Source organism: Coffea eugenioides, chromosome 6, assembly GCF_003713205.1.
Source record: "Coffea eugenioides isolate CCC68of chromosome 6, Ceug_1.0, whole genome shotgun sequence".
Classification (NCBI taxonomy): Eukaryota; Viridiplantae; Streptophyta; class Magnoliopsida; order Gentianales; family Rubiaceae; genus Coffea; species Coffea eugenioides.
The window spans coordinates 33,010,602-33,082,690 of record NC_040040.1 but is presented as its reverse complement, the minus strand read 5'-3'; the positions used below and the strand labels follow the sequence as shown (position 1 = coordinate 33,082,690).

Sequence of the window (72,089 nt, the reverse complement as noted above, 5' to 3'; positions counted from 1 at the left end):
TAATCTATTAATGAGTAATTGAATTATCTTTGCATCGATAATCAGTTAAATGGACCGTGTATGTTGCTAGTTGCACCTTTAGCTAGAGTCGTATCTACTGTTGATTAATTCCTATTTATTTCCGTTAGTTGTTTTATTAGTTGGTTAATTAGTTGTTTTTATATTTTTTAAAATTTCCCCTATTCAGGACTCTATAAGAAACGAACTATCCACAATTCCTGTGTATTCGACCCTGCTCACCACTATATACAAAAATTTGTATTTTTCTTGAGTAGGTAGACACCTGTCAGAATGTATTGTTTTGCAATCTAGCTGGAGTTGATATCGTGGGCTGTTGTGTCTCCAACCCAAGATTTTACCTGCAAATTCACCCAATGAAACTCATAGGATATGACACAAGTCTTCATCCCTCCCTCAATCAGCTTCATCTCACACTCGAGATGTGTAATTGCCACCACCTGGGCTTTTCAAGATCCCTGAAATCGAAAAGTGTTCAAGAATGTAACGAAGTTGCTCTAATGAAAAGGGTATGGCGTTGGCTTCATCTTTAGGCAATAGGTAAGGAGAGGTCAAGCTATTATGATCTCCGTCAGGAAAATAGACTCGGAGTACTTTGCCCAACTTTAGATTATCTAAATCGAAAACCTAGTGGTTCCTAAATTTATATGATGCATCATGTGAGATGACTGTTGAGAATGATCATGCATTGACTGTCTTCAACTTCACAAAAATTACTTATTTCCTGAGGATATGGGGATCCTGCTCTGGAGTCGTCATTTATTAGTACTATCCTTGGAGTTGGGGATAAGATCACAAGTCCCCTAAACAGTTTTAGTTATGCAGTGTCGTTAGACGGTGAGCATGAGAATTAATTCCACCAAACACAGAAACAAATTTTGGGAAAGCAATTTATCAGAACCATCTACAGGTGAAGCACCAAGAGACTCCCACAAGCAAGTTGTTTGGGATCCATCGGTGTTGTTATCCCTGAACTCTCTTTCAATGTTTTGTGAAACCAGAAGTGAAACTTATCTACACACATATAGATTATACGAAACTGTGATTGGTCAGAATATTCTTTTATCAATTTAGGATAATTACAATTTAACCCCTTGAAAGATACTTGTAGCTCACTTTGCCTCCTTTTCCATTTAAATTATTTAGATTATTTACTAAGCCTTTAATTTAAGAATATTGCCACGTTTGGGGTTGCAGTGCTTTTGGTAAAAAAACACTTTTAGGTATTAAAAGTACTTTTAAAGTATTTGGCGTATATCATCCCATGAAATTAAGAATAGAGTTTTAGTGTTAAAAACACTTTTAGGAAAAACTGAAGTTTGGTACTTTTAGAGTAGTTTTTATGAAATTTAATCATTTTATCCAATATTCCAAACCAAATAAAGAGATAAATACTTTTAAAAATTTCAAATTACATATTATCCAATACAATAAGTACTTATTGAACTATATCTCTAAATAATATATTTAAAGGCACTTAAACAGTTACTAAGTGCTTTTATTAAAAGCTCTATTCTAGAAGTATTTTTCAATAAGTTACCGCAACCCCAAACGAAACCTAAATCTTATATACACTGATAGTGTATATCTTGTTAGAATTAGATGCATGACACATATATAAAAGTTGAATTTTAAATTCAAAATTTGTATAATTGTCATTTATTTAAGATTGACAGTATATATACTGTCAGTGTATATAAGATGAATCTTTAATTTAACTCAACTTGAAAATTATTCCATTTAAATAGAAATATTTCTTTTACTCAAATCTGCGATCCGAGGTTTCTGCAATTACTATCAAGAACTGCAAAGTGAGGTTTATAGCCTAAATTGGGCCACATCAGTCGGCTCGATCTAGGTCATGCATTTCCAGTTGTGAATTTCTTTTACTCAAATCTGCGATCCGAGGTTTCTGCAATTACTATCAAGAACTGCAAAGTGAGGTTTATAGCCTAAATTGGGCCACATCAGTCGGCTCGATCTAGGTCATGCATTTCCAGTTGTGATTTTTTTTTTTTGGAAACAATGATATCCTTAAGTTGGCTCAATTTGGATCATAATTATTCTCTGCGGTTGCAATTAACATTTCATCAATTGGCTCGATACTGGAATAATTAATTCTTTTAATAACTTAAGAGTGAAGTTTAACATTTTGATTTTCTTAGCTGATACTTCGAATGCAATTGTTGATTACAGGTACTTTGAGGCACCATTATTGCCACCCTTGTGTCTAAGCATATTAGTTCACATAAAAAATAGCAGGTGGTGTGATTTTAAAAGTTAGAGGTACTCTTCAACCTCTAGATGTATCCTAATATGCATAAACTACATGCAATGTATTAAATTCGAGCTGGATAGCGACTCGACTAAACTACTACGTGAAGGGCCAATTGGTCAGATCAGTCGGACTGTTCTAAAAAATTCGCTAATGTCAGCATGATGTCATAATTATTTTATATTTTTCTAAGTTTCAGAAATATTGAAATTAAGTTTTTAGTTATATTCGGCCAATCATAGAACCAAAAATATTAGACTTGCAATCAAATATACACCTAATAATTATATATAAAAATGTAAGTTCATGGCTAAAATATGTCCATTCACGAAACTACTTGAAAAACTAAAATAAAACAAATTAATGCAAATTGAAATCACTGATGCTAAATTGATAAGATCATAGGGATGAAAACATCTTGATTTAGAGATTATTCAGGAAAGCGAGTGATTTTGGTACTTACACTAAGTGGGTGGCATTTTCTTATTCCTATTTGTCGCGCCCCACTTTTTGATGATGAAAATGGTGATATGTGTGTTGTGTGAGTAGTGGAATGTGAATGTGTGTAAAATGAAAAGAAAGGCCATGGGACTTGATAATGCGACAGTTCGGCCATATAAAGTTCAAAAAGGGTTTTTTGTATCAAAAATGGAGTCGCCACTTGGTATAGAGTTAGGGTGTACCAAGTCACCCAAAAATGATTTTTGTTTTTGAATGAAAAAGTAAATAAACCCTTTTAGAGAACTTTTGGGTCTACGTAACCAAAAGAGGGATCGGGGGTCACATTTGACGAAGGGGAAGGCAAGGATAAAAATCCAAGGCACCCCTTCGACCTAGCCAAGGCTAGTTGCGTGACTTAAACCAATTTTTCCTACTTTTTCTACCCAAGGTATGTATCGCATGTTGGATATGTCTATATGAATGCAAAAGCCTAGACCTAGGGGGATTGGGGGAAATTTCTCTTCAAAGGTTGAGTGGTGCCAATCACATTAATTGTGAAGCCCAATAATGATCCTCTGGAGAGGTCACATAATCCTAAATGACATAAAAATGAGTGGATGAATGCATGCCATGAAAAATGTGCGTTTGTGTGAAAAAGTAATAAAAACAATAGTGTGAGTGGAAGTGTGCAAAGAAAATGTCCTTGAATGTAAAAAATATACTCCAAGTGCTAGTGGGCAAAATGCATATATGCAATTAGAAGAGTGTGAAAGTGTTGGGGTGCCAATGAAAAAGTGCTCGTGTGCAAGTGAAGGGATATAAAGGTGCATGTGTGCAAATGAAAGTGATAAAAAGGTGCATGTGTGCAAATGAGACAAAAGTGAAAGTGTGATGATAGAGTGGATTGAGAATGCATGAGCCTAGGGAATTCATGCATATTGGGTACGGGGAGACCTAAATCGTGACTCAATTTGCCCTTTTATAGAGAGGATACAAGCGTGCTAAGGCTTTAGAAAAAGCCACACTCGTCTATATCCTATATTTAAGGGGACTCTCCAGGCAAATGAACCCTATAACTAGTATGAGATGCAAAAAATCCTAAAATGAGGGGAAAAGGGGTTCGAGGAGCATGCCAAATGATAAAACTAAGAAAAATGCATGACATGTAGTGAACATGCAAATATGCACTATCGAAAGGGAAATCCTAAGGGTCTAGCGTTGGACTAGCCCATTCTATGATTTCCGACTAGCGTTGGACTAGCGGAAACGTACATTCATCCATTCCATTCATTCATGGTTATGAAAGCAGGTAGACATGCCAAAACGCTCGTAAACACATAGCACGTAGCACTTAGCATGCTCGACTAGATGCAAGAGCCTACTAAAGCAATTTAACATGTAACAACAAAAGCAAGCAACCAAGGGGAAGGGGAAATGGACCAGATGCTCTACGAGCCCTATCTATTACAAGCCAAGAGGTGTACACATACCCCATAAAAGCATAAAGGGAAAGGGGAAATGGACCAGATGCTCTCCGAGCACTATCTATTACAAGCCAAGAGGTGTACACATACCCCATAAAACTTAAATGAAAGTAAAAGCAAGTAAATGCACGCAAGGAGGTAAGGAAAGCGGAGTAGGCATGCATATTCACATAACACGTAGAAGCACGTAGGGTCAAATGAAGTGCAAATAGAAGGGTAGAGTGTACCTCCCTTGAAATTGGGCCTCAATGAAGTGAAATCACTTATTTATCCTCCAAAATAAAAGAAATGGTCAAGGTACCAATTTATTTGGGAAAATTAAAGGAAATAAGCAATCACAAGCTGGCTTGGTCATAAAAACCCCAAAGTCATGAATTAAGTGCAATTGAAACAAAGCAGGTATTCAATTGAAGCTAACAAGCAACGAAATTGTAAAATTAAAAGCTATCAAGGACCAAATTGAGAGAATGATGCAATTGATTGGGCCATAGTGGAACAAGGGGTGACTCAGGGGGTTAAAGTGTAATTTTCAGAAGTTATTTTCATGCAAAAACCATGCAATCACGTAGGGGAAAAGAAGACAAGTTTCTGCAAAGTTTTCGGTCAACAATTTTGCTGCAATGTTCCCTCTTGTTTGTGCAGCCGCAGATCATGAGACATTTAGACGAAAACATGCAATTCTATCCTTAATTAGTTACACCAGATTCAGCTAACAAGGTGACAAAAAAATGCACCAAGCTCATAGGTTTATCAACCCAAAACCAGTAAATGTCTCAAACGTTTAGTTAGCATAACCTGAACAAAGTTTTTGATTTTTGCACGCAAGCAAACAAATGCCAAAGACCTCTTTACTTCTTCAATTTCTGCTGCTACTTCCGCAGCTTATAGCAACCCAGAAAAATAAAATGCAGAGGCAAACATTCAGCAAAATTGTTCAACCAAAGAAATCCAGCACTAGTCAAATATCCTCAAACATGGATCTACTCTCTTTTATACAGAGTTATGCTGGACAGAAAGCCAAGGAAAGAAAGCTTCGAGCTTTGGGCAACCGAAAAAGAAAATCCATGCTGCTGCGACAAGCCAACTTCAAGCTTGTTGCAGCAAGCTTTTATGCACAAAATCTGCAACCAGATGAGAACCCATGCAACCGTGTGACCAAGAGTTTACATTATTAGACATTTAGACACAAAACATCCTAGAAACAGGCGACAAGTTTTATCAAAAAAAAAACTTTACTAGCCTTAAGCATGGAATTCACAGATGCGCGTATAAAAAAAACTAGGAAATCAAAAATCTGCAATTCCCTTTTCGGCCAAGATACAAGACAGGCAAGATATTGACTCATTACCAAGCTCCACTTTTGTCAATACCCCAACAAAACCATCTAGCTAGATTCAAGCAAGACTAGAACCAGTAACAACGCAGAGCAAGGGTTGTGCAAAACAAAACCAGAAGCAAGGGTTGTGCAAATCTGACAAACGGAAGAGAATCTGCAATTTTCTGGGCTCACCTCGGTGAAGATCTGCAGGCGATGATGGAGGGCTGAAATGGTGGCTGTGTGAGAACCCGTAAAACCCTAATATTTTTCCTAGGGTTTATTTTCCCTTAATTGCATGTTTTCTGCATTTTCTGGCTTAGAAATATTTTCTGAGAGGATTTTATGGGCAATTATAGTTTTAAGATGATTTTTCTAGCATTGGAGAAATTTTAGAAAATTAAGAGTAAATAGTGGACGTGGGACCCACTAGAGCGAAAAGTTCGGAAAAATTCGGCCAATAAGGTTAAGTTTCGGATACTGTGAAAATTTTATCGGGTGTTAAGTGATAAGTAGAATGGGTGATGTGATTGATGTGAGAGAGAAAGGAAAGATAAGAATGCATTTATGGAGGTGACAAGTGTCACCTCCTCATTGGAAGTTTTTTTAAGAACACTATTCACAATTTTGACTTTTTTGACCAAAGGATTAAATATCCAAAAATTCACCAAAAATCACCATTTTTCTCTCTTGTTTGGCCGGCTCTCTCTCTCACTCTTGCAAGAAGGAGAACTTCTTCAATCTTCAAGTTCTACTAGCAAATCATCTCAATCAATTCCTTAAACAAGATTTCACTCCATAGAAACTTTCCTTCTAGTGTTAGTAAGTTGTGTAGTGAGCTTTGTTTGAAGAGCAAAGGTGTTCATCATCCCTCTCTCTCTTGTTTCTTGGTAAGTGAAGCTTGAAACACCCTACTACCTCTCATGATGCTTATTTAGTGCTTAATGGAGGCATGAGTGTTGAAATATATAATTTGTTTCTTGATTTGAAGAGTTTTGGTGAAGTTTTCTATTTTCTTGGGAATTTTTCTGGTTTCATATGAAATGAATGTTGTGGCCATCTTGGATGATTGGCAATGGACTATAATGGCTCTAGTGGATGTGAAATGTGGACAAATGCAACTAATTCTGGATTTGGATAGAAAATTGGAAAGTTAGGGTTTGAAAATCCCCAATTCTGTCCGGTTTTAGATCACTAGGTTAGAGGCCGAATTTGACTTTGCTCAAAACATGAAAGTTGTAGGTATTGATGTGATGGAGATGCCTGTAAAATTTCAGGTCATTTGGATTAATGTAGAATGAGTTATGACGAAATTACTGTAGCTGTTCTGCTTTGGACAGAATGTGAAAACTGCGATAGTGATTGGCCATTTTGACTGGTTTTGGTTTGGATTTTGAAGTTGATGTCTTCTGATGAAATGTAGCTGAATGTCTTAGCTAACATATGCCTTTGGAATTTTGGCATTTGGACTTGTATAGACTGAGATATACCGATTACAGTTTTCTATCTTTTGCAAACCTGTTTTGGGAATTCTGGTATAGTTTTTGGCATTTTTGACCTAGTGGTGCTAGGAACTGGATTGAGTGCCCTTCTACATTGTTGTAGCCCTGTTTCATAGCTTCGAAATGGTGGGTCTTACACCCCCAACCGATAACCGTAGTGAAATTGACGCCATTACCGCATTCTAAGCTCAAACACGGTTTTTCTATCGAGGCTTAAGTTAAGGCCATATATTAATTTCTGGTTTGCTATCATGCCTACTTATGCATGTGAAACCCTATTGGGGTTGTGTTTAGCATTGTTTGATGACTCGTTCTCGAGTTTCATTGCATTTGTTGTGTGATTCTAGGGCGTGACGGTAGCTCACGGCGTCTTGGTGATCACGGTGTATGAAACACCATTTTCTCACTTGGTGAGTATACTACTCACTTGATGGATTACTATGTGGCTTTGTTAGATGCTATGTGATGCCTTAATGGCCTACTTGGATATTGAAATTTATCAAGGTGAGGGTGTACTTGACCGCCCTCACCTCTTTTGTCACTGATTGGTTACTGTTTCATTGCATTACTGAACTTGATATATTGGTTGGTAAATTCCATTTCATGGAAACCGAATTGATGTCGTTTGGACGATGTCCAACGGCCATACTGCATTACTGAGCTCAACTCCGTTTGGTAGTCAATCGGATCGAGCCGGCGAGGGCTTGGTCGTGAAGATTGAATTGCCACGGGGACTGTACTGGGGAACCTTGTGGTAATGAGACCCTTGGTTCCGGTAAACTCGAGTATTACCAAAAGCTACTGAAATGGAGTGCGGGCCCGGTTGGGGTATGTTGGGTGGAAGGAATGGAAGTAAAGAGTTGTCTACGGTTTGGTATGTTAACATTGACGGAGAGTCAATGAGGTTGGTTCAAGATTGCAAGCGTGGAAATGGGCTCTTGAGAGCCGACCGTATCCTTTTACCATTTTACTTCATTGCTCATTTGTGCACTTTAACTGAAGGTTCATTCTTATATGACTTTGATTGCTTATTGGGTGGTATACCACTGGGCTTTGGCTCATTCCGTGTTATTTGTTTTCCTTACAGGAATATAATTGCTTTTGAAAATGGACTGGATAGTCAATTGCCATACTGAGCTTGTAAATGTCTTTTGTATCGCTCTCGAAGTGAAACCCTAATGTAACGGGTTCATTTCCTTTTGATAGGCAAATCGAATGTGTACTCCTTAATGAATGGTTGGCATGCCATTATGGATGTAAATGATGATTTCCATTGTATATATATGTTTATATGTTGAATTGATGTTTGGATGAACTTCGGAGCGAATCGGCTTTCAAACGGCAAAAGAGAAAAAATTTGGCAAAAGCTCACTGGCCTGAATCCGGCCAGGAATCCGGCCAGAAACTGGCCGGATTGAAGGCCGGATTGCCTGTGAAAAATTGAAAATCCGGCCAGTTGCTCACTGGCCGGTATCCGGCCAGACAATCCGGCCGGAATCTTGGCCGGATTTCCGGCCGGATTGGGTGGAACTTTTGAAAAAAAAAAACGAGTTGCTCACTGGACAGTATCCGGCCAAGAATCCGGCCGCTAATCCGGCCAGATTCCGGCCGGATTCTGGCGTGTCCAGCACTATTCATTTCGGATTCAATTTTCGTTTTTTTTTATTTTGTGTTTTCTGACTTGTTTGCGCGCAATGGTATGTTCCGGAACATTCTAGAACGACGTTAACTGTACCGTAGTCCTGGCGAGAGCTGGGCAGGCAGTCCGCTAACCCCTTTGGTTCGCCTTAGGGGAAGGTGGGGCTGTCACAGGTGGTATCAGAGCCTAGGTTTGAATTAGCCTGGGTGTTATTGGATTGTTGATTTGCGGATTGTTGTTTTTGGCCTTTAAGCTTATATTTATGATTGCATGTTCTTGTGACGTAGGATGGCCGAACAGGGTGACCCTAGTGCTAGTCCTTCGGGGGCTAGACCTCGCAAAGTACTCCCCGTGATCCCATATCAGATACGGCCGGGAGGGGCCGTCATTCGTTGGAGCCCTTCTAACCGTCTTCGACGGTGTCCATGTAAGGAGCGGTATGCCTACCCGAACACCCTCGTGTTTGCGCTAGATAAAGAGCGCAAGGGGTTGGCGCGAGAGAATGCTCGACTAGAGGTCGATGCTATCCAGGATAGGGCGACCAAGGATAAGCAAGCGGCGCGTATAAAAGAGTTAGAATACGACGTGCTTGAGGCTGAAGATCGAGTGGACGACCTTTGTGCTCAATTAAAGGAAGCACGAGAGCGAGAGCTGAAGCGAGCTCGCAAGGTCCGGGGTCGCGCTGAGGCGATCCTTAATTTGTGTGACGACGGCTTGGAAGAATGTAGTGATGAGGCTTCGTGTGCGGAGGCCGACCTTGGGGAGGAGTCTACCCCATCGCCTGGCTCCCAGACCCCAGCGACTAGCTAGGCCCTGACTGTTAGGCCTTTTGGATAGTGGTGGTTTTTGAATGTACATAGGGATAGGGATAGAGCCTTGGCTAACCGTTTTGGATGTAGAGTTAGCTACGTGTAAATCTCTTTTGATAGGCCTATCCTCAGGTGGATCTTTGTGTACGTACGTGCTTTGGCCGTACTTGACTGACTGCTTGTATATATGTTTGGCTTGTATATATGTGTGCTTGTGATCTTGTTTGAAATGCATCGCTATGTGTTAAGTGAAAGTTTATTTGTTACTTACATGCTTTGTTACTGCTTTGGTTTAGTAATCTTGCCTAGACCAAGTATACCTTATGGAAGGAACACGAAGTGGTCGGGGGCGTGGGCGCGGTATTAGACAACCCACACCGGTTAGGAAAACTGGGGAAGCTTCTACTGGCCCAATTCCTGAACCCCAAATAGATCCCAATGCTCAAATCGCTGCTGCTATGCAGCAAATGACCAACCTACTTGCGCAAGTAGTGCAACAACAGGGCCAAAACCCAAACCCTAACCCTGGAAACCCCGGAAACCCTGGCCATCATAATGAGAGCGAAGATAGAGCACTAGAACGTTTCCAAAAGTTCTCTCCGCCAAAGTTTGTTGGGGGACCCGACCCTGACGTGGCCGAGAAATGGCTGGAGAAGATGGTAGACATATTCGCGGCCTTACACTATCCGGACGAACGGCAGGTGACTTTTGCCGTGTTTCAACTCGAGGGGGCTGCCCGTTCCTGGTGGAACGTAATTAGGCAGAAATGGGAGCGGGAGCAGACACAGAGGACTTGGGTGAATTTCATCCGAGAATTTAATGCTAAGTTTTTCCCTCCTCTAGTCCAGGAAAGGAAGGAGGACGAGTTTATCCGGCTCCGGCAAGGGGCTCAGACTGTGGCGGAGTACGAGAGCCAGTTTACCCGCCTGTCCAAATTCGCGCCTGAACTAATTATGACCGAACAACGACGCGTGAGGCGCTTTATTCAGGGCTTGAACGTGGAGATCCAGAAAGATCTCGCAGCGGCTCAAATCACTACTTTTAGCGAGGCAATGGAAAAAGCCCAACGGGTTGAGAGTGCACGGCTTCAGGTCCGAAACTTCCAGGCCAAGAAGCGTGGTTTTCCTGGGAGTACATCTGGGCAAGGTGAGAAGAGCACTCCCTCCAAGTTTGGACGAGGAACTGGGGGTGGACGACAATCTGGAACAGGCAGAGGGACTCCGTTCAGGGGCGGCCAAGCTGGGCGAGGACAAAGGGGGAACACCCAGAGTGGCTCGGCATCGGCACCTCGTGGTCCCTGTGGGCACTGTGGAAAGACAAACCACACCGAGGACAATTGCTGGAGGAAACTGGGTAAATGTCTGCGGTGTGGAAGTGCGGACCATCAATTGGCTACGTGCCCGGTCCTGAAACAGGATGGAAAAGGAAGTCAGCTACCGCCGAGGACTAACACTGGACCAGCCAAAGGAGACGGATCCAAACCTAAGGTGCCAGCTAGGGTTTATTCATTAGAGCCCCATCAGGTCCCAGATTCTTCCGAGGTGGTGGAAGGTACGATCCCTATTTTCCACCGCTTTGCCAAAGTTTTAATTGATCCTGGTGCCACTCATTCGTTTGTTAACCCTGATTTCATGTGTGGCATCGATATAAAACCTGCTAGCTTACCATATGCCTTAGAGGTTAGTACACCTACGGGGAATCAACGTTTGGTGACTAGTATGGTTTATAGGGATTGTGATGTATGGGTTGGTGAGAGGAGATTTCTAGGAGACCTGATTAGCTTGTCCATTAAGGGGTACGACGTGATTTTGGGTATGGACTGGTTAGCCAAATATAACGCCCAACTGGATTGTAAAACGAAGATAGTGGAATTTCGCATTCCTGGTGAGGCAACCTTAAGGTTGGATATAAGGGGTAGGTTAGCCTCATCTGCTCTCATTTCGGGCATTCGAGCTAGAAAACTGATAAGTGGAGGTGCGCAAGGATATTTGGCCTTTCTAATTAATACCCCTACGGATAAGTTAAAGGTAGAAGATGTAGCCATAGTGAGGGACTTTCCGGATGTTTTCCCTGATGAGTTAGTGGCTTTACCTCCGGAAAGAGAGATAGAATTCCGAATAGATCTTTTACCTGGAACCGCACCTATCTCGAAAACCCCTTACCGAATGGCGCCTGCAGAACTTAAGGAGCTTAAGTTGCAACTGCAAGACCTTTTGGAGCGGGGATTCATTCACGAGAGCGAGTCTCCTTGGGGAGCTCCGGTCTTGTTTGTGAAGAAGAAGGACGGCACGTTGAGGATGTGCATTGACTATAGGGGGTTGAACAACGTTACGATCAAGAATAAGTATCCACTGCCCCACATCGACGAGTTGTTTGACCAGCTGCAAGGAGCAGTGGTCTTCTCGAAGTTGGACCTCCGACAGGGGTACTACCAGTTGTTGATTAGGAAGGAGGACATTCCGAAAACTGCTTTCAACTCGAGATACGGGCATTACGAGTTTGCCGTTATGCCCTTTGGACTGACTAATGCTCCCGCCGCCTTCATGGATCTAATGCATAGGGTTTTCAAACCCTATCTAGACCGATTTGTCGTTGTGTTCATTGATGATATTTTGGTCTACTCTAAGACACGTGAGGAGCATGAGAAGCATTTGAGAATGGTATTGCAGACATTGCGGGAACATCAGCTGTATGCCAAGTTTAGTAAATGCGAGTTCTGGTTGGAGAGAGTAGCGTTTCTAGGGCACGTGATCTCCCACGAAGGTATTTCGGTGGACCCGGCGAAGGTCGAGGCCGTGACGAATTGGAAGAGGCCAGAAACTCCCACAGAAATTCGTAGCTTTCTAGGGCTAGCTGGGTACTACCGACGGTTTATTAAAGATTTTTCCAAACTGGCAGGACCTTTAACTGACTTGACAAAGAAGCATGGCCAGTTTATCTGGAACGGCCGATGCGAAACAAGTTTTCAAGAATTAAAGAAAAGATTGACCATGGCTCCAGTACTGGTCTTGCCCAATGGAGTGGACGGGTTTGTAGTATATGCGGATGCGTCGCGAGAAGGATTGGGATGTGTTTTGATGCAGAACCGGAATGTGATTGCTTTCGCCTCTAGAAAATTGAAGCTTCACGAGCAGAACTACCCGACTCATGATCTAGAATTAGCCGCAGTGGTGTTTGCTCTGAAAAAGTGGAGGCATTACCTATACGGGGTGACCTTCGAAGTGTTTTCGGATCACAAAAGTCTTAGATACCTTTTCTCCCAGAAAGAATTAAACATGAGGCAACGAAGGTGGATGGAATTTCTGGAAGATTACGATTGTACGATCAATTACCATCCGGGAAAGGCAAATGTGGTAGCAGATGCCTTGAGTCGTAAGGTGCAAGTAGCAGGGCTAATGATTAAGGAGTGGGGTTTGCTAGAATCCGTGTGCGAGTGGAAACCCTGTCTAGGGAGCCATAAGGTGATATTTGGTAATGTTAGGGTTACCTCCACTCTACTGGAACGTATTAAAGAGGCACAAAAAGAAGATGTGATGGTACAGAAATGGAAAGAGAAAGTGGATAAGGGAGAAACTACGGATTTCAATTTGAGTCCTGAGGGTATTTTAAAGTACCGAAACCGAGTGGTGGTACCAAAGGATGAGGCATTGAAAGCAGAAATTCTGGAGGAAGCTCATAGATCTAAGTACACAATCCATCCGGGTAGCAGCAAGATGTATCAAGACCTGAAAGGAACCTATTGGTGGGACAATATGAAGAAGGAAATCGCGCAATATGTACAAAAATGTCTCATTTGCCAGCAAGTGAAGGCAGAGCATCAAAAACCATCGGGTCTGTTACAACCCTTGGAGATACCCGAGTGGAAGTGGGAAAACATTACCATGGACTTCGTTTCAGGTTTACCGAGGACGCAAAGAGGACACGATGCCGTTTGGGTGATCGTTGATCGATTAACCAAGTCGGCCCATTTCTTGCCGGTGAACATGAAGTACTCAATGGACAAATTGGCTCGACTGTACGTGGATGAGGTTGTAAGACTACACGGTGTTCCTGTGAGCATCGTCTCTGATCGGGATCCACGATTTGTGTCTCGGTTTTGGCAGAAGTTTCAAGAAACCCTGGGGACGAAACTCAATTTAAGCACTACCTATCACCCTCAGACGGATGGCCAGTCAGAACGGACAATTCAGACGCTCGAGGACATGCTACGAACGTGCATTCTGGACTTTGGAGGCAATTGGGGTCAGCACATGACCTTAGTCGAATTTGCATATAACAATAGCTTCCATTCGTCGATACAAATGGCTCCGTATGAAGCCTTATACGGACGCAAATGCCGCTCACCGATTTACTGGGATGAAGTTGGTGAAAAGAAAGCACTAGATCCGGCAACCATTCCATGGATGGAAGAGGCTCAAGAGAAGGTCAAGTTGATAAGGCAACGGATCCAAACCGCTCAAAGTCGCCAAAAGAGCTACGCGGATAATCGAAGAAAAGATTTGGAATTTGAAGTTGGAGACCATGTGTTTCTAAAAATCACACCTTTACGACGTCTCACAATGGGCAAAGGAAAGAAACTTCAACCACGATACGTCGGACCCTACAAGATCCTTCAGAGGGTTGGAGCGGTCGCGTATCGACTGGAACTGCCATCCAGTCTCTCTCGAATCCACGATGTATTTCACGTCTCAATGTTAAAGAAGTACCATCCTGACCCATCTCATGTGTTGCAACCGGAGGATATTGAAGTAGATGAAACACTGGCCTATGAAGAGAAACCGGTGCAAGTACTCGATCGAAAAGTCAAAGAGCTTCGAAACAAACGGATTCCACTAGTAAAGGTACTATGGAGAAACCACGGAGTTGAGGAAGCCACCTGGGAGATGGAAGAGGAAATGCGAAAGAAATACCCAAACCTTTTCGGGGATTAAGGTGAGAAATTTCGAGGACGAAATTCTTTTAAGGGGGGGAGAGTGTGAGAACCCGTAAAACCCTAATATTTTTCCTAGGGTTTATTTTCCCTTAATTGCATGTTTTCTGCATTTTCTGGCTTAGAAATATTTTCTGAGAGGATTTTATGGGCAATTATAGTTTTAAGATGATTTTTCTAGCATTGGAGAAATTTTAGAAAATTAAGAGTAAATAGTGGACGTGGGACCCACTAGAGCGAAAAGTTCGGAAAAATTCGGCCAATAAGGTTAAGTTTCGGATACTGTGAAAATTTTATCGGGTGTTAAGTGATAAGTAGAATGGGTGATGTGATTGATGTGAGAGAGAAAGGAAAGATAAGAATGCATTTATGGAGGTGACAAGTGTCACCTCCTCATTGGAAGTTTTTTTAAGAACACTATTCACAATTTTGACTTTTTTGACCAAAGGATTAAATATCCAAAAATTCACCAAAAATCACCATTTTTCTCTCTTGTTTGGCCGGCTCTCTCTCTCACTCTTGCAAGAAGGAGAACTTCTTCAATCTTCAAGTTCTACTAGCAAATCATCTCAATCAATTCCTTAAACAAGATTTCACTCCATAGAAACTTTCCTTCTAGTGTTAGTAAGTTGTGTAGTGAGCTTTGTTTGAAGAGCAAAGGTGTTCATCATCCCTCTCTCTCTTGTTTCTTGGTAAGTGAAGCTTGAAACACCCTACTACCTCTCATGATGCTTATTTAGTGCTTAATGGAGGCATGAGTGTTGAAATATATAATTTGTTTCTTGATTTGAAGAGTTTTGGTGAAGTTTTCTATTTTCTTGGGAATTTTTCTGGTTTCATATGAAATGAATGTTGTGGCCATCTTGGATGATTGGCAATGGACTATAATGGCTCTAGTGGATGTGAAATGTGGACAAATGCAACTAATTCTGGATTTGGATAGAAAATTGGAAAGTTAGGGTTTGAAAATCCCCAATTCTGTCCGGTTTTAGATCACTAGGTTAGAGGCCGAATTTGACTTTGCTCAAAACATGAAAGTTGTAGGTATTGATGTGATGGAGATGCCTGTAAAATTTCAGGTCATTTGGATTAATGTAGAATGAGTTATGACGAAATTACTGTAGCTGTTCTGCTTTGGACAGAATGTGAAAACTGCGATAGTGATTGGCCATTTTGACTGGTTTTGGTTTGGATTTTGAAGTTGATGTCTTCTGATGAAATGTAGCTGAATGTCTTAGCTAACATATGCCTTTGGAATTTTGGCATTTGGACTTGTATAGACTGAGATATACCGATTACAGTTTTCTATCTTTTGCAAACCTGTTTTGGGAATTCTGGTATAGTTTTTGGCATTTTTGACCTAGTGGTGCTAGGAACTGGATTGAGTGCCCTTCTACATTGTTGTAGCCCTGTTTCATAGCTTCGAAATGGTGGGTCTTACACCCCCAACCGATAACCGTAGTGAAATTGACGCCATTACCGCATTCTAAGCTCAAACACGGTTTTTCTATCGAGGCTTAAGTTAAGGCCATATATTAATTTCTGGTTTGCTATCATGCCTACTTATGCATGTGAAACCCTATTGGGGTTGTGTTTAGCATTGTTTGATGACTCGTTCTCGAGTCTCATTGCATTTGTTGTGTGATTCTAGGGCGTGACGGTAGCTCACGGCGTCTTGGTGATCACGGTGTATGAAACACCATTTTCTCACTTGGTGAGTATACTACTCACTTGATGGATTACTATGTGGCTTTGTTAGATGCTATGTGATGCCTTAATGGCCTACTTGGATATTGAAATTTATCAAGGTGAGGGTGTACTTGACCGCCCTCACCTCTTTTGTCACTGATTGGTTACTGTTTCATTGCATTACTGAACTTGATATATTGGTTGGTAAATTCCATTTCATGGAAACCGAATTGATGTCGTTTGGACGATGTCCAACGGCCATACTGCATTACTGAGCTCAACTCCGTTTGGTAGTCAATCGGATCGAGCCGGCGAGGGCTTGGTCGTGAAGATTGAATTGCCACGGGGACTGTACTGGGGAACCTTGTGGTAATGAGACCCTTGGTTCCGGTAAACTCGAGTATTACCAAAAGCTACTGAAATGGAGTGCGGGCCCGGTTGGGGTATGTTGGGTGGAAGGAATGGAAGTAAAGAGTTGTCTACGGTTTGGTATGTTAACATTGACGGAGAGTCAATGAGGTTGGTTCAAGATTGCAAGCGTGGAAATGGGCTCTTGAGAGCCGACCGTATCCTTTTACCATTTTACTTCATTGCTCATTTGTGCACTTTAACTGAAGGTTCATTCTTATATGACTTTGATTGCTTATTGGGTGGTATACCACTGGGCTTTGGCTCATTCCGTGTTATTTGTTTTCCTTACAGGAATATAATTGCTTTTGAAAATGGACTGGATAGTCAATTGCCATACTGAGCTTGTAAATGTCTTTTGTATCGCTCTCGAAGTGAAACCCTAATGTAACGGGTTCATTTCCTTTTGATAGGCAAATCGAATGTGTACTCCTTAATGAATGGTTGGCATGCCATTATGGATGTAAATGATGATTTCCATTGTATATATATGTTTATATGTTGAATTGATGTTTGGATGAACTTCGGAGCGAATCGGCTTTCAAACGGCAAAAGAGAAAAAATTTGGCAAAAGCTCACTGGCCTGAATCCGGCCAGGAATCCGGCCAGAAACTGGCCGGATTGAAGGCCGGATTGCCTGTGAAAAATTGAAAATCCGGCCAGTTGCTCACTGGCCGGTATCCGGCCAGACAATCCGGCCGGAATCTTGGCCGGATTTCCGGCCGGATTGGGTGGAACTTTTGAAAAAAAAAAACGAGTTGCTCACTGGACAGTATCCGGCCAAGAATCCGGCCGCTAATCCGGCCAGATTCCGGCCGGATTCTGGCGTGTCCAGCACTATTCATTTCGGATTCAATTTTCGTTTTTTTTTATTTTGTGTTTTCTGACTTGTTTGCGCGCAATGGTATGTTCCGGAACATTCTAGAACGACGTTAACTGTACCGTAGTCCTGGCGAGAGCTGGGCAGGCAGTCCGCTAACCCCTTTGGTTCGCCTTAGGGGAAGGTGGGGCTGTCACAGAAGGTAATGGTGATATTAAATTGTCTCGGGGGCGCCTTCCGGTGGTCCACTATCGAGAGAGTGATCTAAGAGAGCATTGGAGAAATGGTCCGATATGCTGGACTAGGACTTCATGTGAATTTCAAAAGACTTGCTCGAGCCCAAATAGTGGGGTGTTAATAGTGGTCGATCATTGGAAGTGGCTATCCGAAGAAACTAGAGTGATTCGAAGGGATGATCGAGAAGTGAGGACAATTGCGGATGCCTAGACTACTAGAATTCCTGAAATTGAAATTGAAATACTTAAGGAGCGAGGGAGACAAAGGCTCCTAGTGAGAAGCTTCAAAAGCTAAGAACCGACTTGTTAGGGTAGTGCCCGAAATTAAAGACAAGATGGATGAGTCAGTAGCTGGGTGTGTTACCTTGGTTGAATGAGTGGAGAATGACAAGATATTCGATAAGGGACATGAGATCTAAAACTCCTAGTGCTGTAAATGAAATTGATCCTATGGAGGTAGTGAAGACTTTTGGGTTCTGCCAATCACTAATTTAGTGATTTAAACTATTTTAATAGTTTTTGCCAAAGATAGACAGGGTGACGCTCGCTTAAAGGCCGTTGTATTTTGTGTCTTGTTTCAATATGTTTCCTACCTTTTGAGGCAATTAAACATTTCTCATGACATGTTTGACCTTATTGCTTTATGATTTCAAATCCATGATTGGGGTTATACGTATTTACGATTATCTCAGCGTCTTCCCTTTTATTCTCATATTTGTTTAACGTGATCAAAGTCTCACTTTTCAAACTTCGTTTAAGTGCATTCATTTCTTGCCATGTTTATATAACTGTTAAAGTTATGAGTGGCCAAATAAGTAAAAAGGGACCGAGGGCGAGGGGTTAGGCCACCCCAAACTCCAGGGGATAATTAGGGAACGATTGCTGGATTGAACCGAAACCCTAGAAATGAAGGAAAACACCTACATAGCTCCCACTATTGACCATACGACTGATATCCTAGAACGGTTGGTTGACTAACAAAGCTCTGGACCAATAAGCCAACCTAAGAACCAGGAGAGGTGTGAAAATGAAATGATTCTTGAAGGACGTCTATCTAGGTTTCACGGGGGACCTAACCTTGAAACAGTAAGGTTGATTTGAAAGGATACAATAAGGCACTAATGGGACTACGAGATTTTGATCTCTTTTCGAACAACTTCATAGACAAGTATCGAAGATTGAAGTAAGACATGAAAAACTTTATATCAAGGAATAGAGTCCCCATATCTGGTTGTAATTGGAATTTATGGTAGTGATTTTATGGAGACTTAAGAACTCACCCATGTTCGGCAGAGAATAACTAAGATTTATATTTCGGGGTGACCTACAAACAAAAGAATGAAAGAGTAATCTGGCTCGAACATCCATTATGCATAGCTACTCTTTTGATCCTTTGATTTGCCTGGCGGGTTAGCATTTGACTTAAGCCAACTGGTAAGATGACAACTTTGGAAGAAATGCGTAAGGAATTGGACCTTCTTCGAAATGAGGTAGAATTTCAAAGGAAATTGGCTGACTACTGGGAAGGACGGTGGAAACAAGAATATGCAGAAAAAATTGAATTACTACGTCAGAATGTAGAATTAGAGAAGAAATGCAAAGAAAATCCTCGAACTGGCCAAGCCGCCACTTCTCATGCAAATTGTGGATACTGCGGCAAGGTTAACCACGTTGAGGCCGAGTGCTGGATGAAACAAGGAAAGTGTCTGGGGTGCGGTAGTACCAAGCATAAGATTTCGGATTGCCCTAGAGCTTTTAAAAAAGAGGAAGTACTCAATAGCCAACTAGGTCCACCGCAAAGCGATCAAGTGCCAGATGGGAGTAATTAGTACTAATGGCTATGAACGGGGTCCTAGTAGTGAATGTTTCACAGATTGAGATGGTTTGACTTCACTCGAGGAATAGAGATTGTAGTTTTACCCTAGACTAGGCTAGCACCTTTGGAGGTTGTGATCTTTTGAAAAAGAGAAAAGTCTTTTGTTGTTTTGTATCCTGGCAACTTGACATGTTTTGCTACAATCCTGTCGTTTCTCCTTTTCCTTTTGAGAGGATTTGATAAACCTCTTCCAACTGGATGTAATTATTATGATCTTTATGACTCATGAAAATTTACTTCGCTTTTAATTGTTTTTATGACTTACACGTATGTTTAAATCCTGCCCCACGCCCTTAGAATTATAATAAGACACGAATGGTATTGGTTGTGATCGAGATTTTGCTTGAGAATATAGACCACCTGAGGTCTTGATAGTGACTAGAGATCGGGACCGAAGTGAGGACTTAGCGTTGAAATGGGATTCAATGTTTGAAATGCCAATTTGAGATATTAAAATCGGTGGATTTGAGTTAGTGAAAGGAAATAATTAATGGATTCAATGTGCCTAACGATTAAGGATTAGATATCGTATTTGGAATGAAGGCTAGAAGCTATGTATTTATAGATTATGGAGTCTGGAGCGATGTGACCATTAAGAACAACTACCTTTTTGTCTTACATGGATAAGAATTCGATAATTTGTAAGGAGCCGTGATCCTATTTAAGTTGGATTTAAAGTAGAGATATTACCCATTTGAGAACCCTAAGAACTAATGTGGTTAATACCGCTTTCAAATTAAGACATGGACACTCTAAAATTTTCGGTACACCCTTCGAGTTGACATATGCACTAGAAGCATTTATGGACCCAAGGTATCGGAGTTAAACCGTATTTGGACAAATCGGTGGAGGCATTTATTGATGATATATCGATATACTCTAGTGTTTGAGAAGGTCATGAAAGACACTTGATGGTAGTTTTACGAACCTCGAGAGAACGCCAACTTTTGTTAAGTTCAATAACTGTGAGTTCGATTGGAAGAAATAACCTTTCTAGGTTATACAGTATCTAAGGAAGGAATTATTATTGATTCAGCTAAAATGAAAGATTTTATAAGAGGAAACGACCAGAAAAACATATTGAAATTTGGAATTCTCGGAGTTAGCTGAATACTACCTTTGGTTTATCAAGGATTTTTGTAAGAGTGCAAGACTTGGCAAACCATTTGAGGTTCTAAATGTAAGGGAAAATCTTGAGATGAAGAATGTTAATCGGTGTACATGTGTAGGAGGTAATTTTGTGATTTACACAGATGATTCAAAGGATGGTTTAGAATGTATATTAATAAAACATGATAAGGTGATTGTATATGCCTCTAGGAAGTTAAAATATTACGAGAGGAAGTAGCCAACTCCTGATTGGGAGTAAATAACTACAATATTTGTCTTAAAGAAGTGAAGATATTGCCTATATGAGGTAGACATGAGGCCGATTAAGTTGCTCTATGACTCAGAAGTTAAAATGCCTATTGAAGAAAAAAAAGGTTTGATTGCTAGTCGAATGAATGGAAATTGTCAAGTATAAGTTGGAAAAACGTAAGTTGGTGATCGATCTGATAGGCTTAATCATGAAGGGATTGATATTTTCTCAGGTGTGAATTTCGAGGACGAAATTCTGTTAAGGAGGGGAGGATGTGAGGACCCGAAAAAAATTTCTTATTTTTATCGAATATTAATGGTTTAATTAAGTATTTATCCACCTGTTTTCCCCAAATAATTTATTACGACCATTTTAAATCCATTCGTATGGAATAATGTCTTCATTATGCTTTTAAAACATCCAGTTAACAACTTCAATTTTCGGAGAATTGTTTAGGTGAGAAATAATGAACACGAGTGTTTCAATGTGATATTATATTCGAGAGTATGATTATCCTGGGGAAATTAAGAACAGACAATAGCAGATTAAAAAAAGTTAATCGAGAATTAAAGGTGAATAAGTTCTAAGTGAGCATATACTACTCACGCGTGGATAGTTTTCCAAAAGACGCATGGATACAAATTTATTGGAGATTTGAGGAGTTAATACTCGACTCATGTGAGGACTCGTAAAACTCCTATTAAAACCCTATTTTGAGCTTATTTAATTATTTACTTGTTCATTTATTCCGAGTATTATTTTCTAGACCTATTGAACCTAATTACGTGGAAATATAGCTTCATTATATTTTTAAAGTGACTTGTTTCAAAAATTAATTTTCGGGAGCGCGTTTAGTGAGAACAGTGAATAGTGCTTGGAAATTTTACCCGATTGAGAGTACAATAGGCTTGGAATATTAAAGACTTATACAATGGACCTAAATTAGGTATTTTAACGATTAAATACTCAAGTGATAGTTATTAGTATTATCGTTATAAGGATTTCTTGGAGGTTTCGCGTTATCGCGCTTAAATTGGTGGTACGCGTTTTCACACGCGCGATTTTAATTGAGGGACTTTAGACCCTTATTTTGGGACGAATAAGAGTGAATAATATTTACATGAATATAAGTGCACTAGAGGTTTAGTGCACTAGTGAAACAAATGCGAGAGAAATCGAGCACGAAACGCGCGCGAGTGTGCGCGGTAGAAGAGTTGACTTTTGCACCATTTCTAGCCACACAAATGAAGCTTCCTTAGGAAGCCAAATTTGAACCAAACTTACCCTCTCTCATGCTCATTTCAGCCGGCACCCAAGCAGCAAAAACAACCAAGGCTTCTCAAATTTTTCCATCTCCAAATTCTTGCACAATCCTCAACTAAATCCTACCAAATTTTCACAGCACTTAGCTCTACACTAGAGGATCATCTTGAGCTATAAAAAGGGGAAGCTTTCACGGTTTTTCTTGGCCAAAGGGGAGACCGAAATTTCTGGTTTTTGCACACCAAAGAGGTAAGTGATGATCAACTCATAGAGTCTTGTCATTTGGAGGTTATCTTACCTAGTTAAGTTCATTTATGCCTTTGGTTAGCTTGTTTATGGTGTAAAATGAAATGGGTGGGCACTATGAACTCCCACCTTTGTCTTGAGGGCTGATCTCATGCTTGATGATGGATTTAATCTTGGTTTAGTGCTCAAAATGATAGATTAATGGTGTATAATTAGAAGAAACTTCAAGGAGTGCATGGAGTAAAAAGTTTCGATTCTGCCCCTGCTTTGGACGTACCCTTTTCTGCAGAATTTTGAGGGTTTAATGACTGGTATATGATGTTTATATGTTGTATAGATGGTGTATAAAATTTCATTGAAAAATATTGAGGTTTGGTTGGTCAAATGGATTAATTTCGTGAAGCTAGTAAACCTGGAAACAGTTCCCGTAATGCTCAGACCAGCTTTCTTGTTTCGTCCACAACTCTGTGCTCCAACGTCGAAATCGAGTGCCGTTAGTGGCATTTGAAACTAGACATTTCCACCTTTCCAAAGGTATAAAATTCATGTTCTGATTCCATGTATGTGAACCGAACCAACCATTTAAATTCGGCTGTTCTGTTTCTCTGTTTTCCTGGAACGAAATGCTGAGGCTGCAACTTGTGGCTCGAATTCGAGCTAGTTGTGTGCCGAATTGCAAAATGATTTCTTCTGTGAAATTATATCTCTATGAATGTATTTTCCAACGCCATAAACCATGCTCAATTCCGAGTTAATTTGAGTGATTTGTGATCAAAATATGGAACCTGCCCTTCTCTTGAAAACCCTTACTTTTGGACAGAATTGATGCAACTTTTGGTGTAGACTTGCTAATTGAATTTCTTGGTGTTAATCACCCACAAATGTTGTTTTGGGATTCCCTTAGACCTTTTCTATGTAAATGGACCATGGTTGAGGTACCCTCTAGGTTAAACGTTTTGAAAACGGCAAAACGGAACTTACAAGGCAAATTGCCTTGGAAACTTTGAAACTTTGGTGATTTAGTTCACCAACTTTCCGTGCATATTTATTCATGAAATTTGGTAGACGAGTAACCCTCATATGGTAGTATGTCCATACCAAATTTGGTGCTATTCCAAAGCCGTTTCGATGTTCAATCAAACTTCCAAAGTTCGTGATTTAAGCTGAAAAACCCTTGTTTATCAAGGAAATTTTGGTAACTTTGGGTCACCATATCTCGGTGCTCGAAACTCCGTTTCTTGTTGTGGTTGTTTTGTTCTAAACTTAGATTACAACACTATTATATTTACAAATTTCAAAGGCTAGTTTCACTCAAGTGAATTTTGCCGAATTTTCAAAGTTGGCCAAAAACCAACTTAAATCTGCCTTATGAACCAAAACAGCAACTTTGAGCTCATTTTTGAATGTTTTCCATTTGGAATCTTAGAAAAGTGTATTCTAAGAACTTTTAGTACTTTCAAAGAGGTTTCCAACGGCACCCAGTTTTCCAATTTCTGACATGTAGAATGGGAGATACGATTTTTCAAAGTATCGTATCAAACCTGAATTTTTTTCCCAAATTCCAAGGGAAGGGAGTTTTCAATTACTCCTTATTCCTTCAATATTTCTTGAACGTTTTATACTTGATTTTCCAAAATGAAAACTCGATTACCGTGTACTTTGAGAAACTCCATTTAAACCTCGATTTACGAGTAATTGAGGTTCGTTTCCATGAAATTTCCTTAGATTGTACTAGTGTACAATATTCCTTGATAATTGGGATATATGAGTGATACTTCACTATTATGTGCTCAGGCGCACACGAGGACCCTCAAGAGGATCCCACGGTGAACGCTTAAATTTCGGTTGAGACTACTTCTACTTGGTGAGTGTCAAGTGCATGGCTACTTGAACTCTATGGACTTGATTCATGCTTGGCTTACCTGATTTTGAAAAATGGAGTTGAGTGTGTACCTTATCGCACTCGTTCTCATTTGAAACAAATGACTCATGCTTAACATGTTTTGCCTGGTTTACATGACCTGAAATACATGCTTAAACCTGTCAAATGCTTGAATACATGACATGGTATGCTATGGCTGCATACGTCGTTGGAGTGAATCTCCTCGACACTTGCATGATACAAGGGAGACGCCCAAACTCATAGGCCGACCTTGGAACTCGAGCCGGCATGGGCTTGGTCGGGAACCTTGGTGAGCCATGAGAATCACATGATAAGCTTGATCTATTTGAGAGATCTTGCTTGGCATACTCGTGGAGTATAGCCTTATAAATGTCGTGCGGGCCCGAAGCGGTGTAGGGTGGACGGATGAGAAGTAAGTGGTGATCTACGGTTTGGAAATATCAACCCCGTTGACGGAGAGTCATCGCGGGAAGATATACGAATGAACTAGCAAAGCAAGTGGAACTTAGCTCCTGAGAGCTACTATATCCTTGAATTGTTTCTGCTTACTTTCACTGGCTTTATTAATTACTTGTAATTATCTCTTGAACTGTTATTTGGGACTGTTATCTGGACTACGTGCTTGCATGTGTGTTCTTGGCCTCACGAGCGTTTTTGCTCACCCGGTAGATTTGTTTTCCTTAACAGGATTGGACTTGGAGAAATGTTGGAGAAACCCTCTTGGCGTACTCTTGTTTTAGGGTTTCCGTTGCACTTTGGGGCTAGACTTGTGATTGATGTATATTTTGAATATTGATGTATTTCGAGGTCCCGATGTAATGATTGGGCAGATGTTGAATATTGATAAGCTTGAATGCTTACGCACTGATTGTATTTATGATATTTAATCGTAACGTCTAGTATTGTATTAAGCTTGGACGGAAATTGCTTGAGTCCTGGCGAGAGTTGGACAGGCGTCCCGCGGATACCCTTTGGTTCGCCTTAGGGAGAAGTGGGGGCGTCACAGTTGGTATCAGAGCTTAGGTTTTAGATCTCTGTACTGTACCCTAGGCTTAAACGTTTAGGATGCCGGACTGTGGAATTGGATTGAAAGTTAAGTGACTGCTTGTGAAAATGAAAATTAGAACCTAGGTTCGAATTAGTGGATGACAAGGAGTCTTGATATGGTGTGATACATGTGGGATAGTATGAAGTGATCAAATCTTGTTTATTTAGTGTATCTGGACCTACCTGAGCATTTACTCTTAAGTGTAAACTATAGAAGGTAATGGTGATATTAAATTGTCTCGGGGGCGCCTTCCGGTGGTCCACTATCGAGAGAGTGACCTAAGAGAGCATTGGAGAAATGGTCCGATTTGCTGGACTAGGACTTCATGTGAATTTCAAAAGACTTGCTCGAGCCCAAATAGTGGGGTGTTAATAGTGGTCGATCATTGGAAGTGGCTATCCGAAGAAACTAGAGTGATTCGAAGGGATGATCGAGAAGTGAGGACAATTGCGGATGCCTAGACTACTAGAATTCCTGAAATTGAAATTGAAATACTTAAGGAGCGAGGGAGACAAAGGCTCCTAGTGAGAAGCTTCAAAAGCTAAGAACCGACTTGTTAGGGTAGTGCCCGAAATTAAAGACAAGATGGATGAGTCAGTAGCTGGGTGTGTTACCTTGGTTGAATGAGTGGAGAATGACAAGATATTCGATAAGGGACATGAGATCTAAAACTCCTAGTGCTGGAAATGAAATTGATCCTATGGAGGTAGTGAAGACTTTTGGGTTCTGCCAATCACTAATTTAGTGATTTAAACTATTTTAATAGTTTTTGCCAAAGATAGACAGGGTGACGCTCGCTTAAAGGCCGTTGTATTTTGTGCCTTGTTTCAATATGTTTCCTACCTTTTGAGGCAATTAAACATTTCTCATGACATGTTTGACCTTATTGCTTTATGATTTCAAATCCATGATTGGGGTTATACGTATTTACGATTATCTCAGCGTCTTCCCTTTTATTCTCATATTTGTTTAACGTGATCAAAGTCTCACTTTTCAAACTTCGTTTAAGTGCATTCATTTCTTGCCATGTTTATATAACTGTTAAAGTTATGAGTGGCCAAATAAGTAAAAAGGGACCGAGGGCGAGGGGTTAGGCCACCCCAAACTCCAGGGGATAATTAGGGAACGATTGCTGGATTGAACCGAAACCCTAGAAATGAAGGAAAACACCTACATAGCTCCCACTATTGACCATACGACTGATATCCTAGAACGGTTGGTTGACTACCAAAGCTCTGGACCAATAAGCCAACCTAAGAACCAGGAGAGGTGTGAAAATGAAATGATTCTTGAAGGACGTCTATCTAGGTTTCACGGGGGACCTAACCTTGAAACAGTAAGGTTGATTTGAAAGGATACAATAAGGCACTAATGGGACTACGAGATTTTGATCTCTTTTCGAACAACTTCATAGACAAGTATCGAAGATTGAAGTAAGACATGAAAAACTTTATATCAAGGAATAGAGTCCCCATATCTGGTTGTAATTGGAATTTATGGTAGTGATTTTATGGAGACTTAAGAACTCACCCATGTTCGGCAGAGAATAACTAAGATTTATATTTCGGGGTGACCTACAAACAAAAGAATGAAAGAGTAATCTGGCTCGAACTTCCATTATGCATAGCTACTCTTTTGATCCTTTGATTTGCCTGGCGGGTTAGCATTTGACTTAAGCCAACTGGTAAGATGACAACTTTGGAAGAAATGCGTAAGGAATTGGACCTTCTTCGAAATGAGGTAGAATTTCAAAGGAAATTGGCTGACTACTGGGAAGGACGGTGGAAACAAGAATATGCAGAAAAAATTGAATTACTACGTCAGAATGTAGAATTAGAGAAGAAATGCAAAGAAAATCCTCGAACTGGCCAAGCCGCCACTTCTCATGCAAATTGTGGATACTGCGGCAAGGTTAACCACGTTGAGGCCGAGTGCTGGATGAAACAAGGAAAGTGTCTGGGGTGCGGTAGTACCAAGCATAAGATTTCGGATTGCCCTAGAGCTTTTAAAAAAGAGGAAGTACTCAATAGCCAACTAGGTCCACCGCAAAGCGATCAAGTGCCAGATGGGAGTAATTAGTACTAATGGCTATGAACGGGGTCCTAGTAGTGAATGTTTCACAGATTGAGATGGTTTGACTTCACTCGAGGAATAGAGATTGTAGTTTTACCCTAGACTAGGCTAGCACCTTTGGAGGTTGTGATCTTTTGAAAAAGAGAAAAGTCTTTTGTTGTTTTGTATCCTGGCAACTTGACATGTTTTGCTACAATCCTGTCGTTTCTCCTTTTCCTTTTGAGAGGATTTGATAAACCTCTTCCAACTGGATGTAATTATTATGATCTTTATGACTCATGAAAATTTACTTCGCTTTTAATTATTTTTATGACTTACACGTATGTTTAAATCCTGCCCCACGCCCTTAGAATTATAATAAGACACGAATGGTATTGGATGTGATCGAGATTTTGCTTGAGAATATAGACCACCTGAGGTCTTGATAGTGACTAGAGATCGGGACCGAAGTGAGGACTTAGCGTTGAAATGGGATTCAATGTTTGAAATGCCAATTTGAGATATTAAAATCGGTGGATTTGAGTTAGTGAAAGGAAATAATTAATGGATTCAATGTGCCTAACGATTAAGGACTAGATATCGTATTTGGAATGAAGGCTAGAAGCTATGTATTTATAGATTATGGAGTCTGGAGCGATGTGACCATTAAGAACAACTACCTTTTGTCTTACATGGATAAGAATTCGATAATTTGTAAGGAGCCGTGATCCTATTTAAGTTGGATTTAAAGTAGAGATATTACCCATTTGGGAACCCTAGGAACTAATGTGGTTAATACCGCTTTCAAATTAAGACATGGACACTCTAAAATTTTCGGTACACCCTTCGAGTTGACAGATGCACTAGAAGCATTTATGGACCCAAGGTATCGGAGTTAAACCGTATTTGGACAAATCGGTGGAGGCATTTATTGATGATATATCGATATACTCTAGTGTTTGAGAAGGTCATGAAAGACACTTGATGGTAGTTTTACGAACCTCGAGAGAACGCCAACTTTTGTTAAGTTCAATAACTGTGAGTTCGATTAAAAGAAATAGCCTTTCTAGGTTATACAGTATCTAAGGAAGGAATTATTATTGACTCAGCTAAAATGAAAGATTGTATAAGAGGAAACGACCAGAAAAACATATTGAAATTTGGAATTCTCGGAGTTAGCCGAATACTACCTTTGGTTTATCAAGGATTTTTGTAAGAGTGCAAGACTTGGCAAACCATTTGAGGTTCTAAATGTAAGGGAAAATCTTGAGATGAAGAATGTTAATCGGTGTACATGTGTAGGAGGTAATTTTGTGATTTACACAGATGATTCAAAGGATGGTTTAGAATGTATATTAATAAAACATGATAAGGTGATTGTATATGCCTCTAGGAAGTTAAAATATTACGAGAGGAAGTAGCCAACTCCTGATTGGGAGTAAATAACTACAATATTTGCCTTAAAGAAGTGAAGATATTGCCTATATGAGGTAGACATGAGGCCGATTAAGCTGCTCTATGACTCGGAAGTTAAAATGCCTATTGAAGAAAAAATCAAGGTTTGATTGCTAGTCGAATGAATGGAAATTGTCAAGTATAAGTTGGAAATACGTAAGTTGGTGATCGATCTGATAGGCTTAACCATGAAGGGAATGATATTTTCTCAGGTGTGAATTTCGAGGACGAAATTCTGTTAAGGAGGGGAGGATGTGAGGACCCGAAAAATTTCTTATTTTTATCGAATATTAATGGTTTAATTAAGTATTTATCCACCTGTTTTCCCCAAATAATTTATTACGACCATTTTAAATCCATTCGTATGGAATAATGTCTTCATTATGCTTTTAAAACGTCTCGTTAACAACTTCAATTTTCGGAGGATTGTTTAGGTGAGAAATAATGAACACGAGTGTTTCAAAGTGATATTATATTCGAGAGTATGATTATCCTGGGGAAATTAAGAACGGACAATAGCAGATTAAAAAAAGTTAATCGAGAATTAAAGGTGAATAAGTTCTAAGTGAGCATATACTACTCACGCATGGATAGTTTTCCAAAAGACGCATGGATACAAATTTATTGGAGATTTGAGGAGTTAATACTCGACTCATGTGAGGACTCGTAAAACTCCTATTAAAACCCTATTTTGAGCTTATTTAATTATTTACTTGTTCATTTATTCCGAGTATTATTTTCTAGACCTATTGAACCTAATTACGTGGAAATATAGCTTCATTATATTTTTAAAGTGACTTGTTTCAAAAATTAATTTTCGGGAGCGCGTTTAGTGAGAACAGTGAATAGTGCTTGGAAATTTTACCCGATTGAGAGTACAATAGGCTTGGAATATTAAAAACTTATACAATGGACCTAAATTAGGTATTTTAACGATTAAATACTCAAGTGATAGTTATTAGTATTATCGTTATAAGGATTTCTTGGAGGTTTCGCGTTATCGCGCTTAAATTGGTGGTACGCGTTTTCACACGTGCGATTTTAATTGAGGGACTTTAGACCCTTATTTTGGGACGAATAAGAGTGAATAATATTTACATGAATATAAGTGCATTAGAGGTTTAGTGCACTAGTGAAACAAATGCGAGAGAAATCGAGCACGAAACGTGCGCGAGTGTGCGCGGTAGAAGAGTTGACTTTTGCACCATTTCTAGCCACACAAATGAAGCTTCCTTAGGAAGCCAAATTTGAACCAAACTTACCCTCTCTCATGCTCATTTCAGCCGCCACACAAGCAGCAAAAACAACCAAGGCTTCTCAAATTTTTCCATCTCCAAATTCTTGCACAATCCTCAACTAAATCCTACCAAATTTTCACAGCACTTAGCTCTACACTAGAGGATCATCTTGAGCTATAAAAAGGGGAAGTTTTCACGGTTTTTCTTGGCCAAAGGGGAGACCGAAATTTCTGGTTTTTGCACACCAAAGAGGTAAGTGATGATCAACTCATAGAAGCTTGTCATTTGGAGGTTATCTTACCTAGTTAAGTTCATTTATGCCTTTGGTTAGCTTGTTTATGGTGTAAAATGAAATGGGTGGGCTCTATGAACTCCCACCTTTGTCTTGGGGACTGATCTCATGTTTGATGATGGATTTAATGTTGGTTTAATGCTCAAAATGGTAGATTTAAGGTGCACAACCAGAAGAAACTTCAAGGGGTGCATGGAGTAAAAAGTTCCGATTCTGCCCCTGCTTTGAACGTACCTATTTCTGCAGAATTTTGGGGATTTAATAGCTTGTATATGATGTTTATATGTTGTATAGATGGTGTACAAAATTTCATTGAAAAATATTGAGGTTTGGTTGGTCAAATCGATTAATTTCGTGAAGCTAGTAAACCTGGAAACAGTTCCTATAATGCTCTAACCAGCTTTCTTGTTTCGTCCATAACTCTGTGCTCCGACGTCAAAATCGAGTTCCGTCAGTGGCATTTGAAACTAGATATTCCCATATTTCCAACGGTATAAAATGAATGTTCTCATTCCATGTATGTGAGCCGAACCAACCATTTAAATTCGGCTGTTGTGTTTCTTTGTTTTCCTGGAACGAAATGCTGAGGCTGCAACTTGTGGCTGAAATTCGAGCTGGTTGTATGCCGAATTTTAAAATGATTTCTTCTGTGAAATTATATCTCTATGAATGAATTTTCCAACGCCATAAACCATGCTCAATTCCGAGTAAAGTTGAGTGATTTGTGATCAAAATACAGAACCTGCCCTGCTCTTGAAAACCCTAACTTTTGGACAGATTTGATGTAAGGCTTGGTGTAGACTTGCTAATTGAATTTTTGGGTGTTAAACACTTACCAAATGTACCATGAATGTTCCTTAGGCTTTACCTACACTAATGAACTATGTATGGAGGATTTTCCTTGACCAAATGTTTGGAATGGAAAACCAAAAAAAAAAGCTCAAGGCAGTTCTGCCTTAGGATTTTTGAAATTTTGGGTGTTTGGTTGACTACCATCCCGAAGGTATTTTTCCATGAAAGTTGATAGAGGAATGCCCTTTATATAGAAGTATTATACTGCCAAATTTTGTACCAATCCAAGTCCATTCGATACCCAACTAAGGTACCAAAGTCGGAAACTCAAATCTGAAAATTTGTTCAGCAGTTTCGAATTTTCCCAAATTTTGAGCTGCCGTATCTCGGTGCTCGAAACTCCGTTTCTTGTTCCGCTTGTTTTGTTGTAAACATGGATTACAACACTATTAGAGGTGTAAATTTCAAAAGCTAGTTTCACTCAAGTGAATTTTGCCGAAATTTCAAATTTGGCCAAAAACTAACTTAAATCTGCCTTATGAACCAAAACAGCAACTTTGAACTCATTTTTAAATGTTGTCCATTTGGAATCTTAGAAAAGTATATTCTAAGAACTTTTACTACTTTCAAAGAGGTTTCCAACGGCACCCAGTTTTCCAATTCCTGACATGTAGAATGAGAGATACGATTTTTCAAAGTATCGTATCAAACCTGAATGTTTTTCCCAAACTCCAAGGGAAGGATTTTTCAAGTACTCCTTATTCCTTCAATATTTCTTGAACGTTTTATACTTGATTTTCCAGAAGGTAATCAAGATATTAAAGAACAAAAGAAATCTTTACTTGTTTCTCAATATGAATTTTTCAAAATGCATCCTCTTGAAAATGTTGATAAGATGTGTAGTAGATTTTGTGACATTATTGAAGATCTTAAATTGCTTGGAAAAGAATATTCTTTGGGTGAGAAAAATAGAAAGATTTTGAATGCCTTGCCAAAAGAATGGGAAAACAAAATAAATGCTATAGAAGAGGCAAAGGATTTAAATTCTATGTCCATTGAATCTCTTGTGGATACCCTAACCTCTTATGAATTAAAGCTGGAATTCAAAGTGCAAGAGGAAGAAAATGCAAGAATGTATAAGAGAGGCATAGCTTTTAAAGCATCTCAAGTGGGGGATAACCCATCCTTCATGGGTTATGAAATCATGGAAGTGGACAATGATATAACTCCTCACATCAAAAGTTTCAAGAAGATCTTCAATAAGAGATGTTCAAGAGGAGATTGCAAAATTACATGGGATGAATGCAATTCAAAAAGAGAAAAAGAAGAGTTGGCCCAAATGGCACTAATGGCCGTTGGAGAAGATGAGGTAAGTTCTTATCACTCTTCTTGTGATGAAGATAATGAAGATGATGATGTGAAAACTCTTATGATTAAAATGCATAAAAGTTTGAAAAAATCTTATGCTAAAAATAAAGATTTGAAAACAAAAATAAAGGATTTATTGAAATTTCTTTGCATGTTGGCACTTTCTAAGGGGGAGCTTTATTTGAACTTATTTGATAAAAGAAATCTTCATTTTGTTTGTCATCATCAAAAAGGGGGAGATTGTTGACCTTGGTCGATCAATCCTTGGTTTTGATGATTAACAAACCAAAATGTAGATTTGGTCTAATGTTTTTATGTGAGGTTGCTCAAGTGAAGGTTACTCTCTTGGAGTAGTAAAACCTTGGTGAAGGTGAACCAATCACTTGGAGTGGTAAAACCTTGGTGAAGGTTGCCTCATTTGTATAAAATAGTTCTTAATTGGGTGAGTGATCTTTCAAGTGTAGGTTGTTGAGGGTTAACTAGAATAGTTGTAAAACTCCTTGGCTCAACCAAAGAGTATTTGGGGTGAGGAAGGAGTGAGCCTTCACTTGTACATCTTGGTTAGCATCGCCATCAATTGAAGAGGCTATTGGTTTGATATTTGGTTTGCATTTCTTATCTTTTCTCTTTAATTAAGTTTTCTTTATTGTGCTTAAATTTGATATATCTTTGTGCATCATTGTGAATTTGTTTGTACTCATTGGGTTGCACCGGGCTCTTACACCGTGTACTTTGAGAAACTCCATTTAAACCTCGATTTACGAGTAATTGAGGTTCGTTTTCATGAAATTTCCTTAGATTGTACTAGTGTACAATCTTCCTTGATAATTGGGATATATGAGTGATACTTCACTATTATGTGTTCAGGCGCACACGAGGACCCTCAAGAGGATCCCACGGTGAACGCTTAAATTTCGGTTGAGACTACTTCTACTTGGTGAGTGTCAAGTGTACGGCTACTTGAACTCTATGGACTTGATTCATGCTTGGCTTACCTGATTACATGCTTAGCCTACTTGGTTTTGAAAAATGGAGTCGAGTGTGTACTTTATCGCACTCGTTCTCATTTGAAACAAATGACTCATGCTTAACATGTTTTGCCTGGTTTACATGACCTGAAATACATGCTTAAACCTGTCAAATGCTTGAATACATGACATGGTATGTTATGGCTGCATACGTCTAATAAGAGTTTATTTTACGTATTTTTAAGTGCATTTTATTAGTTAATTTTGAGTTGATTATTTAGTTTTATAAATAAAATAAAGAGGTTTTTGGTAAAATTATATATTTTTGGTAAAAGTGGATAATATTGCATTTCTATTGATTTTAATGGTAAAAACTTCATTTTTATGCAGGAATGATGATTCAATCACCAAAGGATGTCAAATGAGGTAAAAAATAGAGATTTGGTGATGAATTCAAGTGGCAACAAGAAGAATGAAGTGAAAAACGTTCAAGTGAGGAAATGCAATACAAGTCAGTTTTGACACTCTTCAGTATTTTGACCATATCTGGAGCTACACTTATCGGATTGAGGTGATCTTTATACCATTTTAAAGCTAAGAAAGAGATCTACAATTCGTATGAAGACATCGAAATCCATTTCTGCCATTTTCATGGGCAAAACGTTGGAATACAGAAGCTGCATTCTGTGGTCGGAAGTTAAAACAGAGGTTTGAACAGGTGACAGTATTTCGATCATATCTCAGGCTACAAAGCTCCGATTTGGATGATTCTTAAAGCATTGGAAATCTAACTCAAAGGGCTACAACTTTTGTGTTTTGTACAAAAGCTAGTTCGGCCTGTATCATGGAGAAAATTGCAGTTGAAATAAGGCCAGAGTAAAAATGCGAGTAGACAAAACGCGAGTTATGCCGCGTTTTGTGTAGGCGCGTTTTATAGCCGAAATTCTGCAATTTGACTCAGTCAATTCTCTTGTGTTCATACCACTTTCCAGCTATAAGATGCAAGGGAATTCGGTGCGCATGCTTCTGCAATAAAAGAGAATACCAAATGAGTGTGGACAAAAGGAAACATCATATCTTTGACTTCTTTTTACAAAATCTGAGTGGAGGAAATTATGAAGTGAGAGGAATGGAATTTCTACTACCTTTTATGCAGAAACACAGGGGAGAAGCCTAGCATCACCATACGTAGCTAGTTTTCCTTCTTGCAACAAGTTTTCTCTCTAGTTAAGAGTTCTTAGAGAAGCATTTGGTTTTTCACTTGTAACCATCTTGTACAAGAACATAGCAGGAATTGGAGAGCTTTACCTTCAATTGGCTAAGCTTTCTTTTACCTTTCTTATACTTGTACTTCATGATGTTTTGCATTAATAAACTTGTGAGTTTGATTGTTAAATCATTCATGAGTAGCTAATTTCCTTTATCTAGGGAGTAGATGAAGCTTATGGCCAAATGATATGAAGTGATTGTGATTTATGCTTGTTATGTCTTGTATTAACTTATCTACTTGTGTATGTTGGATTACTTGTTGTTGCTTGATCACCAATAGCAGGTTTATAGTTGTTTTTACTCATTGAGAAATGGTAAAAATAATGGAATGACATAAGTAGAGCTTGAGTAGTATATTCATGAGAATAGAAATACATTCAAGTGGATAAAATCTATATTTCAGGTATGCACAAAACAGATTTAGTATTTTCCAAGAGATTAGGAAAAACTAATCTGTTTTAACCCATTATTATCATGAAAATGTGATTTTGGTATTTCTGGAAATGAATCCTTGGTTAAACAAGAGCAGTAACAAGTGTTGAATTAATTCATTTTAGATCTTTTGTGTCATAAGTGGAATCTACATCCCTAGATCTTAATATTTAGTGAATTCTACTCCCCTTGAGATATTGCAATTTTCTAGTTAAGAACTCTTGTAGTTGAATTAAAATCTGAAGTTTCTGCTCAAATTAATTGTGAGTCTAAATAATAGAGTAAATTAGTATCTAATAATTGTTTTAAATTGCTCCTCGTGGGATCGACCCGATACACATCTCGTACTACAATTGCGACCTGTATACTTGCAGTCCAACGGGTGTAAATTCGGAATTAAACTTGCACTTAAAGTAAAAACCCGTCAATGTCGTTGGAGTGAATCTCCTCGACACTTACATGATACAAGGGGGACGCCCAAACTCATAGGCTGACCTTGGAACTCGAGCCGGCATGGGCTTGGTCGGGAACCCTGGTGAGTCATGAGAATCACATGATAAGCTTGATCTATTTGAGAGATCTTGCTTGGCATACTCGTGGAGTATAGCCTTATAAATGTCGTGCGGGCCCGAAGCGGTGTAGGGTGGACGGATGAGAAGTAAGTGGTGATCTACGGTTTGGAAATATCAACCCAGTTGACGGAGAGTCATCACGGGAAGATATACGAATGAACTGGCAAAGCAAGTGGAACTTAGCTCCTGAGAGCTACTATATCCTTGAATTGTTTCTGCTTACTTTCACTGGTTTTATTAATTACTTGTAATTATCTCTTGAACTGTTATTTGGGACTGTTATCTGGACTACGTGCTTGCATGTGTGTTCTTGGCCTCACGAGCGTTTTGCTCACCCTGTAGATTTATTTTCCTTAACAGGATTGGACTTGGAGAAATGTTGGAGAAACCCCTCTTGGCGTACTCTTGTTTTAGGGTTTCCGTTGCACTTTGGGGCTAGACTTGTGATTGATGTATATTTTGAATATTGATGTATTTCGAGGTCCCGATGTAATGATTGGGCAGATGTTGAATATTGATAAGCTTGAATGCTTACGCACTGATTGTATTTATGATATTTAATCGTAACGTCTAGTATTGTATTAAACTTGGACGGAAATTGCTTGAATCCTGGCGAGAGTTGGGCAGGCGTCCCGCGGATACCCTTTGGTTCGCCTTAGGGAGAAGTGGGGGCGTCACAGATACCACAATGAAATGCACTATAGTACCATCAAAAATAATAAATTGCTCTATTATTCTAGCTTATCTCAACCGTTGTGGCTTTTGAACACAAAAGTTGACACAAGCAACTTGATGATGCACAAGATGAAGAGCGAGTCATGTATATGCCCGAGTAAATATGATATCGTAATTGTTATCCTAGTGGTAAATTAGGTGTATTCCTAGATAATAGGATAAAGTTCTGTTCTCTCCCATTCTCTCTTCCAATACGATAGCAATATATCATATATTAAAAAAATTAAAAGAAAAACATATAAAAATGAAACTGCTCGAAATCTTTCCTGATTGACAATCGGAAAGTTCCACAAACAATCAACTTTTTAAGTATTGATCCTCTTGATCTTGACCCTGAGTAGATAAACAGTATACCTATAGAATCAAATAAAACAGAACCAAAATGTAATTTAGCTTAAAAACATGCAAAGCAAAGGCAGCTCAAATATTTTTCAACCTCTCTATATATAAATTGTGGAGAAGAAACTTTAGATCAAAAGTATAACAAGTATACGAATGAAAGAGACCTTGTGCTATAGAAACAATTACCTTTAAACAATTTAAGGGAATCATTTTCATATGTATGATTGTATTATGAAAACTCTTAAGTCTTACCTATAGTTTTGTTATTTTATTTTCAGTCCATATTCTAATGAACTCTGTGCAATAGTGAAGTTTACATTTGTTTTAGAGCTTTTTTTTATAACTTGAGTCCAAAATCAATGGAGATCAATCCACATGAATCAACAAGGTTCTATCAGGGTCTCAACATTTCTTTCTTTAAACACTTATGATCCAGGTTTTGATTCCCTTTTATCATATGGAGTGCTAATACTAGCAGCTTTGTTAATTCTAGTACGTATCATGTCATATGTGTTTTGTTAAGGATAACTTCGTCTCGTGATCATTACATTTTTTTCAAATAAAACATTCTTTGAATCTTTAAATACATATTTTCATGTACATAATGGCAACAATGTTGATATTATATATAGCACAATTGATAAGACAAGACGCATTTGAAATTTCCAAAGAATCCAAACATTGTTGTCGTCTTGTCGAAAGAAAGCTTCATCCATTATTTCAACATTTTAGACCGGTAGGGTAAGAAGCTTGCATGGCAATGCCACAGAGTCCTTCCTTGGCATCAATATCTCTCTGCATTCTGATGTATCCATTCTCACCCCAACTGGTTCCCCAAGAATTCTTCACTAGCCAATACTTGGTGCCATCAGTACTCGTACCATAACCAACTGCTGTGACACCATGGTCCAGTTCAGTCCCACAATCGCCTGTAAAAACACCGCTTGAGTAGAACTGGAATGCTGATCCACTAGCATCAATGGCAACTGACACAGGTTGGTTGGCCACAGCCTTCAGAAGTGCAGCCTCACTATTTGCAGGGACATCTTCGTAACCTGTAATCTTTGCAGCATGGTTAGCTTCCTTGTTTGCATTGCAAGTTCCATCAGTTCCTTGATATGGGTAATTTGTTTCGGTTGTAAGGCCTTTGTTCTTGATGATGAACTTGAATGCATCGTCCATGAGTCCTCCACCGCAGCCTTCATCTTCACCAGCAGTGTCACAATCAACAAGCTCTTGCTCAGATAATGAGATTAACTTACCAGTTGTGAGTTGGTTGATTCCTTCCATGGCTGCAACAGCTGAAAATGCCCAGCAGCATCCTGGATTTTCAAAAGATTTTATTGTCAATGACTTAGCTTAAAAAGTATAGCTCAAAAAAAAAAAAAAGGAGCAGAATCAATAATAATTAGTAAATTACTAATTATTATTCCCAGATTTGCATTTATATTGTGGCTGGTATGTAAAAGAAAGTTGAATACTCCAGACAGATTAAAGAATTGGGGTATGGCAGTGGAGTCAACTGAATGTGTACTATGCTCTGCAGCTGAAAAGAGCGTTGATCGTCTGTTTTTTATGTGCAAAACTTCATCCAAGATTTGGGAAAAAGCTCAGAGAATGTGTTTGACATTTAGAGGGATCAATACGCTAGAGGAGGAGCTTCAGTGGGTATTCAAACATTGGACCGGTGAGACTTTCGTGCAGCAGTTCAAAAAGCTTGTTTTTTCTGTGGTGATTTATCATATTTGGAGGGCACGTAGTGCTGCTATATTCAGGTCTGCTTCAGTTTTGGCTGATAGCATCAAGGAAGCTATAGTAGAGGAGATTACGCATGTGGTTCTTGCATGGGGAAAGATCCCAAAGTCTCATGAAAGCTGGAAATTGGCTTTGAAATGGAATATCCCGTTCACAGTGTTTTGTTTGTGTAATGGTCCGACATAGGCTCCTGTGGTAGTTAGTTTAACATGTAAAATGAGATATTCTATCTTGTGTACGAATTTACCTGTCCCATATCAATGAAAGTTACAGTTTTGCCTAAAAAAAATTAGTAAATTACTAAGATAATAAATTTATCAGACTTACCGCATTGGCCTTGATCCTTGACTCCTGTAACAGCTCCTTTCTTTCTCCAGTCCATACTTGCTGGAACTGCACTGACATTTTCATACATAAATGATTTTGATTCGCACACTTTCCACGGTTTATATTTATTTCGAGCTGCCCTGAATTCTTCATTTGTCAAATCTGCAAATTGGTTGATGTCTAACTTGTAAGGTCGATTTCCAGCTTTGTTGAAAGACGCTATGAAATTCACATTTTCCTTGAATATCTTATATCTATCCGCCTTCTCTGCGTCATCCTTGTATACGCATCCATGCTGAGCCATCCATTGCTCGTGTTTTTCAGTCATTGAGGCTTCATTCAAGCTGCGCGATGTGGCTTGAGAAGCCATCATTGCCAGCATTAAGACTGCAGTCAGACTAAGCTTCCAGCTAAATCTCAAAGCCATTGTTTATGGACTGAAAATATCTAAATTATGTGAATGAGAAGTGGCGCTGCATCCCATCGTGAAAAATAGGTATTTATAGACATTTCATTTTATATGGTTTCACTATGGTTTTCTTTTAACTTTGAACTATTTGGACAGAAAGTGAACTCCCGAGAGACCCCGGCAAGTTATGCATGAAATGGACGTCGAAGCTCAATGGCGTAAACGTTGCTCCCGTCGTGAAAAATAGGTATTTATGGACATTTCATTTTATATGGTTTCACCATGGTTTTCTTTTAACTTTGAACAATTTGGACAGAAAATGAACTCCCTAGAGATCCCGGCGAGTTATGCATGAAATGGACGTCGAAGCTCAATGGCGTAAACGTTGCTCCATTGTGTTGCACACAATATCTGCTGGCTTTATTTGTCTTCTTCTCATGGTTCTTTCCTAACATTTTGGACATTAAATACTGAACTGCAACTTCATAAGACTAAGAATATAGGATCTTATATATGACATAAGAATACTGACATCGAGTCTCAGTGCTTATCAAATATTCAAACGAAAAACCTCCTTAAAGTTTTGCATAATGCCACATCACCCCCTTAAAGTTTTAAAGTAGCTGTATAACTCCCTATAGTTCATAATATCCACTTAACTCCTTATAATTTTCATGAATATGCACTTTATTTCCTTGTAATTTTTATATTTATCCACATAACTTTCCTATGATTTTGTACAATATGGTTAGACCATTGTTCGATTTAGTATTTAATTAAGAACAATATTGGTATTTCAACTAACAATATCACAAAGACTATTTTTCATTAAATTTCTAGGACAAAATACACTTTATCTCCCAGTGGTTTAGCGCTTTTTTACATAACCCCCTATGGTTTCAAAAGTTATACATAATCTCCTCATGATTTTGGATTAAAGTATCAAAATGACGGAATTTGTATTCCATAACGGAGTCGACTAAAATGTCAAAAGTATCCCTATGTAAAGTTAAAAATTATTTATTAACCATAGGGGATTATATATATATTTTGAAAACCATAAGGGAGTTATATGGTAAAATACTAAATCATAAGGGGGTTCTATGGTAAAATATAAAACTATACGGGGTTAGAGTGTCATGCATATTATGTTTATATATTTTGGTCATTTCATCTATTTTAATTTCTAAACAAGGGTAATTTCGATATTTCTATGTGTTACATTACAAATGATAATTTCCATCACTTTGACATTTTAATCCAAAATATGAGAGGTTATATATAGATTTTGAAACTATATGAGAGTTATGTAAAAAATTACTAAACCATAGGCGATAAAGCGTATTTTCCCAAATTTCTACTTTACATGAAACCATATATGGTAGGGATTATGTATAATTTACTCGGAAAAGCACAACTTGCAACACCGATTGATACATATGAAGTTTCAAGTTTGTGACTTAATTATTCCTTGATAATCATAGTCGGGCTCAAGAAACATTTATTATGGAAAGCATTCGTTGAGTTACCCATGAGAGGGAATTTAAATATAAATGAAAACGTTAGACATGTCCAATTAAGATATTGACCAATATTTTGCTGTCTAGCAATAACATTTTTTATTTGGCTATGATGGTAAATGAACCTTTCCCTCCATATTTGGAAAAGCAAAAGAAGCCAAATTTTTAATGGGCGTAAGCACATTACTCCTGTAAATGGGAATTTGACCAGGAAGGGTAATTAAAGAAAGCAAATCGAAGAGTGGTTTGCTGTTGCCAAAAACCGTTTTTTGTTATTATTTCAAAACTCTCAAATGCATAATTATTTAATTCAGCCTAGAAAGAAAAACCCCGCAAAGGGACCGGGTGGATGAGTCACTAGTTCAACTCATGAGTTGATGGTTGAACTAGTAATATTTATAAATATATGTAATATATTAGTCATCTTAATATATGTAGAATTTATAAATAAAGTGCTTTTAAATATTAATTATTATATTTAGAAAGATATATTATCAATATATAAACATTACTGAAGGACTCAATTTACTTATATCATGTTTTGTAAATATAAAGCATGTATTCAAATATTAAAAAAAATATTTATTTATTAAAACAACAAACTTTTAGGAATTAAAATTAATCTTTTGTTAATGTTTTGTCTAAAAAGTATTTCTTTATGAATTATTGTTACGTAATAATAACACTTTCAATTTGAGAGTTGAATTAATTATGCTATAAAAATATATATATATTTGAAGGGACATTTGATCAACAAGTAAAAGGTTAGCCTAGTCATAAAGGCTCTTGTACAACTAAAAAAAGATCCCAGCTTTTAATTTTGGCAAAAGCATATATTTTGGTCCAAAAACAAAGAACCATTGGGTCATGTAAAGGTTTTTGGTTGAACCATCTCGTCAAGCGAGCTGTAGTAGGTTTGACTCAATCAACTTCTTATCCAGTCAAACTCGGAACCCAATCCGGCGTAATAGTGATTTCACTAGGCCGAAAGGTAAGTCGGGTTCAAAACGTTAATTACATTGTGTATCTTTAAAAGTTAATTACATTTATCTCTCTTGAGATTTAACCTAATTGCTAATCAACTTCCAAAATTTGATCAAATTACACTCTCACCTTTTGGATGGCCAAATGTTTAACAAAAATATGCTGCTGATGTCAGTAAAATGCTAGTCTGAGAATCAAAAAATACCCTTATGGGACCTATATATTATCATTTTTCTTCCTTATTAACACAAAAAAATTTAATTTGTTGTAGACCCAATAAATATAGAAGACTAATTAAAAACACTAGAAAATGCTTAACAATTTTTTATAAGGAAATAAAAGATTAAGGAGCAGAGTGCCACCACAAGCACCATTCTCACCTTCTTCAAATTTTCATATTTCTCTTTTTTTCTTAACAAGTAACTTACCAATTTTTCCACTTCCTCTGTCATCTTCTTTGATTTACGTACACAGTTCAAACACACTCCAAATTAACGGCTATAGTATTCCTTATATATTTTAAAAATTATAAAGTGTGAGAACCCGAGAAAATTTCGAGTAAGCTTTGTACGTATTATTTTTATTTTGCTATTAGAACTAATAATTGGTCAATTAAATGTCTAAATTTAAACTTTACAAAAGAAAATCAAGAATTTATAAATATTTTGGCGTGGTGTAAATATATATAACAAAAGTTGGGGGTTCATGCATGAGATCATAAGATTTCAGGCCTTGGAGAGCTATTAAACTATAATTAAAAGACCAAACTAACTCTTCAATTCAGCAAATTCACGATGCGACCATTAGCTATCAGATTATTTGAAGCAAGAGTGAGTGGAGAGCTTCGGTATTAGCAATCACCGACTGATGAAGCTTTGTGTGATCAGTCACTTAGTTATTATCGACTGAGAGGAACAAAAGAAGAGAAGTGAGAGCGACTGAAACTTCTTTCTCATCTTCATTTCCGAAGCTGTGCGAAAGAGTGAGAGTGAAGGAGCAATTCTGGTGCCTTCCAGCCACAACCGAGTGAGTGATAAGAGGAGGAAGTCTGGAGTGATCACCGAGAGAAGGAATGAGAACCGACAGCAGGCTTCACCATTTCTTCATCCTTTTATCATCCTAAACCGAGAGCTAAGTGAGTGAAAGAGGAGAAACCAGCTTGCAACTTCAGATATCAGCTGCAACTGTGAGGAAAATAGTTGGAGCAAGAGCTAGAGGAACCGAAACAGAGGAAGTTGGAGTAATCTGCCATTATCAAATTTAAGGGAAAAAAGGTAAAGAAATTCTGTAATCACCTTTTATTTACTAGATATCAGAGAGTAGATTGAATGCATGTTAGTTTAGCAAGGGAATAACAAGTTTTAACCGAAGGAAAAATCTGTTAAAGAGGAAAAACTTGGAACAGGATTGAAGTGCAGGAACGGGGAGTTATTATCTAATGTTGCAGCCTGTGATTAGTGTAAAACTGGAAACTAATGGTAGATTTTTCATGTAATACGTTGGTCTCTGTTGTTTGAGAGGTTTAGTTGAAGAAAACTTGGGGAAAAGTTGGATTTTGGATGGAAACCAAGGGAAGTTTTCTGCTGCAAAATTTTCCAGCTTATCCGAGAGAGAAAATGGACAGATTCCTAGCTGTTTTCATGATTTTTGGTCTTGATTATCTATGTTAAACTGTAATATATGATATATAAGAGCTTGGTCTGAACATGCATGAAAGATTTGAGCATGAACTGAAGAGATTATTAGAGAGAAAAATTGTGTTAAGATTGCTGCTATAATTCTGGAAAAAAATGCCGAGGGAGGAAAACTGAGAGAAGAACCAGTGTTGTTCTGATTTGTCCTTGGCTGCCATCTTGTGTGTTTGCTGAGGGTACTCTGTAGTTTAGCAACCAACTCTTGCATGTGGATTTTAACGAACAAAAATGAAGCAATCTGTTGAGAGAGAGAAGGATAGCCGAGAGGGAGGGAATTAAGTGAGAACCATTTTTCCTTTCCAATTTCAATTCTGTGAACTCTCTCACCTGACATTTGATGATACTCTGTAGTTTAATCAGTATATTAACTCAATGAATTGCGTTTACACTGAATGAATTAGGGAGGAAAAGCTATGAAATACGTAGTTCCTTACTTCACAGCCGGGAGAGAAGAAAAAATAAATAGACTGATCAGTTTTCTTTTCCTCTAAGTGAGCTGCACCATCTTTTGTGTTCTGTACAAGGCTCATTTGTAGTTTAATAAACGTGGTTAACATGTCTAGTTGGGATAAAAACTTGGAAGGAGGAACTTGAGTGAAACGGCAAACATTGGACCGATATATACATAGCTAAGGGATTGCTTAAAAGCTGTGATGGTTAAGACTGATTTGTGTGCATAGTTTGCACAAAACATTGGTTACAATTAAATGTTTCTTATCCTAATTCATGGTAGATTAAATGTAAGTTAAGTAGTTGGTGATTTAATCAAGTGAAAAATGAAGTTATTGGATGAAAACTTGAAGTTTTGTTGCTGAATTTATGTAGATAGGTTGTATGGCAATGAGTTAAAACTTATTGATATTTTAGAAACTCTAAAGTAATTTGTTATGGTTGTATTCATGAAATGACTTCTAATCGCTTAAAATTGGCTTTCTTAGTAATTCAAAGACTATAAATTGTGAGAGGTGAAGGTTGTGGACTAAGTTAATTTACAAATAACTTAAAGTTTAGTTAGTTTAAAAAGGGAGTGGAGTATCTATAAGCCATAATTAATATTGGATTGAGAAACTATATTGGATTGAATGAGTATACAAGTTAAACTTGAAGATAGGTATGTTTCATGGTTTGAAAATGATAAAGTTAATAAGTTTTGAAAATAAAAGGATAAATGAATATTAAGAATGTTAAATTTATATAATAAGGTCAAACTTGATTTTAATAGTTTAAATAATAAAGTAAGAATGATAAGTGATCACTTACGAATTATAAATTTACCATTGAAATTATTAATTTGCCCAGGAAGTAGCTATGAGCCAGGAAACAAACCTGAGGCTCAAGAGTAATTTACTTGGATAATTGGTGAGTGTTTTCTGAATTTATGTGTTAAACTGCTTATGTGTACCTAAGTGAAATTATGTAACAAATGTGCTTATTATGAATTATTACTAAATGATTCAATGTAAAGTGTATCTCAATTGTCCCTTGCCTTCTAAGTCGGAAGTGTACTTTTTCGCACTCGACTTAGTTGAATTTGAAGGTCGATAATTGACTGAATGTTACTGTAAGTGTGCATGAATGTAAGCCGTATGTGTTCCTCGCCGCATCGGCTAAACTGGGCCCCAAAACCCTCTGTTCAACGGACTATTCAAGCCAACAAAGGGCTTGGTCGATTAGGACGGTAGCTTTGGGTAAATGTTTAGGTATACTCGAGTATTACCACGAGGTTGGGAGGTCATTGCACTGATTACTGAATGTAGGGGATTGTTTATTATTTTGGAAGACATAAGGAGGTGAATTGGGAGAAAGTACAGTGATATTGAAATGAATGTGCAATGATATTGAAATGAATGTACAATGACAGTGAAATGAGTGTCTCTTGACACTGAAATGAATGCTCAATGACATTGAAGTGGCTCTAATGCGAGCACCGTATCCTTTTAAAAGTGATTGTATAGTGAAGTGTTCCCTTAATTGTTTAATGAAAGTGATTGTACAGTGAAATGTGCACTACTTGCTTAATTGTACTGATTTAAGTGTTTATTAAATGTTACTTGCTCGGCAAAACTCACTGAGCTTTAGCTCGGCCCTTTAGTTTTGTTTTCCTTACAGGAGTTGATGGCCCTTTAGTTTTGTTTTCCTTAACATGTTTGGTGATGATTTTTTGAATAAAAATTTTGAGAATTAATGGATCTAAAATTCATGGGTTTTTAAGGTTTCATGTTTTTGGCTCTTGATCTATGGATCCTTGACATTTTATTGTTGATTTGTTGGTTTCTTTGTGTTCTAGACTCATGAGGATTACTTTGCTACAAAATTTGTGAATTTTGGTTTTGTTATGAAGGTAGCAGTGAAAGAGAAACAACTGCTATTTAGCCTCTTTTGACGGCTCTACAGCCACTTGTGGCCATATTGAAGGTCAAAATTGCAATATATATAGAAAAATAAATCGAGAGGTGCAAATTTTGTTAATTTTCACCATCAATGGGCAGCAGCCGGCAGGTGTGTTAGCCATTGCCAAAGTCAAGTAGCAATAACAATATCGGAGTGCAAACATTATTACTGCCATTTTGCTCCCGTAAAAGTTGTCAAAAGATTAACGAAGAAGGTGATAATAACAATAATGTAGAAAAATAAAATTGAAAGAGGTAGATAATGATTTATTTCAACCATGTAGTTTTGCACTTGGCATTTAGTCTTTTCACCTATTTTGTCTGAGGTATTTCATAGAAGTTATTCACAAGAAGTTATTTTGATATTTGGGCAAATTTCATGGTTTGCTAGGTAGTTTGGCCACACCTTGGACAAAGCCTATTTGAACTTGTTTTTGCAATCTTGTACTGTTAGTTGCTCTTATGAAACGTAGAATGATTCTCTATGAATTATTGAATTTAGTGTTCTCTGTCAACAATTATTACTTGGCATAATTTTTACCAAAGGAAAAGAAGCAACACGGTGGAAAAGAAAGAAAACATCTGAAATAGGAAAAAAATGAGAATTGCATAAGAAATTAGAGTCCAAATGGCACTAATATGGGTAGAAAGAGAATAAGATTTGGAAGAGTGTTACTTGAAGAATATTTTACCCAAAACAAACTGGCACTATTTTGCAACAAACTCTGTCATTATCATTCTTAATTTCCACTTTCTTTCCAGACCCCCTGCAATTCAAGTGAACTATTGATTTCTATATATAGAAAAGGAAAGCTATTAGTCTGCTGCGTGTCATTCATATTACTTTAGGCATTTCCAAACATTTCTTAAACATTCCATTTTTCATTTAAATTCTATTTTTACAAATCTTGCTTATCCTCTTAGAATTTCAAATCCATCATCCTTGTTATTCAAGTCATTCTTAGATAAGCTCTTAAACAAGCACGTACATCATATTACTTTCTTTTATATACATTATTTTTTTTTATTGTATGCATCATACTATCATACATGTAATTTATGCCTATTCTTTTGTTTTGCAAATCTTAGAGGTACTAATACTTGTACATGCACTTATTTTACTTTTTTTTTTTTGTATATTCATTTCCGGGTAAACCTCATCATTGGTAGTTAGCCTGAGTACCTCTAATGAATAATTTGGGTTTGAACATCAAAATCACATTCTATTATTGTACAGTCTAGGCACCTTAAAGAAAATCATGTAATTTGTAAAGAGACTATTGGTGTATTTTAATAAAATCTTAATTAGTTTTTGGCCAAATCTTTACAAGGAGTTACAATAGAATTTATTTGGGAGTTATGGGAATTATAATTGTGGGAGTTACATTACATTTTGCATGGAGTTATTGTATAATTATTTGAATAAGAGTTACAAAAGAATTATTTGGTCAAATTAAGTCTTTATAACCTATTCAAATGTGAATTGATTTTTAGGTTACAAATTCTACCAATTAACTACAATTTAATATGAAAAAACCGTTATACGTTGGACTTTCAACCCTTTTTCTTAAGGTTTTGTAGCCTATAAATAGTGAAGTTCTTTGGAGAATTTTACACACACTTCTCTCAACAAAAGATCATTCTAAAATACTATTCTCATCACACTCATTTCTTTCTCCCTCATTCTGTTTTCGTTGGGCAAAGACAGATATTGGGAAGCTTCTGCTTCTCTTGGTTGTGCAGATCAAAGGGAAAGCAACAACTATAGAGTTGGGTTGTTGTATCCTGGAGGCAGCACGCTAGACCTTCTGCATCGGTTTGAAAAGTACCGTAGGGGTGCGTATCATCTTAAAGAGAGCGTTCTACGCACCTTAGCCCTACCGAACTTTTTAGTAGCTGTCAATTCCAAGGTGGTTAATTTGAAGATCAGAAATTGTTCGTGTACTTTCCTCCAACAATTTTAAGACGATACTCAAATGGAGAGCAACACTAACTCTACTATCCCTACATCTGTCGGAAGTTCTACAGATCTCAACAAGCCTTTCAAGTTCAATGGCGAACACTTCAAAAGATGGGCTAAAAAAGTACTTTTCTACCTAAAACTCATGAAGGTAGCTTGGGTACTTACGGCCAAAAATCCAACCAAAATCCCTGTTGATGACATGGATGAGCAAAAGAAGCAAGAGCACAAACAAAATGTTCAAAAATGGAGAAGTGATGAAGAAGGTTGTAAAAACTATCTTCTTAATTGCTTATCCAATGAGTTTTATGATTACTATTCCACTTCTTATTCCACAGTTAAAAAGATTTGGAAGGCTTTGCAAAAGAAATATGATACTGAAGAAGTGGAGCCGAGAAATATGCTTGTAGCTAGTAATTCAAGTATCAAATGGCAGAAAACAAATCTGTCCTTGCTCAAATACATGAACTACAAAATATAGTTCATGAAATTCAATCTGAAGGCACCAAGGTGGATGAACAAATGCAAGTGGCTACTATAATTGACAAATTACCAAATTCTTGGAAGGATATTCAAAAGGGACTATGCCACAAGCAGTCAGAGATCACTCTAGTCAATCTATCGAAGAGGAGACAAGGAAGCAAGATAAGTTTGAGGAGACCAATGGCAATGGTGACACTAATAAGGTACATTTTATTACTTCAACTGATAATGTCTTTAAAGGTCAAAATTCTAAAAATAATGCATACTTGAGGCCTAGAGGAAAAAATATGAAAAATAAGAATAGACCACAATATCAACATAAAGGACCCAAAAAGAACCAAGAAACCCCTTCTAATAATAATAAAGCTTTTAGGGGTCCATGTTTTGTATGTGGAAAACTTGGCCACCAAACCAAGGACTGTTATTTTAGAAAACATGGACAACCTAAAAAGCATGGTGATAAACCTCAAGCTCATGTAACTGAAGAGCCTTTAGTGGCTATGATAACTGAGGTGAACATGCTAGAGAATCATGAAGGGTGGTGGGCAGATTCAGGTGATTCTAGGCAATATGCCATGATAAAGTTCAAAAGCTACACTCATGCTAAAGAAGGTAAAATGGTCCTACTTGGTGACTCACATACCACTAAGGTGGTGGGTGTTGGTGATGTGGATCTAAAATTCACCTCTGGCCGTACTTGCACTTTGAATGATGTTCTTCATACTCCTCAAATCAGAAAGAACTTGGTTTCAAGCTATCTTCTCAACAAAGCTAGATTCAAGCAAATTATAGATTCTGATCAATATGTGATTACAAAAAATAATGCATTTGTTGGAAAAGGTTATGCATATGATGGTATGTTCAAATTGAATGTTGAAATGAATAAAGTATCTCTTAGTTCTATTTGTATTGCTTCTAGTACTAATTTATGGCATGCTCGACTTTGTCATGTTAATTCTAAATACTTAAAGAATATGAGTTATATTGGATTGTTACCTAAACTTCAAAATGATTTTGAAAAATGTGAGTATTGTAGCTTGACAAAAATCACAAAACAACCACATGTAAAAGTAGAAAGGAGTAGTGATTTACTTGAATTAATACATACTAATATTTGTGAATTTGAAGGCATTCTTACACGTGGTGGTAAAAGATAGGGTTAAATACCAAAAACCCCCCTGTAGTTTGACTAATGTTTACTTTACCTTCCTATGGTTTGGAAACCTACAATTTGACTCCCTATCGTTTCAACTAAAGTAAAAGTCTGACGGAAAACATCTAAACTAACGTCTGAAAAGAAAATGTCAAAATTGCCCTCTATAAGTCAAACCCTTGGAAGAATGTTTCATGCATTTTAGAATGGGTAAAATACCAAAAACCCCCATGTGATTTGCCAAATGTACACTTTACCTCCATATGGTTTGGAAACCTACAATTTAACTCCCTATCATTTCACCTAAAGTGAAAGTCTGACAGAAATACCGTTATTGTAGATGTTTTCTGTTAGACTTTCACTTTAGTTGAAATGACAAGGAGTTAAATTGTAGGTTTCCAAACCATAGGGAGGTAAAGTGAACATTAGTCAAACCACATGGGGGTTTTTGGTATTTAACCCTAAAAGATATTTTATAACTTTTATAGATGATTTTTCTAGATATACTTATGTATATCTTATGAAACATAAAAGTGAAACACATGAAAAACTTGTAGCATATGTACAAGAAATTGAAAATCGTTTTGACAAGAAAATTTAAAAGTTTGGAAATGATAAAGGAAAAGAATATGAAACTTTGGGACTAATTGGTTACATTAAATCTTTAGGAATTGTTCATGAAACTACTCTGCCTTATTCACCTGCATCTAATGGTGTAGTAGAACGTAAAAATAGAACGTTAATAAATTTAACAAATGCAATAATGGTGAATGCAAATGCACCGAAGAATTTTTGGGGAGAAGCAGTTTTGACAGCTAATTGTATAATGAATAGAATGCCTAGAAAACAAACTCTTTTAACACCTTATGAGTTATGGAATAAAAGAAAACCAAATTTAAACTATTTTCGTGTGTGGGGTTGTTTGGCATATGTTAGATTAGCCGATCCAAAAATTCCTAAATTAGGAGTTAGAGCTAAAAAGTGTGCATTTGTTGGATATGCCTTAACCAATAAAGCTTATAGATTTTATGACATAGAAAGTAACATTATAATAGAATCACTTGATGCAATTTTTCATGAAGATAAATTTCAATTTAAATTAAGAAATAGTGGGGGTGAAAAGGAAAAAATAATAAACGAAAGTTAAACTAGCTCTACACATTTAAAAATTTTTGGAACTAATGAAAATTTGAAAAGAAGCAAAAGAGCTAGAGTAGAAAAAGACTTTGGACTAGATTATTTAGTTTACACTGTAGATTGTGATCCAAAAACTATAGAAGAAGCTTTAAACTCACCTAATTCTGTTTTTTGGAAAGGAGCTATAAATGAAGAGATAGAATCTTTATTGTCAAACAAAACTTGGAAGTTAGTTGATTTGCCTATTGGTTGTAACACTATTGGATGCAAATGTGTACTTAGAAGAAAATTAAAACCAGATGGTATAATAGATAAATCTAAAGCAAGACTTGTAGCTAAAGGCTTTAAGCAAAAAGAAAATGTAGATTTTTTTGATACGTATTCACCAGTAACAAGAGTTACATCAATAAGATTGCTTATAGCTGTTGTTGCCATTCATAATCTTAAAATTCATCAAATGGATGTAAAAACAGCTCTTTTGAATGGAGATTTAGAAGAAGAAATATATATGGATCAACCACAAGGTTTTGTACAACCTGGTCATGAAAACAAAGTTTGTAAGTTAACAAAATCTTTATATGGTTTCAAACAAGCTCCTAAGCAGTGGCATGAAAAATTTGACAGGAGCATGATATCAAATAATTTTAAAATAAATGAAAGTGATTAATGTATTTACTATAAATCTATTGCAGATACTCATGTTATCCTATGCTTGTATGTTGATAACCTTTTAATTTTTGGGACTGATTTGAATATTATTGAAAATACCTAGGGGTTACTAAAAAATAATTTTGATATGAAAGATTTGGGTGAAGCTAATGTAATACTTGGTATGAAAATTACTAGAACCCCTAGAGGAATTATGTTAGATCAAGCACATTATATTGAAAAAATACTTAAAAAATATAAGTATTATGATTGTAAACCAGTTTCCTCTTCTTTTGATTCTAGTGTGCATTTATATCCAATTGAGAATGATGCAATTGTGTTAAATCAGCATAATTGGAAGTTTGAAATATGCCACTGATTGTACTTGACCAAATATTGCTTATGTTGTAAACATTTTGAGTAGATTTACAAGTAAACCTAGTTATGATCATTGGAATGCTATTACTCGTGTTATGAAATATCTTAAAGGTACTATAAATTATGGTTTACTTTATAAAAATTACCCTACTGTTCTAGAAGGGTTTAGTGATGCAGATTGGAATTCTCAATCTGGTGACTCATTATCTACCGTTGGCTATATTTTTATTTTAGGTGGTGCAGCTGTGTGTTGGAGATCTAAAAAACAACACATTATTGCTAAATCTACTATGGAAGCAGAGCTTATAGCTTTAGCTTCTGCCGATGAAGAGGCCAATTGGTTAAGAGATTTATTATCTGAAATTCCCGTTTGGGATAAACTAGTACCACCTATACTTTTACATTGTGATAGTACTGGTGCAATTGGTAGAGTACATAACAAATATTATAATGGAAAGTCCAGAGCTGTTAGAAGAAAACACAGTACTGTGAGATCATATTTATGTGATGGTGCAATAAATATAGACCATGTGAGATCAAAAGAAAATCTCGCTGATCCATTAATGAAAGCTCTAGCTAGAGAACAAAATTTTCAAACATCAAAGGGAATGGGACTTGAGCCTAAAAAATTTTAAATTGGAATATAAGGATACAACTACCTAGGGACTGGAGATCCCAAGAACTAGGTCAGGGACAAACGAATCATAGAGTGGTTTGGGTGAAAAGCATGCATATATTATGTGAGGACCTGAAAAATTTCTTATTTTTATCGAATATTAATGGTTTAATTAAGTATTTATCCACCTGTTTTCCTCAAATAATTTATTACGACCATTTTAAATCCATTCGTATGGAATAATGTCTTCATTATGCTTTTAAAAAGTCCCGTTAACAACTTCAATTTTCGGAGGATTGTTTAGGTGAGAAATAATGAACACGAGTGTTTCAAGGTGATATTATATTCGAGAGTATGATTATCCTGGGGAAATTAAGAACGGACAATAGCAGATTAAGAAAAGTTAATCGAGAATTAAAGGTGAATAAGATCTAAGTGAGCATATACTACTCACGCGTGGATAGTTTTCCAAAAGACGCATGGATACAAATTTATTGGAGATTTGAGCAGTTAATATTCGACTCATGTGAGGACTCGTAAAACTCCTATTAAAACTCTATTTTGAGCTTATTTAATTATTTACTTGTTCATTTATTCCGAGTATTATTTTCTAGACCTATTGAACCAAATTACGTGGAAATATAGCTTCATTATATTTTTAAAGTGACTTGTTTCAAAAATTAATTTTCGGGAGCGCGTTTAGTGAGAACAGTGAATAGTGCTTGGAAATTTTACCCGATTGAGAGTACAATAGGCTTGGAATATTAAAGACTTATACAATGGATCTAAATTAGGTATTTTAACGATTAAATATGTGACGGCCCCACTTCTCCCTAAGGCGAACCAGAGGGTTGGCGGGTCGCCTGCCTAGCTCTCGCCAGGACTCACGCAAGCAAACCAACCAAATATCCACGTATAACTTAAACCAAAACACAATTCGCCATCCGAACATGCCAACTTTTAAGCGACTTGAATACTAAAACACATTAACTTCAGAGATAACCTTACCATTGAACATCCACCCGTTCACTCCTAAATACATCTCCGACCAGATCACCACATAAATTCAAATATACAATACAAACCACACAGTAAGTTCATAAAGCTCAGATAACATTCATACAAGCCAAATCTTAGGGTTTGCACTTTTCCAGCTTCAAATGACAACCCAAAACAAGATACAAGTACGATTCGAAATAATATTTACAAAACGATAAGATAGACTTCAAGTCTCTCGATTTCCGGAACCTGTTAAGGAAAACAAATATCGTGTGGTGAGCTAAAGCTCAGTGAGGTTCCGAACACATAGGCAACAAGAAAATCAACGCATTCATTACATATAACCAATAATTCAAGATACAAGCACAAATAAAGCAATAAACACATTCATGAAAAGGATACGGGCTCACAGGGAGCCATATGTTCGTTCGTTCGTTCGTTCTCCTGACATTTCCCCTTATTCCTCCAGTCATTCGCAAAATGTATTTTGTATAAGTAAAATCCCTCGTTCATTCATTCGTTCATTCCTCTCATTCACCCCGTCCCTGGCTTTTGGCCAGGCTCCACCAACCTACAAGGTAATACTCAAGTATACCGGAACGTTCACCCAGGTCCCTAATCGCCCGACCGAGTCCGCTTCTGGCTCGAGACGACCGGTAACAAGGGCAATGGCCAGTTCAGCCCAAAAGGCTTACATTCATGCGCAAGTAACATGTCAATCGTTCAATCAATAAAATTTCACAATCATTTAGGCTAAGTGCGATAAAGTACACACTCTCCTTGAAAACTCGTTTTGACAATCATTGAAAGCACTTAACACATTATCAAGCAATAAGATCAAGCCAATAAGTCAAGGAAATATAACAAACAAGGAACACTCACCAAGAGTGAAGTCACAACTCACGCGGGGAATCGAAATCTGCGTCCTCGCTAAACCCTAGAAATCCAAGTTTTCAAAACTATAAGTTTTACTAAGCAAACCCTTGTTTTATATATAAAAGGTTATCTTATATAAAACTAATTTAATTTCCCGCAACAAGTCAATAAATTTCTAAAAATCAAAGCTAGTAAAGGAATAAAATGTTTCGTGTGGTTTCTTTAAAGGTATTTCCCCTCTAGAGGCAAACTAGAACCAAATTGGTTTAAACGGTTTTCTTGCCGAATAAGTTTTCTATCCTTTTATTTGAAATCATTCAAATCTAGTATTTTTTCAAATTTCCTTTAATACAACTAGTCAAGAATAGTTTTACGGAACTTAAAGTTTAAAAGTTAAATACAATTACTCCCTAAAGGTAATAAAACTAGCTTAAGCAAAATAAAAGAATTAACTAGTCGGCAAGGTTTTAAAAGTCCCAATATCTAACTTTTTAATAATACATACTAAACTCAAATTCTATCACTTGATATTAAAGCTGAGTATTCCCACGAAATTTGATTTTGAAAATATTCAGGTTCAAGAAAACCAAAACGGTCTTTACAATTCTAGCTCATTTGCACACTAGATTCCCAAGTCACCAAGATTGAAACATTACAAACCAAATATCAATTTCACTAGGGCTTCATCAATCATTAGCCCTAGGTCTCAACAAATTCCAGTACAATTAAAATTCAACAAAGGAAGTCCAAGGTACTCAAGCAATCCCAAATCACAACCCATGGACCTTCCAAGTACATTTCAACCAACCACTTGAACAAATTCACCAAAAATTAAATTATTGCAAAACTACTCAAATGGTCAAGAGCTTCATCAATGATTAGCTCTTGACAACCAATACTCACTAAAAGATCTCAATTAGTTCGGCCAGCTTTCAAATCAAATTTCCAACAATAGAGTAGTTTATTTATATAGCTTTTGTTCCTAGTTTTCTTCAATTCTTACCTCAGCTCAACATGCAAAAGGTGATTAGCAAGCTTCAAGCAAATCTTAAACATCCAATATGAAAATCTTAATTAAAATTCGAAGAAAAATTAATTAAATGCTCTCGACCAAGCTGGAATATATATTTTTTTTAACAGCTTCCCAAGTGCTTGAAGTACAAATTTTACTCTCCCTTTTTTTTTTCACGGCCCATTTCGGCTACATGCAGAGCCAAACCATGCTAATACATATGTATATACATAATCCAGTTTAACATAGAAGTTCAAGACCCAAAGTCATAAAATTTGTTAGGAATCTGTCTAGTCCCTCCCTTGGATAAGCTGGAAAATTTTTGCAGCAGAAAATCTCTCTCGGTTTCAATCCAAAATTCAACTTTTCCTCAAGCTTTCTTCAACTAAACCTTCCAAACATCTAAGACCCACATATCACATGCAAAAACTACCATTAGTTTCCATTTTTCTTCAACAATAGCAGGCGGCAACTCACATGCAAGCTCTCGGCCACATTTTCAGTTTTTTCCCCTTTTTTTTTCTTTTTTTTTTCTTTCCTCACGGTTCATCAGCTACATGCATGACCCAAAAATCAGTTATCTATCAGTTTTGATCCATAAGCAAGTTCGGACAACATCAAAACATTACTCAACCAGAAATTCAAACAATCCTGCTCTCGGTTGGCTTGCATGCAACCTGATTTTGTATCTTTTCAATTTTCTGTCTTAATCAAGGTTAATTACCTTCATGCAAAGCTTAATCATCCAGGTTTTAGTTGATTAAATGTGCATCTAGGCTCGGATTATCACAGATTAGCTAATTAGAGTTACAATTTCCAGCTCAAACTTTCGGCAGCTTCAATTCTTCCAAACCAGATTTCTTAAGTCTCAATTCCTCATCTAACCTCACAAACCCACATGCATGCGTATAGACAGCTTCATCAACCTATAAACAATTCATCTAAGTCCAGAATTTACCTTAGCTTGAAGCCTAAAACACACGACTAGCAGCTGCAACAAACCTCCACTCTTGGCTGTCCAGAAATTTAGCCCGCTAGTTCTTCCTCTCCCTTGCTCAAGCTCGGCACTAGGATGAAGAAAGTCTGGTCTCAAGCTCTTCACCAGCTCACGGATGAAAGACAAACTGAATCGCAAGTCCCTCTCTTCCCTCTCTAGTTTACGGACAGAGAGAAAAGAAACAAGAAGCTCGGCTCTTTCTCACTCTCTCCCGGTCGATAATTCCAAGGCTGCTCCCTCACAGTTCACGGCAGGAAAGAAATTGGAGTTGTGATATTGTGGTGAAGTGAGAATGATATAATGAAGTGTGTGAGTCGTGTAATGTATATAAGGTGAGGCTGTGAGTGGAGTTGGTCGGCAATATCAAATGGAAAAGGCTGGAATGAAACGTGGGAAATGGAACCGGCAGGAATTGGAATTGTTTGGAATGTTCCATGGCTGCATGGATAAATTTGACTTGGAGAAGGCCAATTTGGTCTTTTCACAATTCACCCGAGTTTCCTACTTAAACCCTCAATTCTAAACCAAATCCAAAATTTACCCCAATTGTAAATCAAATGCCTACTAATATCCTAACCTTGCAAAATTCAATTATCGCGATTTGAACCTCCTAAGTGTACCCAATGTACTTATAACGGTTTATCAAAAATATATCGATTCATGTTAATTCTAAGGTTCCTATTAACACTTAACGTTATTAACGCTTAAAACTAGCTATCGGAAATTCAAGGAATTAATCTTAAAACAATAAAATAGTTTACATCAAGAAATATTATTCTAACTTGGCGAGAGTCAAATAACTCAATATTTTACACGATTAACGTGTTTGCAACTTTAAAATTGTTTTTATATACTTATTCAAAGACAAAAATTCATTTTCCTGAAGAAACGAGACATTCAAGCAGGACAGCCTACTTCTTGAGCAAATTAATGATTTCAATGGTAAATTTATAATTCGTAAGTGATCACTTATCATTCTTACCTTATTAATTAAGCTATTAAAATCAAGTTTGACCTTAATATATAAATTTAACATTCTTAATATCCGTTTATCCATTTATATCAAAACTTATTAACTCAATCATTTTCAAACCATGAACATACCTATCTTCAAGTTTAATTAACTTGTATACTCATTCAATCTAATATACTTTATATTCATATTTCGCACATAAATACACGTAACAACAAGGCCTTCCATTGTTTCCAACGATTAGTTAACAAATTTGCACTTAAGAGGAGAAAATGAGAAGAAACAATAGACTAAGGAAATATGCAAATTCTAGGGTTCTCACAAAATACTCAAGTGATAGTTATTAGTATTATCGTTATAAGGATTTCTTGGAGGTTTCGCGTTATCGCGCTTAAATTGGTGGTACGCGTTTTCACACGTGCGATTTTAATTGAGGGACTTTAGACCCTTATTTTGGGACGAATAAGAGTGAATAATATTTACGTGAATATAAGTGCATTAGAGGTTTAGTGCACTAGTGAAACAAATGCGAGAGAAATCGAGCACGAAACGCGCGCGAGTGTGCGCGGTAGAAGAGTTGACTTTTGCACCATTTCTAGCCACACAAATGAAGCTTCCTTAGGAAGCCAAATTTGAACCAAACTTACCCTCTCTCATGCTCATTTCAGCCGGCACCCAAGCAGCAAAAACAACCAAGGCTTCTCAAATTTTTCCATCTCCAAATTCTTGCACAATCCTCAACTAAATCCTACCAAATTTTCACAGCACTTAGCTCTACACTAGAGGATCATCTTGAGCTATAAAAAGGGGAAGCTTTCACGGTTTTTCTTGGCCAAAGGGGAGACCGAAATTTCTGGTTTTTGCACACCAAAGAGGTAAGTGATGATCAACTCATAGAATCTTGTCATTTGGAGGTTATCTTACCTAGTTAAGTTCATTTATGCCTTTGGTTAGCTTGTTTATGGTGTAAAATGAAATGGGTGGGCTCTATGAACTCCCACCTTTGTCTTGAGGGCTGATCTCATGCTTGATGATGGATTTAATCTTGGTTTAGTGCTCAAAATGGTAGATTAATGGTGTATAATTAGAAGAAACTTCAAGGAGTGCATGGAGTAAAAAGTTCCGATTCTGCCCCTGCTTTGGACGTACCCTTTTCTGCAGAATTTTGAGGGTTTAATGGCTTGTATATGATGTTTATATGTTGTATAGATGGTGTACAAAATTTCATGGAAAAATATTGAGGTTTGGTTGGTCAAAGGAATTATTTTCGTGAAGCTAGTAAACCTGGAAACTGTTCCCGTAATGCTCAGACCAGCTTTCTTGTTTCGTCCACTCTGTGCTCGAGTGCCGTCAGTGGCATTTGAAACTAGACATTCCCACCTTTCCACTGGTATAAAATGCATGTTCTGGTTCCATGTATGTGAGCCGAACCAACCATTTAAAGTTGGCTGTTCTGTTTCTCTGTTTTCCTGGAACGAAATGCTGAGGCTGCAACTTGTGGCTCGAATTCGAGCTAGTTGTGTGCCGAATTTCAAAATCATTTCTTCTGTGAAATTATATCTCTATGAATTTATTTTCCAACGCCATAAACCATGCTCAATTCTGAGTTAAGTTGAGTGATTTGTGATCAAAATGCGGAACCTGCCCTGCTCTTGAAAACCCTGACTTTTGAACAGATTTGATGCAAGGCTTGGTGTAGACTTGCTAATTGAATTTTTTGGGTGTTAAACACTTACCAAATGTACCATGAATGTTCCTTAGCCTTTGCCTACACTAATGAACTATGTTTGGAGGATTTTCCTTGACCAAATGTTTGGAATGGAAAACCAAAAAGCTCAAGGCAGTTCTGCCTTAGGATTTTCTTTGGGTGTTTGGTTGACTACCTTCCCGAAGGTATTTTTCCATGAAAGTTGATAGAGGAATGCCCTTTATATAGGAGTATTATACTGCAAATTTTGTACCAATCCAAGTCCATTTCGATACCCAACTAAGGTCCCAAAGTCGGAAACTCAAATCTGGAAATTTGTTCAGCAGTTTCGAATTTTCCCAAATTTTGAGCTGCCGTATCTCGGTGGTCGAAACTCCGTTTTTTGTTCCGCTTGATTTGTTGTAAACTTGGATTACAAAACTATTAGAGTTGCAAATTTCAAAGGCTAGTTTCACTCAAGTGAATTTTGCCGAATTTTCAAAGTTGGCCAAAAATCAACTTAAATCTGCCTTATGAACCAAAACAGCAAATTTGAGCTCATTTTTGAATGTTGTCCATTTGGAATATTAAAAAAGTGTATTCTAAGAACTTTTAGTACTTTCAAAGAGGTTTCCAACGGCACCCAGTTTTCCAATTTCTGACACGTAGAATGGGAGATACGATTTTTCAAAGTATCGTATCAAACCTGAATTTTTTTTCCCAAATTCCAAGGGAAGGGAGTTTTCAAGTACTCCTTATTCCTTCAATATTTCTTGAAAGTTTTATACTTGATTTCCAAAATGAAAACTCGATTACCGTGTACTTTGAGAAACTCCATTTAAACCTCGATTTACGAGTAATTGAGGTTCGTTTTCATGAAATTTCCTTAGATTGTACTAGTGTACAATCTTCCTTGATAATTGGGATATATGAGTGATACTTCACTATTATGTGCTCAGGCGCACACGAGGACCCTCAAGAGGATCCCACGGTGAACGCTTAAATTTCGGTTGAGACTACTTCTACTTGGTGAGTGTCAAGTGTATGGCTACTTGAACTCTATGGACTTGATTCATGCTTGGCTTACCTGATTACATGCTTAGCCTACTTGGTTTTGAAAAATGGAGTCGAGTGTGTACTTTATCGCACTCGTTCTCATTTGAAACAAATGACTCATGCTTAACATGTTTTGCCTGGTTTACATGACCTGAAATACATGCTTAAACCTGTCAAATGCTTGAATACATGACATGGTATGCTATGGCTGCATACGTCGTTGGAGTGAATCTCCTCGACACTTACATGATACAAGGGGGACGCCCAAACTCATAGGCCGACCTTGGAACTCGAGCCGGCATGGGCTTGGTCGGGAACCTTGGTGAGCCATGAGAATCACATGATAAGCTTGATCTATTTGAGAGATCTTGCTTGGCATACTCGTGGAGTATAGCCTTATAAATGTCGTGCGGGCCCGAAGCGGTGTAGGGTGGACGGATGAGAAGTAAGTGGTGATCTACGGTTTGGAAATATCAACCCGGTTGACGGAGAGTCATCGCGGGAAGATATACGAATGAACTGGCAAAGCAAGTGGAACTTAGCTCCTGAGAGCTACTATATCCTTGAATTGTTTCTGCTTACTTTCACTGGCTTTATTAATTACTTGTAATTATCTCTTGAACTGTTATTTGGGACTGTTATCTGGACTACGTGCTTGCATGTGTGTTCTTGGCCTCACGAGCGTTTTGCTCACCCTGTAGATTTGTTTTCCTTAACAGGATTGGACTTGGAGAAATGTTGGAGAAACCCCTCTTGGCGTACTCTTGTTTTAGGGTTTCCGTTGCACTTTGGGGCTAGACTTGTGATTGATGTATATTTTGAATATTGATGTATTTCGAGGTCCCGATGTAATGATTGGGCAGATGTTGAATATTGATAAGCTTGAATGCTTACGCACTGATTGTATTTATGATATTTAATCGTAACGTCTAGTATTGTATTAAGCTTGGACGGAAATTGCTTGAGTCCTGGCGAGAGTTGGACAGGCGTCCCGCGGATACCCTTTGGTTCGCCTTAGGGAGAAGTGGGGGCGTCACAGTTGGTATCAGAGCTTAGGTTTTAGATCTCTGTACTGTACCCTAGGCTTAAACGTTTAGGATGCCGGACTGTGGAATTGGATTGAAAGTTAAGTGACTGCTTGTGAAAATGAAAATTAGAACCTAGGTTCGAATTAGTGGATGACAAGGAGTCTTGATATGGTGTGATACATGTGGGATAGTATGAAGTGATCGAATCTTGTTTATTTAGTGTATCTGGACCTACCTGAGCATTTACTCTTAAGTGTAAACTATAGAAGGTAATGGTGATATTAAATTGTCTCGGGGGCGCCTTCCGGTGGTCCACTATCGAGAGAGTGATCTAAGAGAGCATTGGAGAAATGGTCCGATATGCTGGACTAGGACTTCATGTGAATTTCAAAAGACTTGCTCGAGCCCAAATAGTGGGGTGTTAATAGTGGTCGATCATTGGAAGTGGCTATCCGAAGAAACTAGAGTGATTCGAAGGGATGATCGAGAAGTGAGGACAATTGCGGATGCCTAGACTACTAGAATTCCTGAAATTGAAATTGAAATACTTAAGGAGCGAGGGAGACAAAGGCTCCTAGTGAGAAGCTTCAAAAGCTAAGAACCGACTTGTTAGGGTAGTGCCCGAAATTAAAGACAAGATGGATGAGTCAGTAGCTGGGTGTGTTACCTTGGTTGAATGAGTGGAGAATGACAAGATATTCGATAAGGGACATGAGATCTAAAACTCCTAGTGCTGGAAATGAAATTGATCCTATGGAGGTAGTGAAGACTTTTGGGTTCTGCCAATCACTAATTTAGTGATTTAAACTATTTTAATAGTTTTTGCCAAAGATAGACAGGGTGACGCTCGCTTAAAGGCCGTTGTATTTTGTGTCTTGTTTCAATATGTTTCCTACCTTTTGAGGCAATTAAACATTTCTCATGACATGTTTGACCTTACTGCTTTATGATTTCAAATCCATGATTGAGGTTATACGTATTTGCGATTATCTCAGCGTCTTACCTTTTATTCTCATATTTGTTTAGCGTGATCAAAGTCTCACTTTTCAAACTTCGTTTAGGTGCATTCATTTCATGCCATATTTATATGACTGTTAAAGTTATGAGTGGCCAAATAAGTAAAAAGGGACCGAGGGCGAGGGGTTAGGCCACCCCAAGCTCCAGGGGATAATTAGGGAACGATTGCTGGATTGAACCGAAACCCTAGAAATGAAGGAAAACACCTACATAGCTCCCACTATTGACCATACGACTGATATCCTAGAACGGTTGGTTGAGTACCAAAGTTCTGGACCAATAAGCCAACCTAAGAACCAGGAGAGGTGTGAAAATGAAATGATTCTTGAAGGACGTCTATCTAGGTTTCACGGGGGACCTAATGTGACGCCCCGAAAGAATGAGTGTGAGAACCCGGAAATTTTCTAATTTTCTAGGGTTTATTTTTTTTAATCGCCCGCCTTTTCTACATTTCTTTATTAGAAAAATTCCCCAGATAAATTTTATGAGCAAAGATAGTTTTAAAATGATTTTTCTAGTATCGGTTAGTTTTTGAGAAATTAAGAGCGTATTTTGGACGTGGGACCCGCTAGTGCGGCAAATGCATTATATTTTTGACAACTTGTTGGAATTTTGTATTAAGTGATATTATTTTACAAAGTGTTAAGATATTTGTATTGGAGAGACAAAAAGATAAGTTTTAAACCTAAAGGTGACAAGTGTCACCATCTAATTTAATCTTGGACTTTGACCATTTGACTTTACCTTTACCTTTACCAAATAAATACAAAAAAATTGATCAAAATAAGCTTCATTTTGCAAGCTTCTTGGCCGAATGTTCTTGCTCAAGAAAGAAAGAAAAACTCTCAATTTCTTCCTTCTATTTCTTGCTCAATCTTCAAATCCAACCAATAAAACTCCAAATCATTCCATAAAATCTCTTTGCTAAGTGGTCTTGAGGTGTTTTGTGGAGTTGTTTGGAAAGCTAAGGTGATTTGTTGCTCTATCTCTTGTATGGCTAAGGTGAGTTGTGAAGAACCACTCTCCTCCCTTAATTGATGTTCAATTCATGCTTGGTGGTGGTATAAGATGCACTTTTATGGATTATATCTTGATTTTGGTTGAATTGGTGAAGTTTTATAATTTTTGGGGATTTTTCTGTTTTCATATAGATATGATTATGGGGTCATGTATGATGATTGGAAATGATGTTTAATGACTCTAGGAGGTGGAAAAAGTGATTAATTACAATCAATTTCTGTTTTGGAAGAAATCTGGAAAATTAGGGTTCTTGGCAATTACATTCTGCCCGAATTTATAGCTCATAGATAGAGGCCGAATTGGCCCTGGCTTAAAACATGAAAGTTTTAGGGAATGACATTTTAGAGGTGTCTACAAAATTTCAGGTCAATCTGAGTAGTGTGGAATGAGAAAAGTTGAAATTACTATTGCTGTTCTGGTTTTACCCGAAATTGAGAAGTGCGTCTGTAATGGGTTATTTTGGTTGAGAATGCTTCCGAATTGGTTGTTGAGGTATTCTGATGAAATGTAACCCTGTTTCTTCGCTTTCAGTTGGTTTTGGAATTTCTGGATTTGGACTTGGAGAGCCTGAGTTATGATGTTTCCGTTAGAATGTGTTCTGTGAATCTGTTTTTGTGATTCTGGTATAGTATCTTGCATTTTGGACCTTGTTACACTCGAAACTGGACAGAGTTGCCTTCTGGAACATTGTAGCCCTATCTCTTAGCTTCGAAACGGTGGGTCTTTCACCTTCATCCGACAATCGTAGCGCCTTTGGTACCATTACCGTAAAATGACGTCAAAACTATTTTTCTGGTTTTGAGCTTAACTTTCATTTCCGGACTTTTCCCTAGCTTGACTTGTACTAGTACTACTTGGAGCTTGCTGAATGGCTATTGGATGAACTTGTTGTTGTGTGTGTACCTTTGGGTTGGAATGAGGAAATAATGAAGCCGTGATGGCTGGAAAAGTAAAGAAAGATAAGAGGAAGTGCTGTCCGAATTTTGAAAGGACTTGTTTGCATTGAGTTTGTGAACTAAGACTTGGATTTGAGCAAGGCAATGATATTTGATGGATGATTTCTGAGCCATGGAGGTGAGTGACCTCAAACTATTTCGAAAGTTATTTATGAACCGTTCCTGCATTATTTACTTTTGAACTGTTTTCTTGCATTATTTACTCGACTGCATATCATGCGTGCTTGCATGTGAGTTCATGACATGTTTTGGCTTGAAATGAGTACTTGGGGAGTCTTGTGCTGAACACCAACGTCTCCTCCATTTGTTTATGTTCATGTTTATCTGGAGCTCAAGAAGGGGCTCCCTCTTCATGTTAATGTTAATGTTAAATGATCTATTTGAGCGTTGGGTGTTCAAGTACTATGATTTCACTGGCTCACGAGAGCACTAAACGAACATTTGATCTCTGAATCATGACATCATCGAAATGATCGAAATGCAACATTGTGAAATATATTTGTTTAATGATTTTACTGGTTACTCGCTGAGCTTCCAGCTCACCCCAAAAATATTTTATTCCCCTCCACAGGGCTCAAGGCGAAGGAAGGGCTTGTTTTGCTTATTCACGTGAAGGGATGGCCTATATTTTGTACAATTTGGATTTGGAAATCATTTTATGTATAGTTGAGAATTATTTCCGCTTCGCTTTTGACATGTAATTATTGAAGAATTTGATGTAATATTTGAGTTTTATCTTGTAATCTGTTTGAGGAATGTAGTGAACGACTGAGTCCCGGCGAGAGTTGGGCAGGCGGCCCGCCGAACCCTCTGGTTCGCCTTAGGGGGAGGTGGGCTGTCACAGTTGGTATCAGAGCTTAGGCTTCAGATCTCTGTAGTGTATCCTAGGCTTGAAGTTTAGGATGCCGGACTGTGGATTTGATTTGACTCTTAGTGTTTGCTTGGAATGCTTGAGTGATTCTTGCGGAATTTCTTGACTTGTTTGGTACAAGATGGAATGTCGAGGACGACATTCTTTTAAGGAGGGGAGTTTGTGACGCCCCAAAAGAATGAGTGTGAGAACCCGGAAATTTTCTAATTTTCTAGGGTTTATTTTTTTTAATCGCCCGCCTTTTCTACATTTCTTTATTAGAAAAATTCCCCAGATAAATTTTATGAGCAAAGATAGTTTTAAAATGATTTTTCTAGTATCGGTTAGTTTTTGAGAAATTAAGAGCGTATTTTGGACGTGGGACCCGCTAGTGCGGCAAATGCATTATATTTTTGACAACTTGTTGGAATTTTGTATTAAGTGATATTATTTTACAAAGTGTTAAGATATTTGTATTGGAGAGACAAAAAGATAAGTTTTAAACCTAAAGGTGACAAGTGTCACCATCTAATTTAATCTTGGATTTTGACCATTTGACTTTACCTTTACCTTTACCAAATAAATACAAAAAAATTGATCAAAATAAGCTTCATTTTGCAAGCTTCTTGGCCGAATGTTCTTGCTCAAGAAAGAAAGAAAAGCTCTCAATTTCTTCCTTCTATTTCTTGCTCAATCTTCAAATCCAACCAATAAAACTCCAAATCATTCCATAAAATCTCTTTGCTAAGTGGTCTTGAGGTGTTTTGTGGAGTTGTTTGGAAAGCTAAGGTGATTTGTTGCTCTATCTCTTGTATGGCTAAGGTGAGTTGTGAAGAACCACTCTCCTCCCTTAATTGATGTTCAATTCATGCTTGGTGGTGGTATAAGATGCACTTTTATGGATTATATCTTGATTTTGGTTGAATTGGTGAAGTTTTATAATTTTTGGGGATTTTTCTGTTTTCATATAGATATGATTATGGGGTCATGTATGATGATTGGAAATGATGTTTAATGACTCTAGGAGGTGGAAAAAGTGATTAATTACAATCAATTTCTGTTTTGGAAGAAATCTGGAAAATTAGGGTTCTTGGCAATTACATTCTGCCCGAATTTATAGCTCATAGATAGAGGCCGAATTGGCCCTGGCTTAAAACATGAAAGTTTTAGGGAATGACATTTTAGAGGTGTCTACAAAATTTCAGGTCAATCTGAGTAGTGTGGAATGAGAAAAGTTGAAATTACTATTGCTGTTCTGGTTTTACCCGAAATTGAGAAGTGCGTCTGTAATGGGTTATTTTGGTTGAGAATGCTTCCGAATTGGTTGTTGAGGTATTCTGATGAAATGTAACCCTGTTTCTTCGCTTTCAGTTGGTTTTGGAATTTCTGGATTTGGACTTGGAGAGCCTGAGTTATGATGTTTCCGTTAGAATGTGTTCTGTGAATCTGTTTTTGTGATTCTGGTATAGTATCTTGCATTTTGGACCTTGTTACACTCGAAACTGGACAGAGTTGCCTTCTGGAACATTGTAGCCCTATCTCTTAGCTTCGAAACGGTGGGTCTTGCACCTTCATCCGACAATCGTAGTCTCGCCTTTGTACCGATTACCGTAAAATGGGAAACCGGGGTTCAAAAACTAGGTTTGTCTGGTTTTCGAGCTGTAAACTTTCCATTTCCGGAACTTTTTCCCTAGTGACTTGTACTAGTACAACTTGGAGCTTGCTGAAATGGCATATTGGATGAACTTGTGTTTGTGTGTGTACCTTTGGGATTGGAAATGAGGAAATTAATGAAGCCGTGATGGCTGGAAAAGTAAAGAAAGATAAGAGGAAGTGCTGTCCGAATTTTGAAAGGACTTGTTTGCATTGAGTTTGTGAACTAAGACTTGGATTTGAGCAAGGCAATGATATTTGATGGATGATTTCTGAGCCATGGAGGTGAGTGACCTCAAACTATTTCGAAAGTTATTTATGAACCGTTCCTGCATTATTTACTTTTGAACTGTTTTCTTGCATTATTTACTCGACTGCATATCATGCGTGCTTGCATGTGAGTTCATGACATGTTTTGGCTTGAAATGAGTACTTGGGGAGTCTTGTGCTAAACACCAACGTCTCCTCCGTTTGTTTATGTTCATGTTTATCTGGAGCTCAAGAAGGGGCTCCCTCTTCATGTTAATGTTAATGTTAAATGATCTATTTGAGCGTTGGGTGTTCAAGTACTATGATTTCACTGGCTCACGAGAGCACTAAACGAACATTTGATCTCTGAATCATGACATCATCGAAATGATCGAAATGCAACATTGTGAAATATATTTGTTTAATGATTTTACTGGTTACTCGCTGAGCTTCCAGCTCACCCCAAAAATATTTTATTCCCCTCCACAGGGCTCAAGGCGAAGGAAGGGCTTGTTTTGCTTATTCACGTGAAGGGATGGCCTATATTTTGTACAATTTGGATTTGGAAATCATTTTATGTATAGTTGAGAATTATTTCCGCTTCGCTTTTGACATGTAATTATTGGAGAATTTGATGTAATATTTGAGTTTTATCTTGTAATCTGTTTGAGGAATGTAGTGAACGACTGAGTCCCGGCGAGAGTTGGGCAGGCGGCCCGCCGAACCCTCTGGTTCGCCTTAGGGGGAGGTGGGGCTGTCACACCTAACCTTGAAACAGTAAGATTGATTTGAAAGGATACAATAAGGCACTAATGGGACTACGAGATTTTGATCTCTTTTCGAACAACTTCATAGACAAGTATCGAAGATTGAAGTAAGACATGAAAAACTTTATATCAAGGAATAGAGTCCCCATATCTGGTTGTAATTGGAATTTATGGTAGTGATTTTATGGAGACTTAAGAACTCACCCATGTTCGGCAGAGAATAACTAAGATTTATATTTCGGGGTGACCTACAAACAAAAGAATGAAAGAGTAATCTGGCTCGAACTTCCATTATGCATAGCTACTCTTTTGATCCTTTGATTTGCCTGGCGGGTTAGCATTTGACTTAAGCCAACTGGTAAGATGACAACTTTGGAAGAAATGCGTAAGGAATTGGACCTTCTTCGAAATGAGGTAGAATTTCAAAGGAAATTGGCTGACTACTGGGAAGGACGGTGGAAACAAGAATATGCAGAAAAAATTGAATTACTACGTCAGAATGTAGAATTAGAGAAGAAATGCAAAGAAAATCCTCGAACTGGCCAAGCCGCCACTTCTCATGCAAATTGTGGATACTGCGGCAAGGTTAACCACGTTGAGGCCGAGTGCTGGATGAAACAAGGAAAGTGTCTGGGGTGCGGTAGTACCAAGCATAAGATTTCGGATTGCCCTAGAGCTTTTAAAAAAGAGGAAGTACTCAATAGCCAACTAGGTCCACCGCAAAGCGATCAAGTGCCAGATGGGAGTAATTAGTACTAATGGCTATGAACGGGGTCCTAGTAGTGAATGTTTCACAGATTGAGATGGTTTGACTTCACTCGAGGAATAGAGATTGTAGTTTTACCCTAGACTAGGCTAGCACCTTTGGAGGTTGTGATCTTTTGAAAAAGAGAAAAGTCTTTTGTTGTTTTGTATCCTGGCAACTTGACATGTTTTGCTACAATCCTGTCGTTTCTCCTTTTCCTTTTGAGAGGATTTGATAAACCTCTTCCAACTGGATGTAATTATTATGATCTTTATGACTCATGAAAATTTACTTCGCTTTTAATTGTTTTTATGACTTACACGTATGTTTAAATCCTGCCCCACGCCCTTAGAATTATAATAAGACACGAATGGTATTGGTTGTGATCGAGATTTTGCTTGAGAATATAGACCACCTGAGGTCTTGATAGTGACTAGAGATCGGGACCGAAGTGAGGACTTAGCGTTGAAATGGGATTCAATGTTTGAAATGCCAATTTGAGATATTAAAATCGGTGGATTTGAGTTAGTGAAAGGAAATAATTAATGGATTCAATGTGCCTAACGATTAAGGATTAGATATCGTATTTGGAATGAAGGCTAGAAGCTATGTATTTATAGATTATGGAGTCTGGAGCGATGTGACCATTAAGAACAACTACCTTTTTGTCTTACATGGATAAGAATTCGATAATTTGTAAGGAGCCGTGATCCTATTTAAGTTGGATTTAAAGTAGAGATATTACCCATTTGAGAACCCTAAGAACTAATGTGGTTAATACCGCTTTCAAATTAAGACATGGACACTCTAAAATTTTCGGTACACCCTTCGAGTTGACATATGCACTAGAAGCATTTATGGACCCAAGGTATCGGAGTTAAACCGTATTTGGACAAATCGGTGGAGGCATTTATTGATGATATATCGATATACTCTAGTGTTTGAGAAGGTCATGAAAGACACTTGATGGTAGTTTTACGAACCTCGAGAGAACGCCAACTTTTGTTAAGTTCAATAACTGTGAGTTCGATTGGAAGAAATAACCTTTCTAGGTTATACAGTATCTAAGGAAGGAATTATTATTGACTCAGCTAAAATGAAAGATTGTATAAGAGGAAACGACCAGAAAAACATATTGAAATTTGGAATTCTCGGAGTTAGCTGAATACTACCTTTGGTTTATCAAGGATTTTTGTAAGAGTGCAAGACTTGGCAAACCATTTGAGGTTCTAAATGTAAGGGAAAATCTTGAGATGAAGAATGTTAATCGGTGTACATGTGTAGGAGGTAATTTTGTGATTTACACAGATGATTCAAAGGATGGTTTAGAATGTATATTAATAAAACATGATAAGGTGATTGTATATGCCTCTAGGAAGTTAAAATATTACGAGAGGAAGTAGCCAACTCCTGATTGGGAGTAAATAACTACAATATTTGTCTTAAAGAAGTGAAGATATTGCCTATATGAGGTAGACATGAGGCCGATTAAGTTGCTCTATGACTCAGAAGTTAAAATGCCTATTGAAGAAAAAAAAGGTTTGATTGCTAGTCGAATGAATGGAAATTGTCAAGTATAAGTTGGAAAAACGTAAGTTGGTGATCGATCTGATAGGCTTAATCATGAAGGGATTGATATTTTCTCAGGTGTGAATTTCGAGGACGAAATTCTGTTAAGGAGGGGAGGATGTGAGGACCCGAAAAAAATTTCTTATTTTTATCGAATATTAATGGTTTAATTAAGTATTTATCCACCTGTTTTCCCCAAATAATTTATTACGACCATTTTAAATCCATTCGTATGGAATAATGTCTTCATTATGCTTTTAAAACGTCCCGTTAACAACTTCAATTTTCGGAGAATTGTTTAGGTGAGAAATAATGAACACGAGTGTTTCAATGTGATATTATATTCGAGAGTATGATTATCCTGGGGAAATTAAGAACAGACAATAGCAGATTAAAAAAAGTTAATCGAGAATTAAAGGTGAATAAGTTCTAAGTGAGCATATACTACTCACGCGTGGATAGTTTTCCAAAAGACGCATGGATACAAATTTATTGGAGATTTGAGGAGTTAATACTCGACTCATGTGAGGACTCGTAAAACTCCTATTAAAACCCTATTTTGAGCTTATTTAATTATTTACTTGTTCATTTATTCCGAGTATTATTTTCTAGACCTATTGAACCTAATTACGTGGAAATATAGCTTCATTATATTTTTAAAGTGACTTGTTTCAAAAATTAATTTTCGGGAGCGCGTTTAGTGAGAACAGTGAATAGTGCTTGGAAATTTTACCCGATTGAGAGTACAATAGGCTTGGAATATTAAAGACTTATACAATGGACCTAAATTAGGTATTTTAACGATTAAATACTCAAGTGATAGTTATTAGTATTATCGTTATAAGGATTTCTTGGAGGTTTCGCGTTATCGCGCTTAAATTGGTGGTACGCGTTTTCACACGCGCGATTTTAATTGAGGGACTTTAGACCCTTATTTTGGGACGAATAAGAGTGAATAATATTTACATGAATATAAGTGCACTAGAGGTTTAGTGCACTAGTGAAACAAATGCGAGAGAAATCGAGCACGAAACGCGCGCGAGTGTGCGCGGTAGAAGAGTTGACTTTTGCACCATTTCTAGCCACACAAATGAAGCTTCCTTAGGAAGCCAAATTTGAACCAAACTTACCCTCTCTCATGCTCATTTCAGCCGGCACCCAAGCAGCAAAAACAACCAAGGCTTCTCAAATTTTTCCATCTCCAAATTCTTGCACAATCCTCAACTAAATCCTACCAAATTTTCACAGCACTTAGCTCTACACTAGAGGATCATCTTGAGCTATAAAAAGGGGAAGCTTTCACGGTTTTTCTTGGCCAAAGGGGAGACCGAAATTTCTGGTTTTTGCACACCAAAGAGGTAAGTGATGATCAACTCATAGAGTCTTGTCATTTGGAGGTTATCTTACCTAGTTAAGTTCATTTATGCCTTTGGTTAGCTTGTTTATGGTGTAAAATGAAATGGGTGGGCACTATGAACTCCCACCTTTGTCTTGAGGGCTGATCTCATGCTTGATGATGGATTTAATCTTGGTTTAGTGCTCAAAATGATAGATTAATGGTGTATAATTAGAAGAAACTTCAAGGAGTGCATGGAGTAAAAAGTTTCGATTCTGCCCCTGCTTTGGACGTACCCTTTTCTGCAGAATTTTGAGGGTTTAATGACTGGTATATGATGTTTATATGTTGTATAGATGGTGTATAAAATTTCATTGAAAAATATTGAGGTTTGGTTGGTCAAATGGATTAATTTCGTGAAGCTAGTAAACCTGGAAACAGTTCCCGTAATGCTCAGACCAGCTTTCTTGTTTCGTCCACAACTCTGTGCTCCAACGTCGAAATCGAGTGCCGTTAGTGGCATTTGAAACTAGACATTTCCACCTTTCCAAAGGTATAAAATTCATGTTCTGATTCCATGTATGTGAACCGAACCAACCATTTAAATTCGGCTGTTCTGTTTCTCTGTTTTCCTGGAACGAAATGCTGAGGCTGCAACTTGTGGCTCGAATTCGAGCTAGTTGTGTGCCGAATTGCAAAATGATTTCTTCTGTGAAATTATATCTCTATGAATGTATTTTCCAACGCCATAAACCATGCTCAATTCCGAGTTAATTTGAGTGATTTGTGATCAAAATATGGAACCTGCCCTTCTCTTGAAAACCCTTACTTTTGGACAGAATTGATGCAACTTTTGGTGTAGACTTGCTAATTGAATTTCTTGGTGTTAATCACCCACAAATGTTGTTTTGGGATTCCCTTAGACCTTTTCTATGTAAATGGACCATGGTTGAGGTACCCTCTAGGTTAAACGTTTTGAAAACGGCAAAACGGAACTTACAAGGCAAATTGCCTTGGAAACTTTGAAACTTTGGTGATTTAGTTCACCAACTTTCCGTGCATATTTAT

The 72,089-nt window shown here is 37.7% G+C and overlaps 1 protein-coding gene across 1 annotated transcript; it reads right to left on the bottom strand.

Moving 5' to 3' along the window:
* Positions 1-34,941: 34,941 nt before the first annotated feature.
* Positions 34,942-39,286, bottom strand: LOC113776101 (senescence-specific cysteine protease SAG39-like; the record flags this gene model as incomplete). The annotated part of the gene is made up of 3 exons (XM_027321182.1): positions 38,860-39,286; positions 37,503-38,099; positions 34,942-34,961 (listed from the first exon to the last, which is right to left on the bottom strand). Coding segments are annotated over exons 1-3 (1,044 nt in total), but the record flags the coding sequence as incomplete, so codon positions are not given.
* Positions 39,287-72,089: the final 32,803 nt, after the last annotated feature.